Raw genomic sequence first — 72,089 nt, 5'->3', positions numbered from 1 at the left:
ATACACCAATACAGACGCATAACGGAGCGCTTTACAGAGGTGTACACCAATACAGATGCATAACGGAGTGCTTTACAGAGGTGTACACCAATACAGATACATAACGGAGCGCTTTACAGAGGTGTACAGCAATACAGATACATAACGGAGCGCTTTACAGAGGTGTACACCAATACAGATGCATAACGGAGCGCTTTACAGAGGTGTACACCAATACAGATGCATAACGGAGCGCTTTACAGAGGTATACACCAATACAGATACATAACGGAGCGCTTTACAGAGGTATACACCAATACAGATACATAACGGAGCGCTTTACAGAGGTGTACACCAATACATATACACAACGGAGCGCTTTACAGAAGTGTACACCAATACAGATACACAACGGAGCGCTTTACAGAGGTGTACACCAATACAGATACACAACGGAGTGCTTTACAGAGGCGTTTTACAGAGGTGTATAACGGAGCGCTTTACAGAGGTATACACCAATGCAGATGCATAACGGAGCGCTTTACAGAGGTGTACACCAATACAGATGCATAACGGAGCGCTTTACAGAGGTATACACCAATATAGATGCATAACGGAGCGCTTTACAGAGGTGTACACCAATACAGATACATAACGGAGCGCTTTACAGAGGTGTACACCAGTACAGATGCATAACGGAGCGCTTTACAGAGTTATACACCAATAGAGACACATAACGGAGCGCTTTACAGAGGTATACACTAATACAGACACATAACGGAGCACTTTACAGAGGTGTACAACATTACAGACGCATAACGGAGCGCTTTACAGAGGTGTACACCAATACAGACGCATAACGGAGCGCTTTACAGAGGTACACACCAATAGAGACATATAACGGAGCGCTTTACAGAGGTATACACCAATTCAGACACATAACGGAGCACTTTACAGAGGTGTACACCAATACAGACGCATAACGCTTTACAGAGGTATACACCAATACAGATGCATAACGGAGCGCTTTACAGAGGTGTACACCAATACAGATGCATAACAGAGCGCTTTACAGAGGTATACACCAATACAGATACATAACGGAGCGCTTTACAGAGGTATACACCAATACAGATACATAACGGAGCGCTTTACAGAGGTGTACACCAATACATATACACAACGGAGCGCTTTACAGAAGTGTACACCAATAGAGATACACAACGGAGCGCTTTACAGAGGTGTACACCAATACAGATACACAACGGAGTGCTTTACAGAGGCGTTTTACAGAGGTGTATAACGGAGCGCTTTACAGAGGTATACACCAATGCAGATGCATAACGGAGCGCTTTACAGAGGTGTACACCAATACAGATGTATAACGGAGCGCTTTACAGAGGTATACACCAATACAGATGCATAACGGAGCGCTTTACAGAGGTGTACACCAATACAGATACATAACGGAGCGCTTTACAGAGGTGTACACCAGTACAGATGCATAACGGAGCGCTTTACAGAGGTATACACCAATAGAGACACATAACGGAGCGCTTTACAGAGGTATACACTAATACAGACACATAACGGAGCACTTTACAGAGGTGTACAACATTACAGACGCATAACGGAGCGCTTTACAGAGGTGTACACCAATACAGACGCATAACGGAGCGCTTTACAGAGGTACACACCAATAGAGACATATAACGGAGCGCTTTACAGAGGTATACACCAATTCAGACACATAACGGAGCACTTTACAGAGGTGTACACCAATACAGACGCATAACGCTTTACAGAGGTATACACCAATACAGACGCATAACGGAGCGCTTTACAGAGGTATACACCAATACAGACGCTATACACCAATACAGACGCATAACGGAGCGCTTTACAGAGGTATACACCAATACAGACGCATAACGGAGCGCTTTACAGAGGTGTACACCAATACAGACGCATAACGGAGCGCTTTACAGAGGTGTACACCAATACAGATACATAACGGAGCGCTTTACAGAGGTGTACACCAATACAGATACATAACGGAGCGCTTTACAGAGGTGTACACCAATACAGATGCATAACGGAGCGCTTTACCGAGGTGTACACCAATACAGATGCATAACGGAGTGCTTTACAGATACATAACGGAGCGCTTTACGGAGGTGTACACCAATACAGATGCATTCCGGAGCGCTTTACAGAGGTGTACACCAATACAGATACATAACGGAGTGCTTTACAGAGGTGTACACCAATACAGATGCATAACGGAGCGCTTTACAGAGGTGTACACCAATACAGATACATAACGGAGCGCTTTACAGAGTTGTACACCAATACAGATGCATAACGGAGCGCTTTACAGAGGTGTACACCAATACAGATACATAACGGAGCGCTTTACATAGGTGTACACCAATACAGATACATAACGGGGCGCTTTACAGAGGTGTACACCAATACAGATACATAACGGAGCGCTTTACAGAGGTGTACACCAATACAGATACATAACGGAGCGCTTTACAGAGGTGTACACCAATACAGATACATAACGGTGCGCTTTACAGAGGTGTACACCAATACAGATACATAACGGAGCGCTTTACAGAGGTATACACCAATACAGATACATAACAGAGCGCTTTCCAGAGGTATACACCAATACAGATACATAACGAAGCGCTTTCCAGAGGTATACCCCAATACAGATACATAACGTGCGCTTTACAGAGGTATACACCAATACAGATACATAACAGAGCGCTTTACAGAGGTATACAACATTACAGATGCATAACATAGCACTTGTCAGTGGTAACAACAGAACAGCTATACAGCGGGGATGGGATACAGAGGGGCACAGAGAAGAGGTACAGCTGTACCGGGTGGCGGGGAAGAGAGGGGCGGGCGGCCTATAGTTAGCCAGGTGGCGCGAGGGGCGACTTGATGGCCTAGGTGTTGAGAAGGGGAGACTCCTTGAAGAGGTGGGTCTTGAGTTCTTTTCTGAATTTTAGGAGGGTGGGGGGCGAGTCTGATGCTGACAGGGGGAGGTTCCATAGTCTTGGTGCATAGGAAGAGAAGACTTGTTTTCTGGTCCTTACCTTTTTGCAGCAGCGGATTTCAAGTCTGCACATGTCCTGGCTTCTGGGGATGAGCTGTCCGCCAGAGATGAAGAGTTTTTCCGCAAGGTAGCTCGGTGACTTGATGGTGACTGCCTTATAGATGATGCAGCAAGACTTGAAGATGATTTTGTACGTGCAGTGGAAGCCAGTGAGGGTCGATCAGGGCTGGGGTGATGTGGTTGTAGCTGCATAGAATCTTGATGAGGCGTGTGGCCGCGTGTAGGACACTTCTCAGGGGCAGAAGAGAGGATGACTGGAGACCTTTGAGGAGTGCATTGCCCCCATCCAAATGGGATAGGAAGAATGCTTTAACGGTGGATCTAAAGCTGTCCAGAGGGAGGAAGGGCTTGACTTTCCGCCGCAGGGAGAGCTGATACCAAATTGTCTGAGTTTTCTTAGCTATGTGTGTCTTGAAGGAGAAGTGTTTGTTGATGTGGAACCTGAGGGACTTGGCACAGGATGTGAGCTCGGGTGTGAAGCCCTCAGAGTTCATGGTTGATTGCCAGGACTGTATGTCTGGGTATTTGGTATTGTTAGTGAGGAGTAGGAATTCGGTGTAGGAAGGGTTGAGCTTCAAGTATGACTATCCAAGACTGGATCAGCGAGAGGCAGGTTTTGAGCCGAAGGATGTCCTTGATGGAGTCGATATTGAGGTATAGCTGTGTGTCATTGGCATATTGGTGAATGTAGATGTTGTGTGTAACTAGCAGGGCACCCAGCGGCTCCATTTATAGATTGAACATCACTGGGGAGAGATTGGAACCCTGTGGGACTCCATGGGTGACAGGTAGCATTGGCGATCTAGAGGTGTCCATCTGATCAAACTGCTTGCGGTTGGTGAGGTAGGACTTGAACCAGTGTAGGACAAGGTTGCTGATCCCCATGTGCCGATGTAGGGCATCCGTATGCGCCTGGTGGCCTACTCTGTCGAAAGCGTCCGAGAGGTTGAGTAGAACCAAGAGACATGGGTGGCCGTCGTCAAGGATGTTGGGGGCATCATAGACCACCTGTATGGTTGCTGTGTCTGTGCTGCATCTGGGTCCGAATCCAGATTGGTAGATTTAGAGGAGATTGTTGGCATCGATGTGTTGCTGCAGTTGTGTTTCCTTGTTCCCAACTTCGGTGTGGCCGGCCAATGCCGGAGACGAGAAGCATTCTATCGTTTCCTTAATGACCTTTGTTACATTTTTCCTTGTTTCCGGTCCATTCTGCGCCTCCAGCTCCTACCCCACTTCAGGCCTTTTGTGCTGGACTAAGCCTTCCATTTAAAGGATGTTTGATGAGGAGGGAGACCGAGGGAAGGGTTGAAGATGCAAAGGCATCTTCGGGAGGATTGTGGAGGAGGACAGCTATTCTGATTCATGTTGGGTTGCATTTGTTTCATCATAACCCACTTTAAGTGGCTTACAAGGAGTCCCACAGAAAAGAAGAGAGGCGCGCTCAGAGGGGCAGAAGGATTGAGTTGAGCAACCATCGACTGACGAGATGTTCTTTGAGAGTAGAGTCTACATTATTTCAGAGGCTTTTCCCTTTGCTCCATATTTCTCCTGATTCTAATTGACTACCAGTATTAGTTAGCGCTGTGATGCTGGAAATGCATCGGAGGGACAGGGCCTCCGTATCCTTGTCCTTTACTGTCTTTTATTGTGTGCTCTGATGTGTTTTCCACGCAGGAGTTCATGTGGGACTCCTGGAGGTGCAGCTCTCTCCTTTGGTTTTGGTGAACAGACCCATGGGAGACCCTTATGGCACCCATGGGTAGGGGTACAACCCTGTGCCCCTAGTGTATGTTTTTGGGCACCTTTGTGTGGCCCAGAGAGCAGGGTACGGGCTGGTGGCAGCTCCGTGCTGAATTGACCAGTGCCCTGAGCGTCCTCCATTTTGGGATGCCCAGGCCCTGTCATTGGAATCAGTAGATTCCTGAAGGAGGCAAGATGGTCATCGTGGCCTCTTGCCCTCCATCACCTGTTACCTTGATCTTCCCGAAAGTCCCAGGAAGCCCTGACTCTGTCCCTTCCCCCTAGCTGGCTGTTGGGTGGAAGTTCCATACATGGTAGTGTGGGAAGGTTCTGACCAGACGGGCTGGAGCCTTCCCAACGACCGTATGTTGTGGGTACGCCTGTGGGTGGGACCTGGATGAATGAAGTGTGCGACAAACACACATTCTGTGTTGTGGGTGTCTAGTATCTGTTGTTTGACACAATAACTGAGAGAGCCCTGCCCTAAACTGGTATGAATGCAATGTGGAGTGTTGAATGGCTGTGTACTTGTCCCAATACACATAACTTGTTGTGAGTGTCTGGAGAGAAGTGAATGGCCTGAATGCACTGTGTGCTTGATTGGCTGCCTGCCTGCATGAATGCCCTTCGCCGTGATTGGATGCTTGAGTATGACCCAGCGGAATGAATGGGAGATCAACAGTATATCTGGGGGCCTCTCACTGCTAGAATTTATGTTCAGAAGCTGAAGTCCACTACGACGAGTAACTGGAGTGAAACTGAAGCTTAACCTCGAAGCCGTTGCTGTTGCTATCCTTCACAATCTGAAAGCTGCTGTGTCTCCAAGGACTGACCCAGAGAGGACCTGGTAAGGAGCCCTCTTCCCGAGCTATGAGGGACCATTGTGCACCAGCTGATCTTTGCCAAAGTTCCCTGGTAGACAGACCTTCGACTGGCTGCCGACCCGAGACAGGGACTGCCGCAGAATCCCAAGGAGAAGTGCCCGGACTGTTGTCTGCCACTGTCGACGGCCACCGTCACCGACCGGAGCCGCCGTGCTCCCGTTTGCCTAAGAACTTTCAAATCCAAGAATGCCCTCGTCTGCATCGCCGCTGTTTTATCCTGCTGGAGAAGGCCCGATCGTCGACGTGCTGAGGAGCATCCAACGGTGGGTTTCCCACCACCCAAAGACCACAGAGATGCTGACAACTCGACGCCCTTGCTGGGCCACAGTTCTTCAAACTCTTTGCGGTCCAGAACCATCGACATTGAGGTGCCCCGCACGCCTCTTCCTGGCAGGACGTTTACGCTTCCCCGTCAACGAGCACCGCTAGGAACGAAGCTGCCACTTCACTGTCGTAGATCACCCTGTTCTCCATAGGACGTTCGACGACCCCTGACTCCTGCCTTAAAAGGAGGACACTCAAGAAGGGCCGTTGATTCCCCGATGTGGAACGCTACAACGCCAGGTACTTTGGGGTTGCAGAACTATTGGAAAGTCTCTTTTGAACAATATATGGACTGGGCTTGTGATATATCATTACTTTACAGGTTGCCCAGGTGGGGGGATCTCCACACAGAACTGTGTTTAACGGTAGGGACCGAGTACAAAGTGAGTTATCGTGATATTGTACATAACCCTGAATATTAATTATATAAAGACTGTGTTTTAACTAATACAGTGTGTGGACATTCCTTTGTGGGGGTTCGGGGACTGCACTGTACTTAAGAACCAGCCTGAATCACCTCCTGAGAAGCTAGGCCTTGATTGCTCGACCACATACCAATAATAGAGAATCTTGGCTGGGGTCCTCTCTGCCTCTCCTCTACCATATAGAGAGCAGAAGTACAGACACCCCCCTCCAGTCTTTAAAAGCGCCCCATCTGTATATAGCATGAGCAGAGATTGCTATGGGTTCAGATGTGTAAGATCTGATGGCTTTTCTGTGAGAGTAGGTCAGGGACTACCCTGGAATAGGACCACCTCTGCGTGGTCTGCATGCTGATGGCACTGCAGATACAAGGGTCTGACATGCATTGAAGAGGATAACAGGGAAAGAAATGGTTGGTTCAGTGCTTGACTCTATAAGAGCGATTGAGGCCAATGTTCATGTGTTGCCTGCCCTGCAGAATAGAGCAGATCATTCAGGAACTCCTCCCCCCCCAATCGCTTCCAAATCTCAAAGAAGGGGAAGCCAACCACTGTGATCCATGGTGGCAAGGTTTGAATATCGCCCCAGTACTTGGCTATCGACAATCATAGAGGCCGAGGAAGACTCTGGCCCATGACTGGCTCTGAAGCATGACAGTGGCAGCAGTGAAGATGCAAAACTCTTAATCTTTCAGAAAGGGATACAATGGCCATAGGCCCCTGAGTGCTGATGGCATTCACCTCTATGCCTGTTGAGCGCAGCCTTTCTCATTCACTGTGACTGGTGATCTTCTCATGATGTCTACTCGCTGTGCTTCCACGGATGGCTAGTGAGCAAGGCAGGAGCACTGCAGATAGCCCAAGCCATGCCCGTTGTAAGAGAGAGAAGCTTGGTGGGGGCGGGATTGCCTGTGACAAGAGATGCTTCTGGGCTGGTTCTTCGACATTCGATTGAATTTGGACATGTGTCAGCTTGCATGTATCCTCAAATGATAGACGCTGACCTGGTTTCCAGCTGCGGTTGGTTTTGGTCTTGTCAGTATCAATGGGTGTTTCAGATTTATATTAAGCAATAATCAATATTTGGTGATGTTTCCAAGTAGTGTTGCTACTGCACTTTACTTCATGAAGGGAGCAAAGGAAAGTAAGGAAAACATGCTTACCCTGGGTCAGAGAGCTTTGCTCTTTGTGAATGGTGTCAGATCAAGGGGGCCTTGCAGGTGAAAGCCTTCCATGGCTCCTCCAGCCAGCCAGCGCATAGCGTTTGTCAGGGGCCTGCCCCCCATGCCTTCTCGGGTGAGTGAAGGGTACAGAATCTAGAAAGGAGAGAATAGTTGAGGCCATTGTATGAGTGAAGTAAGTGGAAGCTGTCACATAGGAGAAGTTTGTGAAGGTCATCTTGTAGGACCAGTCGAGGCCATGTTTTTTGAGAAGTTAGCAGATGCCGTCACATAGGAGAAGTTCCTGAAGGTCATCTTGCAGGACCAGTGGAGGCCATGTTTTTTGAGAAGTTAGCAGAGGCCGTCACATAGGAGAAGTTCCTGAAGGTCATCTTGCAGGACCAGTGGAGGCCATGATTTTTGAGAAGTTAGCAAAGGCCATCACATTCTCTACCACCATTGTTATTACCTTATGGAACTTTGGTTATGCATAGAAATAGATAGAGTCCTATACACTAACGCTTAATACAGATCATTGCGACATCCAATCCGTCCTAGACTCTTGTCCCCACAAGGTCAACACCTTTCAAATACACAAGAACCAGAAGTATAACACCTTGAGGACGCTGAAATGTTTAAAGAAGCGCTGCAACGTAACCCCTGGAACAGACCGGCTTTCCCCAGGAACTCTCTCGGTGTCCAGCTAAAGACTGATTATGCAGCGAGTGCTCGTAGGTCAGTGGGGGAACTGGTGCAGGATCTGCCTGTTTCCCCACAAAGCACATTGGATTCATTTTCTCACCACCTCCTGCTTTCACTGCATTGCCCTTCATTTGGGGGGTTCCCTAAACATCCCTCGGCCCATATATCACCCCCTACCCCTTAACCTCAACACCCATATACTGTTTGGGTGAGGGGCAATTTGAAAGTTGCTAATTTTGCTCCCATTTTCCTTCAGTTTGATAATTGTTCTCCTTAATGCTAAGCTCACTCGTCTTCCTCCACCAAACCCCCCACCCCCGTTCCCTTTCTTCACTGGAGTGAGTTATTTTGCATGTTTACGCCATACCCAGTTACCAGTATAATGACAATATGAGCAACCTGGCTCCACCAGCCAAGAGGCTACGAGGCAAAGTGGGTAAAACTATTAACTACAGTCTCATCCACCTGATGCAGTCTCCAATTTATGGCGTCTGGGCAATATTTTAACTGGATGGGCACACACGTTTCCCATGATTGTGTACAAGCAACCAAGCGTAGGTGGGAGACCCAGCCATCCAGGGGAAAGTCGGGGTTTATGCCTCTTTCATCGTTTTTACAGGGGTCTTGCTAGGTCTGGAAAAGACCTGGGGTACCCTAATGTCGGAACTGTCAGGACTGGGGGATAGCTGGCCTTTTGGATGTAGCTCCTGAGATTCTATCCAGGGCTACATCCAAAAGACCAGGGGCTATAGACCCCCTCCCCCCACCCTAGCAATGCCTCTCGGTTAAAACAGTGCATTTGTCAGCACACTTTCTTTAAAAGAGAGGATTAAAAATCCAACCACAGAGTTTGCAATCCGCTTTGTAATGAGGGTTGCATATGGAAATAGCCATGTCACCAACAGAGCACGGAAGCATTTTCCTCTTAATTAATTTTCATGATGCTTTTGCCCTCAATATATGCCAGTATTCTGCTATGTTCCACTTCTTCTGTGTCCAAAAGTCCATTCCGACTGTTCCAATATATGCCATGACCCCAACCTAAGTACATATTCATCTTTGCTTTTACCATAAAGCCAACAATGCTGCTACAGGAAAACATGCCCATACTGGTTGTGCCAATATTTGCCAGGATCACTACATAAACAGTCCTTTTTACTTTGACCAGAATACCAGTAAAAAGTACCATTGCCACTGTAAGTCAACATGTCAGTAGTGGCTGCACAAATGTAGGCTTGTATCGTCATGTAAGAAAACTCCTTATGTTTGCTTTGCCCATGATTCCAGTGAAAAGTTCCACACCACTATATGAAAACATATCCAGTCTGGCTGAGCCAATGTAAAAACACTCATGTATATTTTCCCCCATAAAGCCAGTAAAAATGCAATGCCCACAATGTAAGAAAACAAGACCATGCTGCCTTCACCAATATAGCTCTCCCACCCCCATGTAACAACCCTCATCAAGTTGACCTTCACCATAATGCTAGAACAAATGCTATGTTCCCTGTAAGAAATCATGTCTCTGCTGCCTGCCCCAACTTACCTGCCCCCCGAATCTCCCTGCAAGAACACTCAAGTTGACATTGCCCATAATGCAGGCAAAAAAGGAATGCCACGCAAGAAAACATGTCCACACTAGTTGCACCGGTGCAGTGCTCTCTCCCTACCCTCCCAATCAGAGGCTTACTCCCCAGCTGACACAAATTCATACACATTTACATGAGCACCCATACACCATGCACACTGCTCTCTCTTTCCCACGTACACCAAAACTATATACACACTCTACTCTCTAATTCACATACACACTGAAACAATATAAACACTGCTATCTCATCCAGATGCTCGTCCAAACAACCTGCAAACTGCAATCTCATTCACATGCTTACCCATAGGCTACAACATACTCCCTTACTGTACTCTCATGCACATGTGCACACATTCACACGTGCACGTACTCAGACACAAACCCCTGCATGCAAACATGCATACACACATACAGAATGTTGTTTTCTTACTTCCAGCACCAGGACTCCAGGTGACACCACACACGCTGCTGGGATTGCCTTCGGGGGTCACACGCCGCATGCAAATGGGAAGCAGAGAGTGCTTCCTGGTTCCTGACATGTGCTTTGGAGCCGGAGCAGCAGCATCTCACCACCCCAGGACAGCTTCATGCACGGGGAGGTGCTGGAGCACCCGCCGCACTCATTTTGCTCTGCAGTTCCGCCGCCCACATTCTCAATGTGTCATGGAAGCAGAGTGCAAACTGTACTCGCCACTAGCCACTGGCTAGTGCTAATTGACTCTGCGCCCAGATACCTCAGGGTTAAGGTGCGCTATAGAAATAAATAGAACAAACAAACAAATAAACCAGTGGGAAATTAAATGCTGTGTGTATGTAGGGAATTGAGGTGTCGAGTGTCTTTTCGTGTATGGCTTGTAGGCTGCCAATTGAGTTGTTGCCCCCTGAGCTAAGAAAGCAAAAACTCTCAACTTTACATGGCCCATCAGATGTGCATAGTTGAGGCCTTGTACAGTCAAAGGGAGTCCACGTGTCCCCGCATTAGAAAGTCAGAGCCCTGTCGCCTATTACGGATGAGTTACCGCTGCCACAGGTAGAGGGGTGACAGAGACTGGGAGAGTTGTGAAGCTAGGACCAACAAGAACTTGCTTTGCCAGTCCTCTGACACTTCATTCTGCTTTCCAAATATTCGGGCATAATGATGTTCACAAGCAAATCAACAAAACATTGGCATGTGATGGAGATGCCATATTCAGTTATGGGCACGCAACTGATGTGCGTTTCTTGAATGGAGAAGTATGCCAGCGGCACCCGCCTTCTGGTACATTGTTTATAATGCCATTTATTCTAGGGATGAGTGTGTTCTGGCAGGGGGTTTGGGGGCGTGAAATATGAACCCATCTACTTGTTACTTATTCACACACGTGGCGGTTAGATCTTGTCGTTTTCATGCTCTGGGTTAGCAGGATGCTATATGACCGACTCCCACACTAAGGAAACAAGCCAATATTGGATCACGAAAATATGGACTGGGGTCCTCTCTTTGTGTATGTTGAATCCTAGTTACTCCAATGATGCCAGGGAGCAGGTGTAAATCCTTCAATGTTTCACAATACAGCTGCGCCGTGTAAAGTCTGATGTTCAGATGATCGGCCGGACGACGTGTCCGTGGTGCGCGGGTGCGCGCTGTTGGCCCTCGACCCCCTTCACAAAGTCCTCTTATCAGGCTGGCAAGATGCTATGCAAATAACCCTGGTAAAACCAATCACATTCAAATGTATTTCATGAATATTCATAGTGGAAATCCAAAATGGCCGACAGGATTTGCCGCTAGTGGACTGAGAGCCGGCAGCCTTGATGCAAAGTCTCCAAATCATTAATGATCCAGATGTGATCGAGAGAAGGGCAAGAGAGCCTCTGCTCATCGGGGCACTCAAGGGAAACCACCCTACTGCTGATGTGACTTCTGACCATCCAACGAAACCTAGATCACCGCCTTCATCTATCATCCAGCCAAAGGCACACACCAAATGGTACCGCAAAGAAGCAACCGGGCCAGCATCGGGCATTTTGCAGCTTGATGTCAATTTGCATTCTTCGGCACGTGTCCACTCAAAATGGCAGCTGATGGTTGTTCGCACTTTCTTGAGTATTTTTGTTCACAGCAGACTAGGTGGAAAATGACTAAATAAGCAAGTAAAGTGATTATTAGGAAAAAACGTGGCCCGATAAACTGAGGCCCTTCTGAAATCCAGATACCTACAGAGACGCTAGATCTCCAGTCATGGCAACAGTAGAGTCCCAGAGAGTTTAAAAAGGAATGCGTTTATGACTGACTGCCCCAGAGGAACCTGTCCAGCTGGCTTATGAAAGTTATTCTGGAATCTTGCCAATCAGAGTGCATGTATTTGTTGTGCAGACCTGCCCGATCCCAGGTGATGACTTGTACCATGTCACTTGGACCAGCCGACTGTCCACATGGGCGGAGCCTCAGAGGTGCATGGTGCAGTTGGAGGCCCTGCCGACCAATGCGTTATGATCAGTTTGCCCGCAGGGCATTCGAGAGCAACCACAACCCTTAGCTATTGGTGGGCAACCTACCAGCATTGGTGAGGCCGGTTCACCATCCCTCGGGCCCTGAGCGGCGCAATCGGGCCCCGAGCCCAGCTGGAGGACAGGTTCTTTGCTCGATTGCTGATAACTCTTTCACCATAGAAGCTTGGGGGGATCCAGTTCAGATATATCCCATTCACTGCTGTCATGAGTCAGGGAAGCGACGCCCATCCAGGATGGCCAATCCTAAAGAGGCAACCCTACTTCTGGGGTGCCTCCCAAGTGCCCATGAATTTCATCAAGTTGGGGACGCCATCACAAAGGCCGTAGTGCGCTCATCAGAAAGATATTTACCTGAATGACTTGCAACAGTATCATCGTTATTTATTTTGGGATGATAGCTCAGGGGCAACGCGCTCGCCTTGGAAGCAGGACGACACAGAGCAACACAGATTCGATACCCAGGTCTGCGCTTAGAAACCTCTGGGTATTAAGCGCGTTATAAATAACCTATCATATCATATCATATCTTGTTCTGAGGGTGCACACCCCCCAGATCACATGTTTGACAAGCTGTAGTAATACCTTCTGACTAACACCAGGACCTGTGGGAAAGCAGGGAGGCATAGCCGCATATTTAGCAAAAGGTTGAGAATCATTAATTTGCTCCAAAACTGACCCACAAATCAAGTGACCCTTACGCCTGGTAGCAGCCATTGACAGGCAGCTCAAACACGCAACCCGCTCCCCCTCTGGCTACAGCCGCCTTCTGTCTGAATGCTAAGCTTTGTGGATCGGGAACTTAGTCAAATAATACCATGTGCATGGTGTTTTATGGTGGTAGGCTGGATGTTCTTAAACAACAGGCCCACACATTCTGGAACTGGGGGCCCTGGGCATACAATCAAAGCCATGGGCAGCGGAGTGGATGCCTACGACCAACGTCCCCACAGTGCGATTGTTGCTCCTACAGGGCTAGGCCTCGCCACAATTTATAAACAATTTGGGGAGGCGCTATTTCGACGACGGCTGTCATTTATGCAAGCGGTTCAACACACTATGAGATATGTAGTGGTTTAGACGGTAGCAGGTAACAATGTCCCCATAAATATGTCCCTGGGAAAAGCCATTGCCGACATTAAATATGGTGACATTATGTATGGAGAAGGGTTGCGGGGCTGTCCCCTGCTCCAATTAAAAAAAATGTTTTTAAAAAAAATGGGGGTTGCGGCGGAGTCCCCCGCATGTTCAAAGCAACAATGTCTCCACAAGAAACAGCGACTTTTTTGTCAGGGGACATTTTTGTTACGGGGACATTCTTACATGGAAGCGTTTAGACTACCTCGCTGCCCGGCCACATGACACTCGGTGTCACTTGCCGCAGAAGGTCCGAACACACAAACATGTTCCGGAGGGCTTGGCCATTAAATTAGACAGCGTTACAATTAAATGTCTATGATATCCATATGGTGGAGACAAAGAGAACTTGGTCACGAGAGGTCAACGTCCGCTTTATTAACCTGTTGCAGTTGCTGAGTGGGAGGTGGGCAATGTGACAACTTTAGAGACTTCTTTGTGGCGTACCCCAGTGCGCCGTAAATCGCTCCCTTTTCTCTCCCCCCGCCAAGCGTGGATATATCAGGGGAGCAGACAATACCATATTCAATCCGGGGGAGTTTAAGATGGAAGCCAAAGGCTGGCTCCTGGAGTTGTGGGGGAGGTCAGTGTGTGCTCAAGAGATTGGATGAGCTGAAAGAATGATGGCCTTCGTTGGCATCTAGCGTCATGGCGATGTGGCTGCCAAACCCCGGCAGCGAGGAGGTCTTCTTCGCTGGCCAAAGATTTACTACCTTGGTTTTAGAGCGCGTGTCTGGGGGATATCGCCATAAGGCCTTCGCCATTGTGCCCACGCGTCTGTGTTCCAGATCTTTCTCCCGCGCCACCAGGTGTTGGTGCACGTATTGTGCCTTAGCACGGGGGCTCTCAACGTACTCACCCAGATGGCGGTGGTACAGATGCAGGCTTCGGCTTGGGAATTTAAACTCTGTTGGTTGAAGTGGGGAACGGAGATCAAAATAGGAGTTTTGTTCAGATGAGGAGCGAGGAGGACGGTAACCCGTCAGTGTAAATCCGGAAGGATCCGCTGGTACTAGGAAGCACAAGAACAGATGTGTGTCCGATTAAATGGGTGCAGCTGGGTAAGGATGGACCACCACTTTCAGAGGCGAACATTTTCCAAAAGAATATAATTGAATTTAGGGCAGTTCAGCTAAGTTTGAAGAGTTGATGTCTTTCAAAGGCAAGTTGGTACCTCAGAACATGTCCATCAGACCACAATATTTACTGCCAGACATTTGGAAAAGTAACTTTCAAAAGGACATGTATAGTTTGCTAGTGCCTAGCAATCACAGGGCTGCTTCAGTTCAGGGAGATATACTAAGAAAGGTTTCCAACTGGTAATGTTGATTGGAATTTATATGAAAGTAGTCCAGCACGCTGCGGCGCAACTAAAAACAAATTCACCCTATCTCCCCCTTCCTAAAACAATCACATTGGGTGCTCATCCCGGCTAAAAGGGTGTTCCAGAGAGCCAGTGCCACATGGAAGGGGGCCGAACACCCATACACCAGCCTACCTCGATGCGCAACTCTCCAATTCTGGCAGTCCACGCACACGTAGGAGACTCGCCACCGCCAGGCCGGAGACCTGGTTGTCCCGCATGTTGGCATAAAAAAACAGGCCTTCTTTTGCTACCCGCCCACCCTTCTGGAACAACGGGGGGGTTTTCAAAGAGAGAAGCTCTGGCCCTCCTTCAGATCAGGAATGGGTTAGAGAATACCCAGGATGCATCAGAGCAGAAGAGGCCATAGCATTTGCCAAAAATGCCTAGGACCCTCCGCTAGCACAGGCTGGCGGCCCGACCCCCTACCATGCCATATCTTAAATGTACACCTTTTTCGTCAACCCTCCATTTATAACTGTACATTACTAGGTTAGCGCTGTATAAAAATATATGCATTTTGCTTTTCAAGAGTACAAACACATTTATAGCGTATGATGGATATAAAAATCCATATGATAAACAGATGCTTATAGGAACATGTAATTAAAAATCCTAAAACTAAAATAAAGGCAAGCTCCAAGCACTGCTTTTTGTGCAACTCTTCTTTAAGCTGCTGTTACCCACATGAATGGTGTTTAGTCAATGAACCCCAGGAGAATTAAGGGGCATGTCTTACATACCTCTCTGGCAAAGCTGGCACAAGTCACTCCCATATGGTCTTGAAACTGCCCTCATTCTTTCCACCTCATGTGACGGGTCAAGAACTTACTTTTTGCAGCAAAGGGGGCAATCAGACCACTTGCCGTATCCCCTCCTCCCCGCCACCTCAAGTTGATAGTCCTCCCTTGCAGGGCAGCAGCGTGGCATGTCTTTGGGTGTCTAGGAGGTGCATGGCATGTAGTGTGCACATGCTCCAGACTCATGGCCAGCAAGTATGTTTGCTTCTCGCCCGCACTTGAGAACTGTGTCACATGCTCTGAAAGAGAGAGAGAGAGAGAGAGAGAGAGAGAGAGTGTGCGTGTGTGTGTGTGTGTCTGAACGACTATTGCCGCACTCATCCCTTCTCCTCTAATGCTCCTTTGCATCAGTGGTGACAAAGTGCCCTCAGGGACAGTCACAGGATGGCACTGGGCACTCTTCATGGGCCCCTGTGGGGACCAAGACACTTGGGTCCAGGGAGAGGGAAGCGCCCAGTACTATGGAGTGAGCATGAGGCTCCCTCCAGCCAGACCCAAACACCCAGCATGAGGCAGGAAGCCCCCCCCCCCTTGAAGGAAATAAAGGTGCAACTATTCCGTGAAGAGCAGGGAAATACATCTTTCGCTTCAACCCCGATCCCAAGGGAAACATTTTTAATTGTGGGTCACACTTATTTATTTATTTAATGTATTCGTTTTATTTATTTATTTGTATGTATTGCTCAGTACACGGAAGCCCAGCGGATGTTAAGCTGTCTATGAATAATATGGAAAGGACTTGAGTTTTACCTGAGGGAAGGAAAACAACCAAAGCCCACACCCCCACCCTGGTTAATGCTACAGGAGTTACACAGTTGCAATCGCCCATGAGAAAGACATTACATTCATACAGGCAGTTTCTCAAGCTCACCATAGGGTTTTCAAACTTAAAAGTGACCTAGTTCAAAAGCAAAGGACCCCAGACTGAAGCAGACACTGACAGCAGGTGCTCAGAGGGAACGGCAGGAGTACTGACACATGTCCAGGCCAGCTCTAAAAATCAAAATGGAGTCAGTCTTTAATATGGCCTCAGGCCATGCTCCTGTAGACTCACATGATCAAAAGCACAAGGCCCAATCAGAGGGCCGCCTGCCCATAGTACACAGATGCGAACCATAACCTTAAGCCCCATCCAAGGAGCGGAGCCATCAGGCTTTAAAAGCCAACCTGTCCAGTCAGTCACCGTCCAGTCAGTCACTGGCATTCCTTGGGAGACCTGCCAGGAGGAGAACAGCAGATCCTCAGAGAACCCTTGCCTGGAGGACTTGATGTGTGTGACCTGGCAGAAGGAGAAGGGCGGGATTGCGGCTGCGGCGAGAAGGGAGAAGATCGGAAACTTGTACAGAGTTGTGGGGAGAAGTAGAGTTGTCATCCGGAGGGAGTGGCAAAGACTGATTTGCTGGGCAGAGGGGGTGCTAGAACCCGACCAGCGTCGGAAAGAATGCGGGGAGACCACACCCCCAGGTAAAGAGAATAAGGGTGTTATGGAGGGCCAAGTTGGTGCAGGGGTGATTATAGATGAGGGGTGAGGCGTGAGACAGAGCCACTGTGCAGAGGCATGGAAGGGACAGCTCAGGGGCAGCCAGGACAGAGAAGGACCCAAGAGAGAGCAAGAAGAGGAGAAGAAGGTCGCAGGGAAGAGTAAGTCTTCACTTCATCTGTTAAGGCAGATAAACAAACATTACTACCGAACAAATTTAACTTCCCTCAGAAAATACAAAAAATGACACAACTGGCGCCATAGCTATTCACACAGTGCCACACAAAAAGTCAGCAAAGTTCACACTGCTTATAAGATTTAAATACATTGATTTATTGAAATGATCAGGTGCGTAACAGCAGCTCTGTGATAAAAGGTATATATAGATCAAGTTGAGTCTCTATTTGTGGTCTTTGCAAACTTTCTCCAAAAAGACAATATTTCCAGCCCAAAAAAAGAAAAAAATACTGAAAATGTTATGATTGAAAAGATTTCGCTTACCAAATGAGATTGGCAGGACTCCCCCGCATTAATGATGTACCCCTCACATGGCAAACACGCCTGTAAGCAAACACCACTTAAAAAGTGCCTGATCGGCTACTTGAATAATCCTGCATTCAAAATGGCGCCGGCACGTGGATGGCAACCCGGTGACTTGGCAGTCCTGGTCCCAGCAGAGCAGAAGGGCGACTTTCATAGGACGGCTATGCAAATGGGGTGCTGAGGCATGCTGGCACTCCAGGTGCACTCTGGGACGCTGGCCCAGCTCTGTGAGGGTATGTACAAGAGGGTGTTTCAGTGGCATGTGGGATAGTTTCGTTTAGGTCGCCTCTCGCGCTCGATTGCTATAAAAGCATATATATGTTATGATAATGATAATGATGTGTTATTTACATAGCGCCTTAATCCAAAGCGCTTGACAGAGCACATATTTACATACAATATCACGCAACCGAAATTGGTATTCAAATCTTATGTTATGTTATGTATGTTGATTTATACCACGCGCAGGTACCACCCAAGGGCAGTCTTCAGGCCAGATGCGAGTAGTATAGCTCATTGGCAACGCAGAGGAACATGGGTTCGAATCCCCGGGTCCACGCTTAGAAACCTCTTTGGTATTAAACACCTTATTAAAAAACAACAGTAATAATAAAGCATGACACTGATGGGCCCCTAAAGCGGAGGAGCCTGTCTGTGACCGTCTCGACCCTTTCAGAGACCTCTCCCTTTGGGTGGCAGTCTCATATAAAGAGATGCTGGAAACACCTCATTCGGATCTTTTTTCTGCTATCATTGATGAGAGTAGACGACCTGAGGTCAAAGGGCGAATTTGCTATCTTCAGACTCTGTCGACATAACTTCTAATCCCAGCTCTAGCACCTGGACGAAATATTGTGTGAGTCCGGGCAAATCAATGCACCCCCATGCCTGATTTCTAAACATTGAAAAATAAAAAACATGTTGGCACAGTGGGATGTCTGTTCCTGTTCCAATTACATGTTGGCATCCGTATGAAATCCGGGGTTCCGTATTGTGGTCTCAAATGAACCCCATTCTCGTTATGCGGCCTCACATTTCCTTTTTTAAATTGTGTATATATTTTATTTATTTTTTGTTTTAAGATCCCAATGGTCTGACTTTAGATCCCTGTGGGGATCCCTACTGTAAATACATAGGGCCTCATTACGAGTGCGGCGGTAAGGGGTTAACGGCGCCGGTAAGGATGCCGGGGCCGTTAACCCCTTACCGCCGCATTCCGAGGTCCCTTAGCGCGTCCCACTAAGGCCGGCTGGTAAAACCAGCCGTCCTTAGCGGGAACTGCTAAGGGACCAGGGAGCTAATAACGGGCCCGTAATTTACGGGCTCATTATAAGCTCCCTCCCCATTCCCATTGAGCCCTATTAGGGCTCGAATGGGAATGGGAAGGGTTTTTTTGAATGGGGATTTACCAGGTCCTTCAAGGTTGGAATGACCCGGTAAGTCCCCATTCAGAGAACCCGGACACAACTTTGGAGGCAGCCATGGTGCTAATAGCACCATGGCTACCTGCAAACTCGTAATGACCCCCATAGTCCCACACATGACAGGTCACTGCCCTTGATACTGAGGTGGGAGATGGATACAGGTTGACACAGTGCATTTGACAGGGGTGTTGGGGTTTCCTGTCTCCTTTGTTTAAGCCTCTGCAGCCAGGCCCCATGTAGTCCTGTTTGAAATATACTCTATTAGTATGGTAATTATGTTAATTGCTGCCACCATTTGCAGAGGGTACACAAACAGACAGGGCGGATCCATGGAGCCTTTGATAGTTAATTAGGCTAGCCATGGCAGGAGGAATGTTTTGCCTTCCCCCTTCTGATATACCTTGATGTACTCTTGGCTGTCATATTCCAACTAAATATGACAGGGGGGATGGCACCTGTAGGCTCTGTTCACACAGAGTACACATGTGTATGTGTATGTCGTGCGGTCAGCATAGGAAAATGTGCATGGATTAGCCCCACATATTTTCCGGAGGTTGAGCTACCATCGTTCAATTTCATTTAAAATTTCAGGAAAGCCCAGGTGAGCCCACACCCATTGAGTGGATGCTTGAATTCCGCACAGTTTACCTTCACCGAACACTGACTACGCTGATCCTAACTCTGATGCTTAGGAGCCTACAAATACTTCCCGCTAGGCTTTTTACATTTCATCCTACACTTAACTGTTCATAAAAGTCTGCAGAAACACAACATAACGTGTAGAGGAGCAGACATGTACCTCATCAATGGAACCCGCCCCCTCACCTCTGACATACTGGATGAAGAACAAGACGACACTGTGCATGACTCCAGGTATAAACCCAATACCACATGGAGTGTATGAGGGACGTTATGCACTCAGACAACTGTATCGAATGTACCCTCGTACTAAGGTGGTAGCGGGAGATTAGCAGACACCACTGACTATCGAAGAGATGTAAAGAAGATCTGACAGGTGCAAAGTGATGTCATAATGAAAAGATACATTGACGCACTGAAACAATACTAGAACACTTAAAGAATGAAGATGTTACTGAGAAACAAAGTAACCACATATATGAGCGAGAAGAATCCATACGTGCAATATAAGTAGCTAGATGAGTAGTGAATGTATACACGCAGAAACGCAAGGTAGATGAGTCACATGGAAGCTTGCTGCAGTAGAAAATATAACACAGATAAAGCGGCCATGTTGAAAAGATGGCCTTCAGTTTTGTCTAATCGTCAGTGAAAAGCTCTAAGGGGAGAGGCCAGGGCTGCAGAGCTGCCAGACGGTGGAAATGGATTCACACACCAACAAAGAATAGCTTTTGACCAGAGATCAAGGATGACACAGCAAGAAGCAATTGTAGAGGACAATTGGAGTGAAGGGGGACAAGCAATACATGAGGGACATGTTTCTTAAATGAGCGAACATTTGTGAATGCCAAGTATTGGACAATTAAAAATGCAGAAAGCATATGTGAGACAGAGCAACCACGTCTCCAGAGGTCGAAGAGAGTCATGACCCCCAGGATAATTGAAACAAATAGCACTAAATGGGAAGGCGAGATGGACAAAATCATGGTCTCTTAACACGTTGTGCAAGACTAGAAAACAAGGCCTATTCATAAGCTCCAGACAAAGATAACCAAGTACCTTAACTCCCCTTAAGGTTCCAGAGTAGAGAACATCCAGCAAGATCAAGTACAAAGGAGAAGCCTTGGCTGAAGGCTTTGCTGATCAGAGATGGTAGACTAATCCGGCAAGTGGGCAGTAGTCTGACGTTGTTCTCTGCACCTGGGTTTCGTTTTGCTTACGTGCTGCTAATGAGCCAAATGTGCAAGGTTGGGAGAGAATGCCAACCAATCAGAGGGGCTATGCAATGGTAAGAATACCTTGTTGCGGGGGCCTATGCTGCAGGGGCCTATCTGCTACTGTTATGCTGCTATAATCTATATTATACGCAGTTAGAGGGAAGTTCAAGGCGTGCCTGCCAGAAGAGGGGCAGCCAATGATGTTACTAACACTTGTAGGGACTATAAGTAGATATTTTCCCCCAACCAATCCCTCCGTCCGATAGGTTTTATAATTTGCCACATAGGATGACATCATAGCTGACACACATTGCGATATAAAGCCTTTGTGTAACCGAAATGTGATCAAGAGTGTATGGATTACGATTTGTTCTTTGACAGGTTTCCCTAATTTATTGTACTGATAATAAAGTCTTTTGCCATATTCTTTGAGTCTGTCCGGTTATTTGGGCCTTAGATCATTTTTTGTGGTAATCCCTTTCTGCGCATAAGAACGTCCAAAGGCGCTGCTGCACACGAGTATGATATAAGATATACCTCTGGTAAGGACATTCCTTTATTCAAAGTATTAACCGTTTACCCAATACGCTTATCCGTTGGGAGCTTGGCTTTGTGACTATTTATAGGTGAGACGTAGAGCACCTGGGATATGGAGAAAGCTCCTGACATATTCCACTAACCAGAAGCGTTCCCGGCTAAATGAACTTCCTGAAGCAGGAAGTGCAGTTCAGGCACCCTACTTTATGTGGTAACTTAACTTCGAAAGTAGGTCTCAAGATACCTGAAACCCTGAATCCTATGGCTGCAGCCAGGTCTACACCAAGGAGATTCCGAGTAGCCTTGCTGTGACCCAGAGGGGCTCCTGAGGCGGGTTGGGGTGACAGTTCCCCACAAACAGCAAGCTGGCCGCATTGCAATGGCTGAGTAGCAAAACACTGGTTCTTCTAGGTGACAGAGCTAATGGAGGCGATGAGCCCCTCCAAAAGCTTTTCAGACCTCTGGTACCCCTGCCAACCCACAAAGTAGGGTAATGGTATTGCAAGTGCCCAAAAGGATCCCTTCACCCCCACAGCACAAGAACCTGGCTCCGCATGCCGCTGCCACTCCCCAGGAGGTGGTAGTTCCATGTTTCATAAAAGCTGCCCAGGAGGTGGGATTTGTTTTTCACACAGAGCTATAAACTGGTATGACTTCCTATGAGAGCTTAAAGTGAAACAAGAGCACAAAATTGAAAAGTAACACTAGGGCATCTGGCCCACCAAATAACAGTTCCAGTTGTTGTTTTTTTCTGATTAACCAAAAAAACACAATTAACACCCAGGAGGATAGCTCAGGGGCAATGCACTCGCCTTGGAAGCAAAACGTTGTGGAGCAACACAGATTTGATCCCGGATTCCGTGCTTAGAAACGTCTGTGTATTAAGCGTGTTATAAATAACCAAGTACAATTGCAAAAAAACATTGTAGGCAATGAATGCATACATCCTCCCTGTGTAAAAGCCCAGACTATATTCAAAATTCAGTGGGTCAATGGGCCCAGCCCTTCTCAAAACCTCACTGCTAACTCATCAAATTGTGAAGTCTGTTGAGTGCTTAGATTCCGGTATTAAGTTTTCAGCACTATATATTTTCCCAAAGGACATTTTTGTGAAACACAACATGTTTCGGCTATATTGGACTTGATCAATGAGTTGAGAATTGAATGGGTAGGTACAGAGATATCAGGAGCAGTATCTCTGTATGCCTGTCCCGGGAGGATAGCTCAGCGGCACGTGCGCATCTTGGAAGCAAGATGACACGAAGCAACACAGGTTCGATCCCCGGCTCCGCGCTTAGAAACCTCTGGGTGTTTAAGCGTGTTATAAATACGTAACTAAGACAAAAAAAAAACAATTAGCAACTAAGAAAAACAAACAATTTTTGTGACAGCGCCTCGTGAGCGCTTTATAAATGAAAAAAAAATAAATAAAAATAAAACACTATATATATATATATATATATACAGACAGAAGTACAAATAAGACAGAATTGAATTTCCTGGAAAGAAAGCTCTTGCGCAGAGCACACAACACAGCAGTTCTACAGGCAATCATGTCCTTTTCCCAAAGGACATTTTTGTGAAACACAACATGTTTCGGAGCTGGAAATTGAATGGGTAGGTACAGAGATAATCTCTGTATGCCAGTCCAAATTAGGGAGACACATTAACCGGGATGCAGGCAGAAACTGTAAATGGTAATAATTTGTCTTGTGTTCCAGGGTTGAGCGATGCCTCCTTCGGGCTGTACCGCCCTCCTTATTGATCTGTACTAGTCTCGCCAGCTCTTGGATCTATCCACTCTTTGCCAGTGACAGACAGGTCCAGGTTAGAGGTGACAATGTGCTCAACTGGCTATGCCAATAGAGGCCCAATCTCCCTGCTGACAGACAAGATACATGGCCTATCTCCGAGCCATCTACTTAGACCCAACACTTGTCCTTAGTCAATATCCTGGACCAATCAATATCAGGCCTAGGTCAAGGGTAAATTCAAGAGTCAAAGGTGAACCTCTCTGACAGCATATCCTCTGTGTGTGTGCACTGCACAGCAGCACATTTACACAACAGAGCGTGACTAGCTGATTTAATATTTCTTGGAAGTAACTGGAAAGAAACTGAAGAGTAATATTCCTTTAGGAGCAAAGCTGGTCCTGAGGAAGGATCCTGCAAGTTATAGGATAGCCGAAACATATATGCTGACTGTGTGTTATTGTTTTGTTATTGAAATGTATATGTCTTATTGTCAAGTTCAAATCACAGAACATTATGAGATAGGTCAAATGTTATGTATAGGGTACTGTGCACAAGTACAATAGTACTGGAATGTGGATATGATGCACCGTCTCCGGTTCCGGTACATAAAAGAAAATCATAGATAGTAAATGGTCTTCTGTTATGTGTCATTCTGCAATGGTACCGGGTCGCTACACCTTGTGATTCTACGTAGTTTTCGTTGCAATTCATACATATTTTTTTGATCCAGGAATTAAAAAGAAAATTCTTGCCGGGGGGTGTGTTCTGTTGATCAATAAAGTATAATTTATTTTTGACAGCACCTTTTGGAAGTGGGTTATATTACTGAATTAGAGACGATCTGTAAAAAACAGGGTACAATGTGCTTTCAAATTAAGTGATGCTGTATTTTTGGATAAAGAACACAGGTGTAAAACCCAAGGAATACGTCCAATTAGAACCTGCAAACACCTGAGTGGTGACCTGCTCACAAGGAGAATGGTCCGTTCTTCAAAGATCTGTGAAATGTGCTGCTGTTTGTCCATGCCATGCCTACTTGTTCACTGTATGGTCGATTCTAGTAAAAGGTAAACGTATTAAAAGCTGCCCTTAAAAGTTAGCCAGACGTTGTTTTAAGGAAAGGAGTATGTGGATTTTAGAAACTCCTATTCATGCTAAGCAGCCATAGGTTTGTTTGTGCAATTGGTGAGATGGAGTAAAAACTAAAGCTGAGGGTCAGGGGAGTGAGACAGACAGGTCCAATGTTCAGGAGTGACTATCACTGGACAGTTACCACCTGTCAGGGAACTTTGACCCATCACTTACCCTTGTGTTTTACCCACAGGTAATTCTGGAATGTTGCAATGGCGGCGGGTGCACAGTGTCACCGCCGCTGCCATACCTGCACCTGAATGATCCTGACTGACGGGCACATTGAGGTCAATGTTTGTGTGAACTGCACACCATAAAAACAGATGATTCTGCTGTGTGAGATCGTGCAGTCCCCAGTCTCAGCCAATGCTCAGTAGCAGTATGCTGGACAGATGGGTCCGCCATTTATCAAGATTGAACCCATAAAAAGAAAAGCGTGCCAAAGGGGCTTGGGCCGCCGAGCGGTGCAGCGCAGCAGACGCAGTGCATTAACGCAGCAGTTTATGTGGTAAATAATCCATCTCCATCACTGCAGACAAAGCTGGAGGCCGAAGTGGCACCCATGGCTGCACCCTGTCAGTCTCCCACCGCCCTTAAACGTTCACACAATCGAGTATTGTGTTCCAAAATAATGGGGCTGAATGCCACTTTTCCGGCAAACGGGTAAAAAGAAAAATGGACCTGGATTTCTAACAAAAGTGGCGGGTCGCGGACTCAGACAGACATCTCGAGCACTGAGAGGTATACCTTTTCAGACCAAACATGACAAATCTCTGTGGCAATTAATCCGGAATTAGTCATTGTCACCGCCTGGAGATTGGCAGCTGCTGCCGGCCTACTCATGCTCCAGCTGGCATTTTCTCCGGCGCACACTTACGCATCATTTATGCCCACTGGCCTGGACCGCCAACCCCCTGCCAAAGGAAACACAGGATAGAAAAGAGAAGGCCTTAAATTTTAAGTGTGCCGAAATGGCCAGATGCAGTCTCGATTGCTAAGCAGCGCGCGAACGTATTGATTCACAACTGCAGGCGTGTGCGCGGCGTGGGTGGCGCATTTTATATGCCTGTTGAGGGCCATCAAGTCTGTTGATTTTATTATTCTTGGAAGGCTTTTAACAAATTGCACTGGCTAAGATATATGCCTTCACAGTGCATTTACATTTCTTCAATTAGCTTCCCAAGGAAAAAACACAAACAGTGCAACAGTACAATATAAGTGAAAGTCTGACAGTGGCTTTCTTCTTGCCGCATGTGAGACACCTGATCAAAACGCTTTCATTTTCCACTCCAAGCATTCATTTTGTCTTAATGGATCGAAATTTAATTCCAGGCATTTGCCAAGGCCACTCAGCCGGTGTCTTGCCTGCCTTCTTGGCTGCCGACAGAAAATTGCAAAATCAGCCCACCATGTGCTCCACGGAGATGGTGATTAGCAGAAATAACAATTAGACTGCAAAGTTGGACGTCATGAATAATTCACCAAGTTCAGCTGACTTCAAGGGCAAAGGTGTCGGGGGAGGGGGCGGTGGGGAGAGGGCTCTGAATGGGCCAGCGTTATTTGGTCAGAATAGCATTGCATCTCACGGTTTAACTAAATTATGGCACTCAGGCACATCTGAGCCAAGGGGTGCAACCTTTGTGTCCTTTTAAGTATCTGCTCGCAAACCCATGATTTGTGTATTGTACAGTTTTTATTTGACACAGTACCTGCGTGTTTTTTTTTAAGTGGGGGAGGAGCGTAGTAGGGAAAGGACAGATATCAGGGGCGAAGGATACAACATAATGTTGTGTTTTCCTGGTCACTTACTTTTATTATAAAGCGCCCTCTGTGACTTGCAGTCGCTTTGTGGCGCTTTGTGTATAGTGCTTTACAGCTCTGCCGGGCTTTGCCTGTATATCAAGTATACAGAGGGATGGGAAGTAGGGGGAGGGATACCCCCTGCTGAGTAAATATGTGCCTACTCAATGTGTCTCCTCCTTGGCCACAGGCGTATAGCTCAGCGAGTTCTGCACATCTCAGACACGAAATCAGCCTGCACTGCGTAAGCTGGAATCACAGCATGCCCGACTCAGCCCTTCTGGCTTCTGAGGTCCCCTTAAGCCGGGGAATAATAGCACGCCTCGAAGTGGGAGAATCTGTCAAGAAGCGCTGCATGCAAACATGTTTCCCTGTGCATGCCTCGCCTTGGTGTACGCAGTGCACCTCAGTAAACAGGTCGTTTGAACAGATCTTTAGCTGGCGGGTCGGCAGTTTAGGCAGCCTGCCCTCCAGGGGCACCGTTAGCAGCGTGCCAGGCCCGCTTGTTTCTGCCTTTTTTAAGGGAGCAGAAGTCTTTTTTTTTTCGCAGTGTGGAAATGCAGCAGCGCGCGCGTCACCCTTCAGACGGTAAGTGGCCTTGACAAGGCGCAATTACAGGAGCGCGTCTTCCTCGCGCTCTCTGCTGCTGCGCACTCCCTCTCCCCATCCCAAAGGCAGGCCCATTTCTGAGGAGATTTCCATCCCCTGCTGCCCTGCCTGTGAGAGGAGTGCTCTGATGTGTTATGTGAAGGGACCTGCGGTGAGTGCTCTGCGAGCTAAGCACACACAGCTGAAGCTTAAACAATCACACCATGATATTTTTAGCGTGATATGAACTAAGAAGCATTCTCCCCACCGCCACATTTCTGAAACAATACCCTGGTCATTTCATTCAAGCGAGGTTCGCGCAGAGGTACGCAGTGGACAATATCCCACTGCAACATTGTATGCTTGTTTCCTTTTTGGAAGCCAATCTTAGATTATTTTTCCTAATTTGTATAGTTTCTGCTGTCATAATTGATTTAGGTTGTTATGAAAGCAGCGCACTGGCAGCTCCCAAGATTAAATTCCATGCTCTGCGCCGCAGGTGCCGCGCAGTGCGCTCCGCAATCTGGTTATCGCGTGGGATTTTTGTTTCGTAAAGTGCTTTTTAATGCACTCGAAGATTAAACTCTCGGCGTACCATTGCATCGAGAAGATTGAGCGTTTGATGTCAAATATTGCCCGCCGCACCCGGCTTGGTGATGATTGTACACTAATTCTGCGTCTAGTCGGAGCGATTTTGACAGATGCCCGGTTACGGCCTGCTGAATGCTCCGATACTCTTCCAGCGACAGCCCGTCAATGTATCATGCATGGTTTGTAACTGTATGTTTCACAAAAAATTGTATTTGAAACATTTAATGGCACGTAAAGACTGCCCGGTGTCAGCCAATCTGCTACCCAGCAGTACGCCAATGTATATATTCTCTTTCAGAGTATGTTGAAGTCCTCTTGGCCATCCTCTAGAGTTCTGGAAGCGCAAAGGTGGATCCTAAATTTGATAGCCACTGCCAGAGCTTTCTCTGCAAAGATCCTCCCTATGTCATGATCCATCGACCACGCCCCTTTTGGTCCTCCTGGTCCTTGGCACGTAGGGGGTTACTCGCTGTAGTACACCCAACATGGCTGAACTCACAGAACGCGGTCTATCGACCTTTACGTCCATGCAGCACGTTCCATAAAGGAACCTTGCCCCTGCGGCTCCGCATGTCTCAATGCTATCGTTAGCTGAGGCTAGACGTGCGTCACAGTTCGTGCTCCTTGAACTGAATTGCTACTCGAATTCCCGGACCCATTCCTTCTCCTTCTCCTTCCTCCCCCTTGTACCTGTATTCCATCCGCGTTCCGCACAGACCGCTCTCGTGTGCGGCCTTCCTTGCTGGTCTTCCTGGAGTTCCGTGGTCCCGGACGAAGAAGCTGAACGAATCCTGGAATCCGACGACAGCCAAGCGGGCCTATACAAGACCCGAACGGCATGGAAGAAAACCCTGGCAAAGGATCCCGCAAGGCAGCAAAAACAGGTGAGAAAAAAGGAAACCTGTGACAGATTGAGACGCCACCTGATTGAATTCGACACAGACATGGAAGCGGCCATCCAGGACCTTATGAGTGGCATGCAAGAGCTGATGACTGAAGTGCAAAATTTAAAGGCAGAGAACGCCGCCTTAAAGCAATTGGTATTGTCCCGTGAATCTGCTACGAAAGAGAGTGTAATCCTGGGCGGCGTTGTTGATAAATATGATGGTTCTGCAAAGGGCCTTCGTGGATTCCTTGACTCATGTTTGGTCCACTTTACTTTCTAGCCTTATTATTTTTCTACACCCAGGGCTAAGGTGGGCTTTATTATTTTGCATCTTTCCGGCAATGCCTTGACTTGGGCCACCCACTGGTTAACTCTGGGGATTCTCTCCTGGATTATTACGATGGCTTCATACAGGCCCTTAAGACCATGTTTGACCGCCCAGACCAGGTCTACAGTGCCCAGGAACGTCTACTCGACTTTCAACAAGGTTCCCAGGATATACTCACATACGTCACATGCTTCAAACAGTTGGTTAAAGAAGCGGATTGGTCCTCTCAAGCTTGTTTTACCCTATTTCGAAGGGGGCTAAACGAAGACATCAAGGATGAACTAGCCAGAGTGGCGCGCCCAAGTTCTTATCAGGCCCTGATGGATCTTGCTCTGTAGATTGACTTTCGCATTCAGGACAGAAAGGCAGAGAAAAAGAAAAACAAGCTACCACTCCAGAAGAGCCCCATTGGAATAACCTTGAGTCATGAAGGTATTTCCACTTCGAGTAACGAGCCTGAACCTATGCAGCTAGGGTCATTCCGTGGACCCATATCCTCCCAAGAAAGAATGCGTAGGATCCATACCGGGTTGTGTATCTATTGTGCATCAGACAAACATTTAGTAAGAGAGTGCCCAATAGCCACTCCACGGCGCTCGGGAAACGCCAGCTCCCGATCCTAGATGGAGCACAAGTTCGGGAGAGAGATGTCTGCTCCACATCAATTCCATCCTTGAACTCTCCTGGACAAAATTCTTTGGTGATCTTACAGGCCTTCTTATCGGCATCCAAGAAGGAAACGTATCCCATCCTGGCACTGGTGGACTGTGGAGCTATTGGGATTTTCATAGACCAAGAATGGGTTCTTAAACACCATATTCCTTACGAATCCCGGAGTATCATGCAACCTGTAGAAGCTATTGATGGAAGACCCCTTTCTTCAGGACCCATAACCCTTCAGACCAAGGATGTCAAACTTGCCATAAACCACCATCGAGAAAGGATAAAATTTGACATTATCAAGTCGGCCCATTACCCAATGGTATTGGGAATGCCCTGGCTTCAAAAACACAATCCGTACATCAATTGGGCAGTGGGTTCCTTGTTCCTGGGCTCAGAATTTTGTATGTCCCACTGCATAATGTCAGACCTCGCTCTGACACCATCAGAAGGACCTCCTACGAATCACCAAGGTACAATCTCAGTCTCAAACATTATCCAGGTTCCGGAGATACACCAGGAATATTCTGATGTTTTCTCCTCTGCCATTGTCCAGGCGTTCCCTCCCCATAGACCAGAAGACTGTGCTATAGAAACGGACCCTTCCGCTGTGATTCCCTTTGGAAGGATGTTCATCTTGTCCGAACCTGAAAAGAAATCCCTTCGAGAATACCTGGATACTAATCTTGCAAATGGCACCATACAACCCTCTAAATCCCCAGCAGGGGCCTCACTGTTTTTTGTTCCCAAGAAAGATACCATGGAACTCAGACCGTGTCTGGATTATCGAGGTCTAAATCAATGCACCCTTAAGGATCGCTATCCGTTACCCTTGATCTCGGACATTCTGGAGGCAGTAAGGGGCACAGTTGTTTTCACCAAGTTGGATCTCAGGGTGCCTACCATCTGATTCGTATTAGGGCAGGAAACGAGTGGAAAACAGCCTTTAGAAACCCTTCGGTCATTATGAATACTTGGTCATGCCCTTTGGACTTGCTAATGCCCCAGCGGTATTCCAACGCTTCATGGATAGGGTGTTCTCAGACATGCTGTTTCTTTTTGTGATCGTCTATTTGGACGACATCCTAATATTTTCAAAGGACATTTCCAAGCACGAAGAACATGTAAAGGCAGTGTTACAACGACTACGTGAAAACAAACTCCTGGCAAAGCCCGAGAAATGCATCTTCCATGCTTCTACTATACACTACCTAGGATATGTCCTTAGTCCAGAAGGCATCGGAATGGATCAATGCAAGGTTAAGGCTATATTATCCTGGTCAAGTCCCACCTCTGTGAAACAAATCCAGTCTTTCCTGGGCTTGGCTAATTTCTACAGGAAATGCATGCCTTCCTTTTCCGAGATAGTCCAACCAATCATTGCCCTGTTAAAGAAAGACATTCCCTTCCTTTGGACCACAGCTCAAGAGGAAGCCTTCCAATGGTTGAAGACTGAGTTTACACAAGCCCCCATCCTGGCTCAACCCGATGTCAACCAACCATTCATAGTGGAGACAGATGCCTCCAGCTACGCTATTGGAGCCGTTCTCAAACAGCTATTCGGGGACAGGATGGAGCACCCCATCGCTTACCTTTCACGGACATTAACTCCCAGTGAAACCCATTACTCAGTCTTGGAAAAGGAACTGCTAGCCATCCGTCAAGCCTTCACCGAGTGGCGTCATCTTCTCCTCGGAGGAAAACATCCCGTCCAGGTCCGCATGGACCATCGAAACCTACAAGTACTGCAGGCCTTGGAATGTGGGAATAGCCGTCAAGCTCGGTGGGCCTTCTTCTTTGCCCAATATCAGTTCCAGATTCACCACGTTCCCGGAACACAAAATCTAATGGCTGACGCCCTCTCTTGACGTCCAGACTACGAACCTCCGGGAGATCGGACATATCCCAAGATGTTTCCTCACACAATATTTATAGCTCAAGCAAAAAATCTCCTTGAAGATATTCGCATACAAACTCAGACTTCGGAACTCTGGAAGGGTCTTTCAAAAAGAAATAAATGGGATCTGAGAACCAAGGACGGATACTTGTTTAAAAATAACAACCTGGTCATTCCCACACAGAAACTACAACAAAAGATTATAAACCTCTGCCATGATACCCTTCACTCCGGTCATCGTGGCATTTCCAATACCCTCTGTCTAATACAAAGACAATTCTGGTGGCCCAGAATGAAGGCTGACGTTCAACTGTACATTCAATCTTCTTCCGTCTGTAATCAAAACAAACATGACAACCAGAAACCAGCAGGACTCTTATTACAGCCTACTCCACCAACAAGACCTTGGGAAGTCATCGCTACAGACTTTATTGTAGAATTACCGCCATCTAGAGGGTACACCACTATCATGGTCCCTATTGACTTGTTCACTCACATGGCTCATTTTACACCTCTGTATAAGTTACCATCCTCGTCAGAACTTGCTGGAAACTTCCTGGAACACATCTTCCGACTGCATGGACTTCCTTCCAAGATCACATCGGACAGAGGACCACAGTATATCTCTCAATTTTGGAGGCACCTCTGCAGGATACTAGGAATCCAACAAGCCCTCTCCTCAGGATATCATCCCCAAACCAATGGAGTCACAGAACGAGTAAATCAAACCCTTGAACAATACCTTGTTGTTTCTCTATTAAGGTCCAGGAGGATTGGTTGCTGTCATGATGCCTACCTCCAAGGAGTCAGGTCCGACCCAGCAACCCCAGAGGCAGGCATCATTTCCCCCAGGGAAGTGCCAGCGGGCCCAAGCTGGGGCCCTTTGGACACAGTCCTGGCGCCTTAGGCGCCAGGCTCATGTTAGACCCCTGTCCTGGCACCTTAGGCGCCAGGCTCATAAAGCTAGACATGTGTTCAAGTGTTTTAATGTGCACTTACCTGATGCAGACCATGCTGCTACATCCAGGCCCTCTTGAGGCCTAAATGGAACTACTTTACCTGTGGGACTACCTTCCACCTGGGTGTGGTCGGGGAAGGATACATACCTGATCGGTGGAAGGATACATACCTGGAACTTCTTCCAAAGCTATTTAAACCACGCCCGATCAGCAACGCACGCTTCGCGTTGTTCTGCTCCTCGCAGCTGGACGCTCACCATGTCAGCTCCTGCATCTGGACTTCAGCCACGCCTGTCAGCATCCTGGGTCGCCTGCAAAGGGAGATAAGAGAGAATTGGAAAGAAAGAAGACCTTACCTGCTAAAGCTGCATCACGGAGACATCACACCGACGATCCTGAAAGGGAAGACATCATTTTAAAAGCATTTCGCTTCGATCGCTGCAGCGCTGCATTTCACTCACCTTTCCTGGGCTCCTCCATCTTCAGCAGCGATCATCCGGATCCGCACCCACTTCCAAGAGCCTGAGAGAAAAAGACAAGAAAACAAGGTGAGAGAAGGAAGGGAATAGGAAAAGCTCAGTTTCCTTCTAAGACTTACCTGTTGGGTCATTCCCATTTCATTTCGGGTCCTGCCGCTTCCTGGCATTCCGGACCCCGGCCCCTATGGGGAAAAAAGACAAAGACATTGAATGAGCGAATGCAAAGACATTACCTGAACGCTCATCCAGAAGTTACCTGTCATTTACTGGAACTGCACGTTTCACTTCGGGTCGGCGCCATATCTCCGGCATTCCGAACCCCGGCCCCTAAGGGGAAAAAGACATAAGCGTTAGCGCTTGCTGCAATAAGACAATGAACATTATTATTAAGCTTGAACCTTTGAACTTGCAACAGAACTCTTACAGCGCCTCACCTGAATAGTCAAGCTTATTTTGAACTCCCGTCAAACCTCAATCCAGTGAAGTAACTGGGTTTCAACGCGCCCCTGCATCAGAAGCAGGATGGAGAACTCATCCTTCCAGACCCTAAGGTGAGACTTCACGGGGAATCGTGGAAGGGTATCGTGGAGGGTTGGAAGGGAGTGGGAGGCTTGAGCATTATTCCGTCAGTAGGTAATACTCTGTTTTCACGCACAGGGGAATATTCCTGCGAGCCAGAAAAGCCAGAGTAGAGGGGCCCTTCCTGTCCATCTTTAGAGTCCTGCGCTTCACCATTGAAGAAGCATCAGCACTCGAAGCCAGACCTGCGCCTCCGTGGGAATCAGGTGAGCGTGACAGTCGCTTCTAATACCAGTGGCAGAATTTGTCTACAACAATTCGGACCATTCAGCTGTTAAAACCAGCCCTTTTTTTTGCAGCCATGGATTCCAGCCTGCGGTATTACCTTCAGTCCTTCCGCATCCTACTCCAGTTCCAACAGTCGACTCCTGGATCCAAACACTCATCAATATACAGAGAGAAGCCAAGGAACATCTAGAAAGGGCACAGATCCAAACTAAGCACTATGCAGATTCGAGGAGAAGACCAGGGCCTTCTTACACCATTGGGGATAAAGTATGGTTATCTTCGAAGCTACTGCCCCGACATCTCAGACCGAATAAGTTGGCTCCTCGATATTATGGCCCTTTTCCTATAAAAGAAGTCATTAACCCTGTGGCCTTTCGCCTAAAACTACCAGACTCCTGGAAGAAAATCCATGCAGTTTTTCACAAATCTCTATTGAAGCCTTACATCCAAACCACCCGGACTAACCTTAGATCCAGTCCTGTGATTGTCAATGACCAGTTAGAATATGAAGTTTCTTGAATATGTGACTCCAGATATAGGCGAGGACAACTTCAATAGCTGGTGGAATGGAAGGGCTACCCACCCAGTGAACGTATCTGGGAACCCTTCTCAAACCTGAACTCCCCCAGATTACTCAGAAGGTTCCATCTAATACATCCAGGCAAACCCGGTGGAACGAGTTTTAGAAGGGGGCATGCTGTCATTATCCATGGATCATGCCCCTTTTGGTCCTCCTGGTCCTTGGCACGTCGGGGGTTACTCGCTGTAGTACACCCAACATGGCCGAACTCACAGAACGCGGTCTATCGACCTTTACATCCATGCAGCACGTTCCATAAAGGAACCACGCCCCCGCGGCTCCGCGCATCTCAAAGCTATCATTAGCTGAGGCTAGACGTGCGTCACAGTTCGTGCTCCTGGAACTGAGTTGCTACTCGAATTCCCAGACCCATTCCTTCTCTTTCTCCTTCCTCCCCCTTGTACCTGTATTCCATCCGCGTTCCGCGCAGACCGCTCTCGTGTGCGGCCTTCCTGCCTGGTCTTCCCGGAGTTCCGTGGTCCCGGACGAAGAACCTGAACGAATCCTGGAAGCCGATGACGGCCGAGCGGGCCTATACAAGACCCGAACGGCACGGAAGAAAACCGGTGAAGGCTCCCACAAGGCAGCAAAAACAGGTGAGGAAAAAGGAAACCTGTGACACCCTAGTTGGTAGATCTTCGTGGCCCGCAGAAGACACTGTAAATATCATCATGCCAAGTTGGGTGAAGAATCCAAAGCATTGAAGTCTTTCTTCCATTTTAGTCGCCAAGATTTTCCTACGCACTACTTTTACACCAGTCAAAGACGTTGTTTCCTTCGCTGATGTTTCCAGAACCAATTCTTGGTTTCCAATGATTTTAACCCTTGCGTCATTGTTCCAGATTAACCAATCACCTGCCTCTTCTCAACCTCCACTTCTTGATTAGAAAGGATGTCACATGGGCCTTGGCGGTCAAAAGACTGTTGAGTTCAGACACTTTTCCCCATTCCCTTAAATTTGTTGCGTCATTTTGCCTATTTGGTCACCACCCCATATTAACTTATAATCTCTTACTGGGTCATTCCTTTCCTTTCCACAAAGTTTAGTTACTCCGTATCCTAATTGAGGTCTCGACCTTGCTTACCGCTTTCATTTAATGGAGAGGTGGTAAGGAGACTGGGTAGCTGACCTTTTAACCTGGGAAGCTAAGTGCACATCCTGCCTAATGCACCTAACCAAAAAGAGAAGTGCCCCTGGGCAAATGCCTTACTACCCCTGTGGGGCAAATGAGGAACGTGTCATACATATGGAGTAATATGGGTGGGTGATTATCTAGCCGGTCACCTGTGCTGTGCCGATGTTAATGGGATCGGATTAAAATCCTTATGCCTCCAGCATGTGTCTTGGTCGAGGGCCACACCCAAGGACCCCGAAAAAGGTGCGCTGAATAAGAAAAACCAAAGGCAACTTTGCGCACGTGGCCATTTTTGATAAACTGCGACAGTTTTTTATTTCAATTGTATTTGTGCACCAAAAAAAACGCAGTTGGCAGCTACTGAAATGAATTTGTGTCCAGTCAAAGGATCGAATGAAAAGGATCGAGTGACAAAAGGTTCGAGTCAAAAGGACCAAAAAACAAAAAGATCAAATGCCTTTTTTTAAATGTTTATAATTTTTTGGCTTCCTTATAGGTAAAAAAATGTTTTTTACACAAAAAAACAGGGTTTTGGGGAGGGCAAAAAAAAGAAATCAACCCTTTTTTTCTGTCCTTTTGACTCAAACCTTTTGCCATTCGATCCTTGAATTTATAACCAAATTAATTACCAGCATTTGAGACCAAAACAGCCAACACATGTTTCGACCAAAGGGAGGGCTTTGTCTAGGCCGTGATCACCCACGAAGCCAATATGATACAATCAGGTATTGGCGATAACCTGAAAGGTGTGTCCCCGTGGACTGGTGTAAATACCAGTGTTGCAAGCGGTCATATATATATATTGGTTGTATCATATCATGTATGATTGTTAAATGACATCTATTCATCATGGGACGTCATCAGTCAGTATGAGACATGGCGGGGAGGGGGAGAGAGGGCGGAGAAGGAGGGAAAGACAAATTAGAGTCAGAATTGCGTAACCTAATAGTGGGCGCAGTCTAATGCTGTTTTATTTGCCCGCTTGAACTCAAATTATGGTTCGATTGTTGCGATAATAAAAGGTGCTTCCTGATACTGAATAAGAACGGAAATGCTTGGGAACGGAAAGTGCCATGGGCCTGGATGGTGGTATAATCTTCTATATTGAGGCAGCCTGCCTGAGTAGATAGTGCCCGCTTGGCGGTATCGTTTTGTCTTTTTTTATAATTGTTTATGATGGGTGTGTTGTGCCCCATTGAGGGGCAAGAGCTATGACTTCTTAGTGCCGGGTAAAAGTGGTAGAGACATGTGCCGGGGTGTCACAGTTTTCTCTCGTGATGCCGGAGAGTGCCTTGGTGTTTTGTGCCCGGCTGGCATTGTTGTCTTTAATAGCATGGCAGGGTGCCTGGGTGCTTCCGAATTGTTTTTTAAATACACTCCATGCCAGCCACAGCACATTCTATAATCTCTCTCTCTCTCTTATCATACTATTTTTCGATCAATGCCTTGCAGCAGACTAGGCGTCTGCGTACTCTGTGAGGGACTGAATGTTTCCTAACACGGGGGCGCACTTTGAGGCCACATGATGATGAATTGACGTATTAAAAAAATTGTTTTGGAGAAATGACCACTGACTATTCTGGTGGATTGGTGACAATTTATTAGTCGAAAGCGGGCAACAGGATAAAACAAACCAACGACAGTACGAGTCTTCGGCGCAAGTGAGTACTCCCCTCCCTCTGTGCACCTTCTCTTATACCAAAGGAGAAAATGCATTTCAATGGAAGGGGAGGTCCAGACAGGGTAAGAATCCTACTGAAACAATGTTACAAGCAGGGAACAAAGCCCCACTATACGAGTCTTAGATACCAGCTGTGTTCTTACATGTAGGACAGCATAAAGTGATGCATTTAGTAGAGCTGAATATACTCCTCAGAGGTTCACACATGGTCTGCGGCAGGTGAGCATGCCTACAGTATGTTGACTTCCGTCTTCATACGTTGCTTTTCCTAAGAAAGCAGGAGCCTAAAACATGCTTGCATATGCCAAGAGGGAGATGTGAAGGCGAGCATAGCTACACACTAGGCGAAGAGCCTTCATTGCAACATTGTGCCCAGTAAAGCCTAAAGCCTTACCTCGCACAAGCAAGAAAAACTTGTTTAAACAGAGGAGTATGTAGTATCGCCTCAATATTATAATGCAGCAGTATGCTAGGGGAGTTACATAACATTTTCAATTCCAAACTCTCCCCCACAAGACCAATAATAATAATAATAATGAAAGCAACTGTGCAGTGCAGTGTCCTGTTCAGTACTGTCGCGTGCAAATGGTCCCATCCCCCACATTACATTCAGTACTGTTTTGCAGGCCCTCTTCAGCCCGCACTGTTCTCTTGGAGAGCACTGTCTATTCTAGATGGTCCTGCTGGAATACATTTTTTGTGATACTATATAGAATTTCATGCCGTTACACTCCCACTTCTAAGCGCTGTAATAACTTGTGTTAATACTACCCCATTACAATGGTCCTAGATGTATCATTCTTAGAAGGATGAATGGGAAAGTCATTCCTGACTCAGCATTTGGTGGAGGAGGGCGTCATGTCAGAGGTGAGTACTTTACACGAGATTTGTCCACCCTGTGCAGCGCTGAGCTGCTTCCCAGCGCTAGATCTGCGCTGCATGAAATACCTAAAATAATTAAAGATCTTATGGGAACCTAATTGTAACGCTCACCTGGTTCCCACGGAGGTGCGGGCATGGTCTGGACGGCAGTGGCCTCTTCGAAGGAGATGTTCAGCACCCTGAAGATGGAGTGGGCTGGGTTCCCAAATCTGGCTTGTCTGGCTCGGATGAATACCCTTCTGTGAGCGAAAAGGAAGGGTTAATACTCTGCGGGTTTTGTGTTGATCTCCCGTTCCCCTTCTCACCCTCCTTGCAACCCTTCTGTAATTCCCTGTGGAGACTCACCTTAGGGATTGAAAAGGCGAGCTCTCCATCCTGCTTCTGATGCAGGGGCGCGTTGGGATCCAGTTACGTCACTGGATAGTAAATTCGAGTTTGCTTGTCTGTTCCGGTAAGTACCGTAAATGTTTATGGCAAGCTTGAGTCTAAACTGTTCCTCTTCTCTTTTGCAGGTAATGGAAGACTCCGGGCTGAGGGCGGTTTCCGTCGAAAACCTGATTTCAGGTGAATTTTGGTGTAGGCCCACTACTGTCTTTTCCTGTCTCTTTTTCCCTAGGGGCCGGAGTTCGAGAATGCCGAAGAAATGGAGCCGGTACGAAGCAGAAGCTGAGTCCGACCTGTAAACTGGTGAGTTTAATATAGTTCGTTTGCTACGGTTCTTGCATTCACTAATGTGATGTTTGCTTTTTCCCCATAGGGGCCGGGGTGCTGAAATGCCCAAGGAATGGCATCGACCCGTAGGTAAGAAGAATTAGCTTGGCAGGTAAGTGCTTCTTGGTTATTTTCCCCTTCTCACCTTGCTTTCTTCTCTTCGTCTCCCCGTAGGTGCTGGAATGCTGCAGGAGATCCGGATGGGCGTCGCAGAGCCGAAGGCGCCAGGTGCAGGTAAGAGAAGTGCGCCGAGATGTATGCGACGCGGTGAGTATTTAAAATGATGTCTTTTTGCAGGAACGTTGGCGCACTAAATCCGGAATGCAGCTTTAACAGGTAAGGTTTGTTTTCACCTGTTTCTTCTTCCCTTTTCTATCCTTAGGTGTTTCCAGGATGCTGGCAGGCGTGGTCGAGGACTGGAGCAGGAGCAGGCACGGTGAGCGTCCAGCTGCTATGAGCAGAACAATGCGAAGCGTGGTTTCCTGTCTGGGCGTGGCTTAAATAGCCTTTCAAGTAGTCCCAGGTATGTATCCTTCCACTGAAGGTATGTATCCTGCCACCAGCCACACCCCTGTCGTTAAGTAGTTCCTTTTTCATCTGGAAGTTGCAGAATGATCTGCCAGGTAAGGAAATTGCAGCATGGTCTGCCTGGTAAGTTTGCACCAAACACTATTCCTTCCATATCTTGTATGAGCCTGGCGCCGATGGTGCCAGGACTGTTATCCCTTATGAGCCTGACGCCAACGGCGCCAGGACTGAGTCCAAAGAGCCCCTATCTGGGGTGGCTGGGACTTCCCTAGTATATATGTTGCCTGCCTCTGAGGGTGCCGGGCCCTGTCTGGCTCCTTGGAGGTAGGCATCATGACACTAACAAAGCTTCAAATGACACAACACAAAGATATGACGCTTGGGAACGAATATCCTCTTTAGGATTTCCCATGATTCTGTTCTCTATTTTATTTCCTGGTTTTTGCGTTGCCACGGGCTCAGTCGAAGCCAGCCTCTGTAAGAGGATTCAATTCAGCACTACAGCCAAGTCAACGCCTAGTCTAGAATACTGAATGAAAACCCTTATTGATATATCTTTATGTCCAGTTCATGCGTTCTGGATGACTACCCCTATATAACACCCCTCTCTTGGAATCCTCCTGACCCCACTGAGCCAAGAAGTAGTTCTGTTTTGCAAGTTAAAAGGTTTATTTGAGAAGTAAAGCAATATATATCTATCACACTTTATAATAAATTAATAATTGAATATCACACTTAATCTGAGATGATAAAGATTAACAACGGAGAATCTGGCACTAGCACACTTCTTGATAATCACTAAGGAGTTGACATGAAATGGATAAGGTAGCACACTGGTAAATAGGGACAGAAGAATAATGTGATAGAGAATGCTTCATAGAGTTCAAATGGATGCAATGTGGAATGAAATGCAGTACAGAAAATAACTTGATAGGATTTCAACAAAACAATGTAATCACTTTTCTCTGGCAATCCACTCCCCCCTTTTATGCAATGCAAGGAAATGGAAGGAAGGCACACAGTTCTCAGAAATGCAATTAAATGTGATTCAGTTAACCCCAGCAAGCTTAGACTACAGAAGTTGGAAACACAGGCAAAATGCTTTTATATGTGCTGGCAATAAAGTGAAAAATATGCTAAAATGCTTTTAATTCCCTCTAGGAGGTTCAGGGTGAGTGAAATCAAGTTAATATTAGTCCAGGCTCACTTTAGCAAGGATCTAGGGTGTAACTAGCAGGTTAAATGAATTTTTGGCAACTGAAAGGCAAGCAGCAGCAGATTTTTACACGTGAAGAAATTTGCAAATCACGGCAAAATTCGCGAGTGCGTTTTTCACGATTGCGGCAAAACTATATGGGGTAGGAATGCGGTTCTAGATTTGTAGGAAAGCCACGATTCTCGGCTTTCAGAGGAAAGTTACTGCAAGTCTCTAGCACAAACGGTCACGGAGATATGAGCGAATAAATAAAGGTCGTTTTTCAGATTTGAAATTTTAAAGTTCAAAAGACAAGTGCAGCTTGCAACTAGAAAATGACAAGTGACAGCTTTACTCAAGTTAAAATAGCTTGCATTAGATTATTTTAACTAAGAGATTGGGTTCTGCACAGTTTTGCTAGGTACTCACAATATATTTAGAAATATGCCTTGCCACGGATCTGGTCAGGTTTTGGACTGGACTCTGGTCTCTGCACTTCACAGTGATCTGGGTCAGCTCTCTCTGGTTCTGCTAACAGGTCAGCTCTACTCTGCTGGTCTGGTCTGGGTCTCTGAAGGTTGATAGATTGAAGTCTCTATGTTAGCTCTCTGGAGGTTGATGGATTTGAAGTATGGATTTTCCCGGCAGAGCTTCCAGCTGCAAATGGATTTGAAGGTCCCTATCTGTCCTGTCTGTCTGCTTTTATGTGTTTTTTTATGGGTGTGTGTGCAGCATCACTAGACCCTACCCCTCTCCACTTATCATTGGGCAAGCTTTCATTTCTCCCCTGATTGGGGGAGCTAAGTTGTGTCAGAGTGATGTCATTTTACAGCCTGCAGAAAGTCCACTCCTCCTGTCAACTTACACACAAATCTAGATTTGAACCAAATACATATTTGCAGAGGTACATATTGTTTTAAAATCATATGCACCCATCATGCATTACAGGAGGTATACCCTGTTCAAACTCTGCTCTTCCTGGGAGCTTGCATTCAGAAATGGCAATATTTTGCACTTTTTAACTGGTTTGCAATACCGGACATTACCCCAAATTTACACACATGTGCGCAAGGAGTATGGACATTAGTTGATGAAGTGTCAGATTTTTCACATGCACACATTTTGAGTAATATCCTCTTTTCCGCTAAAACCCCCCTAAACATGCCACCGGTTCTAAAAACCTCTTAAAATGTGGGCAGAAAAATCACAAGAATTATGGTATCATTTATAAAATTTTCACATGTCCGCTCTATGAGTTATTCATCTTTTTAGAGTTATGTTCTGGCCCCAAAGGGGTGTGGTTTTCCTCCAGCACAAGGTTGAATTTCTGGTTTTTCCAGTTCTGCCAAGCCAGCTTGCTCTCACAGGCAGTGCTCCTCCCCTTTGCTTCAGGAGGAAGCTACTTTTACGACATCTGCAATAAACCATCTGCCTGAGTCAGGAGAGGGCTTTGTTCAGAGCTCCTGTATTCTGTGGGGGCTCCCCTTAATTCAATTATCAGAGAGATGGCATATCCTTAGTGTGGCCAGCAAAAGGCAGATAGGCCTGGGAACACAGCTATGACTCAAGTTTCACTCCTGATGGGGGTAGCTGGTGGGCAGAATTCAGTTCCTTAAGCCAGGTTTCAGATAAAATGTCACTTTTTGTTCCCCAGTTTAAGCCAAGACATTTTTTTTACATATGCAGCTAGAATGCTGATTCTAAGTTCAAAACTATGACATTTAAACAATTTCAACCTATGTGACACTCAGAATAGGTCACTCATTTCTTTTAAACATTTAGATTTTTAGTGTCTTTCAGTCCAAATTTACTTAAACTGCTGAAATCCACAGCTCAGCCAGTCTTGTTATAAACCTTCAAGTCACTTCAGAATATAACTTTACATTGGATCCACCTCTCAGTAAGTCTTTCTTTGGCATGTTTTGGGTTCATTTATTCAGTTTTCTACAAAAAGTAAAATCTGGTGTTGTTTTAAAATGCCGGCTTTTGGATAGTGGTGAGTACTGGTACTGCACCCCTTTTTGGGATTCAAGAAAATGAATTCCCAACAGTTATGGGTTTGCTTTTGGCAATCAGCATTGCCATTCCCAATGGTTTCAGACTACTGTGTGGGTAGTCCAATGGTGGTTTTAGGCAGTGTCCTTCTGTGCCCATAACATCGGCAAAAATGGGTGGCAGCCTATTCTTCATGCACTTCCCTGGGCATTTTCTAGGAAGCTCTGGCCATCATGATGTTTTCATGTCAGTACTGCACAGTTTTGAGGTAGGGCTCGGATGCATGGGTAAATACATCCCACACCTCTGATCCTCACTGATTTATCTCAATTTCTACCTCTCATTCTCTTGTCTTACTTCATAAACCACAATATGCAGAAGTCGAGTATCGGAAAACCATACCAATTGTAGGCTTTTGCTAGAGTAAAAAGAAATGCCACAATATGCCCATGGCCCATCCTTCACCCTCAAATTGGCCCTTGCACCCTGGAAGTTACCCTGGGATGCTAATGGTAATAAAACCCTCCGTGGCGGGCTATGCGTGCTGGTAACAGTCCTTAAATCATGGTAATGGCCCTTGTTTTTTTTGTTTTTTTTTTGGAGCCGTGTTATACAGAGGAGCAGGCTGCCAAGTCGAGCTGCCTCACCACATTTCACCTTCATAATGCCCACTGCAAGGTGCTCTACCTCTCCCCGGTCCAGTGGAAACAGACAACTTCATTTCATTATGGCCCAGTGGGGAGGGCCGTAACAATGTTACCATCTCTTATGCTTACTATGCTGCTTTTGCTTTGACTCAATATCTTAACTAATAGCACATGTTTCAGCCCTGAACCCCGGGGCTTTAACTCCACAGTATTTGGTGGTCTGTTCACATACCGGGGCTAACCCCCACTGCAGCCCCCTAAACACAGGAATACATCATCCACGTTGCTTCCACACATGATTAGACAGACACCAGGTGTCTGATGGGAAAACACATGGTCACTTTATTGGAGTCATCCTAACGGGCGGTCCTAGCCCTGCTCTGGCCCAAGTGTTCCTAGCCTACAAATACTTTTCCGGGTGGCTCTGCCCTTCCCGTGTTACATAGTTCATTTTAAAACCGGTGAGCTCTCCTCACTTCGGTTTCCACTCGGCCTGGTATCCGACTGCCAGTTCAGTCACTCCCATTTAGTCAATGTAGCGAACCCAAGGCCACTGCATCAGATGTTGAGGAGTCCCAACCGTCCCAAGTGGTATCAGTGCCCGTCTCCCCCATCCTGGCTGATGCAGCCAGTGGTTATAGCTCACGGCAAGACCGCAGCGTGCCTCCTTCTCTAGGACCGCCTTTGTAACTCCGCCTGCGGCAGAAAATCACATTTTAGAAACATAGCCAGAATGTTATCAGTTATCCCTTTCATGCACTCAAAGTCTGGGATGGAGGGTGGCTGCTGTTGCCTGGGCTGGAAAGAGTATTAGCTCTCTCACCCCCGGCCCTTTATGTGCCTCCCCAGGCAGTGCTTTAAGTGGGGTAAGAAATTGAGGGGGGGCCCTCGTTTGGGGGCGTGGCATGCGCTGTGGGCGTGGCCTAAAAGTGCACAAATCATAGTAGGGTGCGCAAACAAATATATAGATATAGTAGAGCATTTATATATTTGTATGCGTACTAGTATGGTTTGTGTATTTTTCAAGCCTTCTTTTATAAACATAGCAATGTTACATATTTCTATGTTTATAAAAGGTGGCTTGAAAGTGTACAAACCATAGTAAGTTACGCACACTTGTGTGCTTACCTTACTATGGTTTGTGTACTTTTCAAGCCACATTTTATAAACATAGACATTTGTAACATATTTCTATCTTCATAAAAGATGGCTTGAAACGTACAAGCCATCTTTTATAAAGTGTTGAGGACGGACAAAACCCGAGGTGGCTTTGTCCATCGACAAAGCTTTATAAAAGATGCCTTGAATTGTGCACGTTTCAAGCGGTCTTTTATAAACATAGAAATATTTCTACGTTTATAAAAGATGGCTTGAAACGTATACAATTCAAGGCATCTTTTATAAAGCTTTGCCTGGAGAAAGGCGCTTCGGGCTCTGTGATCTCTGCTCAGAGCAGATAGATCACTGAGCCTGAGGCGCCTTTCACCCTCTGCGAACCCGCGGGCTCCGTGATCTAATCTGCATATTAGATCATGGAGCCCGCAGGTTCGCTGAGGGTCAGTGACCTGGCGAGGGCAAACAAAGGAACTGTAACTTCCCTGATGACCCCTCAGATGGGGGGTCATCAGGGAAGTTACAGTTACTGACAGAAGTGCCAGCCAGCCTCAGCGATGCTGTGGCTGGCTGGCACTTCTGTCCACTTGCCTAACGTTACACTGGCGGGCGCATCTCCCGTCGCGTCCTGCCATGGCGTGGTGGGACCGGGGGGGCACCGGCAGGGCCCCGGCCCACTTAAAGCACTGTCCCCAGGCCAGACTGTTTCCATCCGGGCTCTGTGGCGCACGCCCTTTCCACCCCCCTAACGCGCTGGGAGAGGAGCCTGACGCAAAAGGGGCCAGAGGGCTGGCCCGCTATGTCAGCTGCCCTTCTAGCGTCCCCTGTGTGGGCTGGGGCACCTGCTGAGTTTCTGAAAGTGGTATTCTCGCACTGGGGACCACTGCAGTGAACTAAGAACTGGAGTGACGTGGCCTGCGACAAGGGTCTTTGAGAAAAGGCGGCCCACTGCGTCATGCGCAGTCGCGGCCTTTTTTATCGGTTGGTCTGGGTGAGTCTCGGGAATATATTTGGGCTGTCTGTTAAAGTCCAGACGTCTGCTTGTCGTCAGTTTCGTGGGGCTGCCCACGTGAGAGGCACTCCATTGTTCGCGAGACAATAGACCACTTCTCCCGAATATTGCGGGCCGGCCAATTCTGCCCCCCCCCTCAAGTGTCCATGCTCACACTGAGTGGAGTGGCCATTTCCGGTCAATGGTTCCCGGCTTACAATTCTAAGAGACTTTGTTCCAAAGGAACTGCGGCTCCCAGGGTACACGGTGCGAAGTGTCTCCTGGGAAGAAATGCGTAAGGGTGTCATTAAAGCTTTTACGACATCCAGGAAGGGACAGCTCACGGGCATGGCCCCTACCCAAAGGAAGCCCTCCCAATTGTGGGTGCGTGAGGAATGCGACCTGGGCATTCCTGTGGGTGAAATTCGGGAAGATAATGGAGAATGATGCTGGGAGCCCTTTAAACACGGAACTGCAGTAGACATCCTCCAGAGGCGGACTGGCCTACAGCACACCTGAAAGGCTTTATAGCAGCCCAGTGCACCTGTGACCAGAGCCAGACCCATGCTCTCCGACATGCCACAGACTGGCCAAGACAGGCCGGCTTTTCAGCACATCTCGGCAAGATCAATCAACTTGTTTTAAAAAAAAAAAAAAATATATATATATATATATATATATATATATATATATATATACCGCACCGGTTTAGCCAATGCTACCTGGAATGTCACACACATGTGTTGACAGCACTCACTCCAGTGTATACTCAGGTCACATATTCTTTAGTTTTGGGTCTTGGGTGAACAAAAACCATTGCACTGGAGTACAGGCAGGCGGGAAATGACATGTGGGGAGGGGCATTCGCACACGCTACCTGCTGCTCCCCATCCAAAACACATCCTTCTGGGATCTCTTGGAGCTTGCTCTATCAAGCAGTAACATCAAAGATTGGCCTGCCAGTGTTATTTCTGAGCAGGCTTTTGGGAGTTAATGTCTTCATTGAATTGCAGCTATAATTAGCTACTGGTGTAATAATTAAATGCCTTAATCAATGCTGCCTTTCGCCACTTGATTTATAGCATTCCCTTGCACTGAAGTTATGCTAAAACAAGCATTGACAAAGCCAACATTTGTGCTTGTGTACAAGTATTAGATGGGCATTTGCCAGGCACTGCTATTATATACGCAGGTAACAACACCATTGTACAGCTGTTGCAATCTTATGGCCAGGTAGCACCATTATGGCAGTGCCTGGCAAATGCCACTCCCACATCTACAAAAAAAGCCCAAACTGTTGGCTTGGCCATTTCTTGTTGTTGCATGAGATGCACACAGGATCATGGGTGAAACCTTTTCCTGCTTTTACTAAGGCTGGTCAGATAGTTGGGTGGGATCTGTCTTCTGCATGCATGCACAAATTACACTGCATAGCGCCTAGAAGACCTTCCCTATGGGCAAAGCGCAATTAATTCAATTCGCCACTTCGTACAAAAACATGATCACTTCATACAAATGTTCGCTTCATAGCTATTGAGTCTCCTAAAAAATGTGAATTCCTCATCGATAACAAAAGTAGTATCATCACAGCAATAGTTTCATTTCATTATTTAGACATTCAATAACTCCATCACCAAAATGCAAAAAACATCCTCCTATCAGGAGAACAAACACGTATTTTAACATGTTTACAAATCACACATCTACCACAGTGCTGACTATCACACACAGGCAACACACCACACGCTATGCTCAAGTGATGCTGTAATGCAACATCTACTTTAATAGTAAAGTAATTGATCATTTTTTAATAGAAATGACAGCAAACCAAGCCGACTAGTTTGGGTGACGGGCCCTTTATTTAACACCCAACTTCTTCAGGGCCATTAACTGTTCTATGGTATGGAATGTTATGTTACCGTGCTTTTGTACAACGCCAACTCACTATTGCAGTAGTTCCAGAGATCCCGCCCTTTATCGGAGGAGGGTGGCAATTCATGTGCCAGCTTGAGGAGATCAGACTTTCAAGTCTTGCTGCAAGGGCACCATACTCAATTGGGTGTCCTATCTCCCTCACTTCTACTACGCAATTCCATGGACACCAGCGTCTCTTGCTCAGCCCTCCTTTCTATGGGTGTTGCTCAAGGGTCGGACCTAGGCCCACTCCTCCTCAGCCTGTGGGCCTCCCGAGGCCACGGCCTCATGCTAAACTCTTCCAAGATAGAAGTCATCGTGCATGCTGCCTCATGCTAAACTCTACCAAGATGGAAGTCATCATTCATGCTGCCTCATGCTAAACTCTACCAAGATGGAAGTCATCATTCATGCTGCCTCATGCTAAACTCTTCAAAGATGGAAATCCTCGTTCATGCTTCCTCATGCTAAACTCTTCCAAGATAGAAGTCATCGTGCATGCTGCCTCATGCTAAACTCTACCAAGATGGAAGTCATCATTCATGCTGCCTCATGCTAAACTCTTCAAAGATGGAAATCCTCGTTCATGCTGCCTCATGCTAAACTCTACCAAGATGGAAGTCATCATTCATGCTGCCTCATGCTAAACTCTACAAAGATGGAAATCATTGTTCATCCTGCCTCATGCTAAACACTTCAAAGATGGAAGTCCTAGTTCATGCTGCCTCATGCTAAACTCTTCAAAGATAGAAGTCCTTGTTCATGCTGCCTCATGCTAAGCTCTTCAAAGATGGAAGTCCTTGTTCATGTTGCCTCATGCTAAACTCTTCAAAGATGGAAATCCTCGTTCATGCTGCCTCATGCTAAACTCTTCCAAGATGGAAGTCATCGTTCATGCTGCCTCATGCTAAACTCTTCAAAGAGGGAAGTCATTGTTCATGCTGCCTCATGCTAAACTATTCCAAGATGGAAGTCATCGTTCATACTGCCTCCTGCTAAACTATTCCAAGATGGAAGTCATCATTCATGCTGCCACATGCTAAACTCTTCAAAAATGGAAGTCATCGTCCATGCTAAACTCTTTAAAGATGGAAGTCCTCGTTCATGCTGCTTCATGCTAAACTCTTCAAAGATGGAAGTCCTTGTTCATGCTACCTCATGCTAAACTCTTTCAAGATGGAAGTCCTCCTTCATGCTGCCTCATGCTAACCTCTTCCAAGATGGAAGTCATCGTTCATACTGCCTCTTGCTAAACTCTTCCAAGATGGAAGTCATCATTCATGCTGCCTCATGCTAAACTCTTCAAAGATGGAAGTCATTGTCCATGCTAAACTCTTCCAAGATGGAAGTCATTGTTCATGCTGCCTCCAATGCAAGCCACTTTTCCCATCTAGTTCCTCTTTGCAATTCTGCTACTCGTCTATAAATCCATTCATGGCCCTGCGCCCCATCACATCACTGATCACTTATCACTGTTCTGTCCCTCCCAGGCTCTCCATTACTCGTCTTCACAAACCATAGCACCCTCCTCCCTGTTCCTCCTCCTGTTTCACTCCTTTTCCCTACTAGCCCCACTCCACTGGGATAGTCTCCCGCTGGCCATCAAATCCATCTCTTTTATCACGAGGCATCACAAGGCTCAAACACCACCTACTAGAAATGGAAGAAAGCCCAAACCCTTGCATAGTCCGATCCAAAGTAACTGCTCAACCCACCTTTCCTGCATTCTGCCCAGAGGGCAACACTACATAATGTGTAAATATATAAATTCTCACTCAGGCTTTCCATGTTAAAAACTCTATGAAGTTCTCCTGTCCTATCCCAGGTACAAGTCCCTCTCTTGCCACGTCACCACGCAGCATATCTTATCCAGTCCTACAAATCTCTTTCGTTCAGACATTTTACCCAAGAACTTCCTCCGAATGCAGTTATTGCCTACACTGTAAAATATTTCTGTTTGAAATGACACCCTGTTCTTACATAAATAGAAACAAATACCGTATTCCACTGGGAAGGGTAAGCGTGAAGAAGGGTAAGATGAGAGGGTTGGGGAAGCAGAAGTTAGCGGTGGCAGTAGCCGCTTATCGTTGTGTAGAGGAGGAGACGTATACATCAGCAGGAGATCCTACCTCCCCTGTATTGGAGCCATGAGACCGTGCCCTGTCTAACCTCAGCTACTGTACGAATAATACAGCGAGCATATGGAAGACGGTATCCATTAAGACAACCATATTGAATGTACTCTTAAGTTGATGACAGCCTGTAGGAGGAATTCCATCAATGAATATGAGAAAGAGCTAAAAAAAATGAATTGATTACATCATAAGAGAATGTGCACAATGTCCCGAGATACTCAAGGAAGACGATGCATGGATCCTAGAGGAGAAATGACGAAGTGAAGAATCAAGTGAACCTTAAAGTGCAAAAAGAAGAAGATTACACTTTCCAAAGTGCTGCAGAAATCAGAAGTGTGAGCAATGGTCATACAGTGAAACTCAAGATAGAACCAAGTCATCACACAGGCCAGCTGTGAGTCGTGAATTGAATGTAGGCCAAGCCGCCATTGTATAGAAACTGGACATTGGTGTCATGAAATAGTAAGCCAAAGAATCATGGGAAAAGAATAAAAAGCTGTGTTGCAGTAGAATAGCAGGGTAGTGGAGCTGCGTGAAGAGGCTGTCTGGTCTGAAATCAAGAACTGCGAAGTTGAGGTCAGCTCTCTACCCTGAAGAAGAACGAGTGTGCAGAGGATGAATCTTCTCACATTAAGTTGCAAGAAAGAACACAGAGGATGCCAAGTTTTAATTCAGTTAAAGCATTTAAAAGCTGCAGAATGAACAGAATTGTGATCTCTTGTCATGTGAGTCAAGGATGGAAATAGGGTTTGAGCTCGGAGTTCCAGATACGAGAGTGAGTGCCCTCACTCCTGTGCATTCCCAGGACAAGAATACTCTGCAAGGCCAAAGTACAAAGACAATTTCATGGAAGAAGGCATGGGTGATGAGAGACCCTGGGCTAATTAGGTGGTAGGGCAGTCTCATGTCCTAGCTACTTGCACCTGGGTCTTGTCTTACGTGCTGCTAATTGAACTGAATGTTCCAGACATGGCACACGCGTGCCAAACCAATAATATTAGTCCATATAATGAAGGACCTTATAACTTCAGAAACCAATGAAACACTGGTTCATGCCATCTATGAGTAAAATTCATTATAATCACTTGGTTTCCAACATATAACTTTGTTAGTCGCAATAATTGACTCAGATTGGTTACTGGACTGTCCTCTTCCATGTTTCTTGACCCCTCCCTATAATGCTTGACTTGATCTGCAATGAAAGAAACACTGGTAGCCATACATGTCAAATAATCGTGCATTTCATCACCTAGAGTCTGTGCTACACTCTGGGCATTACTCCTGACTCTATACGGGGTGTACGAGGTGTCCTCATGTGACGCCCTGTCACTAACTCATGGGGCATAAGATGGTGGTTGGAACCTGGCAGGTTTTGAAGGGCATACAAGGACAGTATAGCCATCCCTTTTTCAAAGTGAATCTGATCCTGGCTATCCTCTCTTTTAGGAGGCCCTTGAGTCTCTCACATTTTCCATTTGCTTGTGGATGATAAACAGAAGAAAACTTATGTTTTATACTCAATAAAAGTCCAATTTTTTTCAAATAGATCATTGACAAAACATGGCCCATTATCGGACCTCAATTCTTCGCGCACACACCATCTTGGAAATACTTTATGCACTAGAAACCTGGCATCAGGAGGTGTACAAGGACCGGCTTCGATCCACCAAGAAAAGGGACACACCCACACGAATAGATACCTGTATCCGTTACATGTTTGCAGCATATCAACGTAATCGATATGCAAATGTGAAATGGACCATTTGGTTGAGGCATTACTCCCTGATTGTTCTCAGTGTATGCCCAGCTGTAAACCTCTAACACACAATGCAGTTCACAATGAACTGTGGAACGTGTTACATAGATTGGGACTCTGACACAAAAGGAACCAAAGAAGCCGAGAACAGAAGTAAATTGATGTGTGTGTGGAGCCCATGTGTACATGCGAGTATTGGATATATTCCCTATCCATTCAATGAAGAAACTGACAAACATTAATGATGCCCAGGTCCCGCAGGACCCTCAAAAAAGCAAGGGAGTTCCCATAGTCCGCAGCTGAGGATGGCAGTGTTTTATCAATCCCTGGGTCTGGCACCAAGTTAAAATCACCCCCAAATACTAGGCAGCCCTCAGCATATGCTGGAAGAATAGTGAGGAGCGCCACTAAGATATCGGGCTGATTATCATTTGGAAAGTATCGGGAGGCCAGCGTAACATTATGACCCCACAAAGTCCCCTTCGCCGGGAGGTAACACTCATCAAGATCCCTCAAAACACCCCTTCAACAAAAGCAATGCCTCTCGCTGTTAAAATTGCAGTCCCCTGTTTTCTACAGCCAACCGAGCCAAAATATTGCAAGGGTTAAGCCCCAACAGCTCAGCCTGCCTTGGTCCTGTGACAACAAATAGTTTCTTTTTTTTAATAAAACTTTTTTTTATTTTATCATTAAACCAAACAAAAATAGATAGTCAGAACACCAGTCTTCTCTTCATCATAGATACAATTCCTACAGTTACAATCGAGCCCATCCCTCACCCCAACCCCCCAGTGCACAGACCTTATGAGCTTAGGGCCTTTAGGAACGTGCATGTAATGGATGGGATCACACAGAATAACCCAAGTCCAAATAACCGAACCAACTCAGGAAGATGGCAAAGTACTGTTTAATTAACAATTATCTAAAACAGGGAGTTTACAAACAACATCAATGGACGTACGCTCAGGTTCTCTCAGCGATCTTTACACAAAACATAGTTTATATATTAAAAATACGTCAGAGGTGATGTCATACTATGTGGCAATAATGAAAAACCTATCACGGGTCGGGCTTCGCTAAGGGGAACATCTAAGTACACATTCTATAGGAACCAGGATTGTGATTGGCTGTCCACTATCAGGTGGACACATATGCCTACCTCTAAAACATGTAATCTTCAGAAACATTAGATACACAGTTTCTCATTGGTCTTCAAACTACTATAAGGTCCTTCGATATATGGACTAATATAATTGGTTGGCACGCTTGTGCCAGGTCTGGAACATTCGGTTCACTTAGCAGTATGTAAGCTCAAATCCAGATGCAAGGAGATGGGGCATGGCACTACCTCCCCACCCAATTAGCCAAGCATCTCTCATCGCCATTCCTTCTGCCATGGAGATTGTCTTTGAACTTGGCCTTGCAAAGTATCCTTGTCTTTAGAATACATGGGAGTGAGAGCACTCACTATCGTGTTCTGGGACTCCAACATCAAAATCTATTTTCATCCTTAGCTCATGTAACAGGAGACCACGATTTGGTCCATTTTGCCGGTTTGAAATGCTCTAAATGAATTATACCTGGTACTCTTGGTGTTCCTTCTTTGCAACGTAACAAGGGATGATTCATCCTTCACACGTTTGCTCCTTTCCAGAATAGATAGCTGACCTTGGCTGCTTTAGTCTCGACTCCAGGCCAGACAACCTTGCCATGCAGCTCCACGATTCTGCTTATTCTTACCGTGACACAGTTTTCCCTTCCCTCTTCATGAGTCCTGGCTTACTTAATTCATGATACCGATGTCCAGCTTCTATACAACAGTTGCTCCGCCTGCATTCTATTCACTACGTCTAGCCAGCTTCTATGATGATCAGTCTAACTTGCATTTCAGCAGCTGTACAATTATTGAATGGTTGATTTTCTGTAGCACTTCATGCATGTGTAATCTTCGTCGTATTTTAAAGCTCACTTGATCCTTTACATTGTCATTAGTTTCTGTAGGATCCATACATCTTCTTCAGCCAGTATCTCGAGACATCGTATATGTCTCTTGTGATGTCACCAACTTCTTTCTTTGCTCTTTTCCATATTCCTTCAGGGAGTTCCTCCCTTAGGTTGTCATCACTTCGGGGATATGTTTGGTAGGGTTGTCTAAATGGGTATCTTCAGTCGAACACATGCGGCGGTATTGGCACAATGGCAGGTGTCAAACATGGCACGATCTCAGGCCTCCAACATATGGCAGGAAGGGGGCAGGGCTTCCTGCAGAGGCATGCAGCTGCTCCTCTACACTTAAGTAGATGTTCCCCTCCCCACATATTCTAGGCCAGGATCTGACCACCCTGTTTCTTTTGCCCTTTCCCTGTGCCACTTTCAGGTTGCCTGTCTCCTCTAATTTCATCAGGTCCCATTTCCTCCATATCCTCTGTGCCTGTATATCATTTCTTCCAGTATTTACAGTAGTCCATGCCCTTCAATCATTTGGCCAATGCTGGCATTTCTTCTGACCCCCATTTGGTGGACAAGTCCCTCTTCACAAGCATCAACTCTGTACTGAGCAAGCGCCTGCTACCCCCAGCGTTTATCTCATCATTCAGAATGTGCAACAAGGCCACGTTGGGGCAACAAATTAGTTTCTTGAATAATCACATCTATACCTAGTTTAGTCCCCTGAAGCCTTCTTAGTAACGGCCTCCTCTTGACCAGAGAGTTCTAACCCTGAATATTCAGGGTCACTCGCTTATAATTTTCCCCTGCCGACATTCTGGCACAGAAGGCAGAGAACAAAGTTCACAACAAGCTGTCACCCCCTGATTGATAAGTCCATCCCCTTATACCAGATCCTACCACCATACAGAAAACAGAACTCTTACAAAAGACATACACCCAGAATAACTTTGAAAAACCCTGAAAACAAATCAAACCGTAATCCCCAAACAGCCTAAAAAAACACCCCAACAACCACCTCCATCCCCAACCAACCAAACCGTCCTTTTCCTCCCGGCAACTATGGCTATTGGGGTGGGATGGGCTCTGCCCGCAACTGCCCCCACTCTCAGTCATATGCGCAATCAACCTCCCATCAATTCACCCCCCAAAAGACACAGGAAAAGAAACAATAGTTCACGGCTTTACGCTGTCCCACCTCTGTGTCATCCCCCCACCCACTCACGCTCCACGAACCAGCCTGAGGGACCCGTCATACAGGAACGGCAAACACATCCCACCTGACCCATTCAGCTTCCTGTGCCCCTGAGATCTTGTGACCTTAGTCTTTGACCCCCGCTGGGCCAGGCTGTCTTCAGATTGATCCCTGACTGATCCAATAGGCGAGGAGTACCCGGAAGCAGGATTCCTGAGTAACAAATACTCCTGAATGGGCGTAACAGTATTTCGGTTGCCATTAACTTCACACATCAGTGCACTGGCAAAGCCCCATTGATAGCGGATGTCCTTTTCTCTTAGCCAAGATGTAAATTCACAGAGGGCCCTCCTTTTCACCAGCGTCAACGATGCAAGGTCCTGCAGCAAGAGAAGTTTAAATCCCTTGAAGGTCCTTTCCCAGCTTGCCATGACTGTGACCATGATGTACTCTTTCGCACAGTAATAGTGGACTCTGGTGAGAACTATAGGAAGCCAAGTGTTATGCAGCTGAGCAGTGGAATAACCTCTATCCCGTTTCTGTCCACTTCAACACCCTTGTCCGCCGGCCACTGAAGCTGGGATTTGAACAAATCCTCAATATAGTCTCTCAGGCTAGAGCCCAGGATCTGTGAAAGGGATGCCTTGGAAGTTAACATTATTCCTCTGTTACCTGTTCTCCAGGTCTTCCGTCCTCAAAAGCATTGCAGCCTGCAGGGACTGCAGCTCCTCCACCTGGGACGTTAGTTGAGATACCTCATATGGAGCTTTGCATGTGGTGTTTCAAGGTCATCATTGCGGGGCTCAGTTCAGCTCACTCGTTTATCAATGGAATCCACTATTCGTGTGACTTCTCCCACAATCCCCTGTATTTCCTTTTTGAGGTCTGAGAAGATTTGCAGGAGGTGGGACTTTGTGGCAAGCTCATCCTTCTCCGCCTCAGATCCTGGCTAGACCTGGGCTTCCACCAGCAGTTCCGCTTTCTTGGACTCGTTCTGGTTCTGCATCAGGGTTAGCACGTCTCTGCATTTACCCCCCCCGCCCACCCTTTAGGCGTTTTTGCAGATATCATGGCAGTTGTTTGATCACAATAAAGATTTGAGGGTTCAGCCATACCAGAGGTGTAAGCTGCGGGCCCGCACCAATATCATAGAACCAAGCAAAAGATATAGGCTGTGAGGGCTAAACGATCGTCCTCAGTGTCAGGATCGCCAGGCTAATAGGCCACCATCAGCAATTTAGGGGGTCACAAACTAGAGAATAATTGGCGGCAGGCCCCACTCACCACTGTGCACCCATCAGGTAACTAGGGGCTCAGAGGGCCACCTCTGTGCAGGCCAGGATTCATAGGTGGGGAACACTGCAAAACCCTCAAATAACTCTGTCCGTATCCAGAAGGAGGGTGTCACTGATGTCAGCAGTCCATTGCTGCCCCCACAGCCCTCTGGTGCATTAAACAGTGGTAGGGGGAGAAAGCCATGCTGCGCTCCTCACGATGTGCCTGAGTCGTGCAATGCCGGGTGCCATCTTGGATCGGGTCGGGAGTCACGCGCCGATCAACTGGCCGAGCGTCCCAGCCCCGGTGCATCTGTTTCTTAAAGAGACACCCACCACCTCCTGGGAGTTCCAGGGCGCTCTGGTACTTCCCTCTGTGGAACTCCTAGCACTCACCCCCCTTCCTGCCCCTTCTCTCTCTCCCTGCACTTGCATGTTCTGAATGCTCACAAGGCCCAGTAGGACCGCCCCTTTCCTGTTCATCAGTTATTTTATTTGCCTTCGTTCCCATGTTCCCTCCCCTTTGCCCTGTGGGCACTTCGAAACACTAGTTCTTGATGTACAAAGCCTTACAAATGTACAATAAATAAATAAATAAATCTGGCGGGAGCGGAGCGGACGCTGGCCCCACATTGGCCAGTGTTGCAAGGAGCTCAGAGGGAGCACGCCCAATGCCCTGCTCGTCCTTACCACGCCCCCATGAATAACTCGGTTAAACAAAATCTGTGATCCTAGTCAAAGCACAATTTGGGAGAAGAGAACTCACTCAAAGATTCACTGTTGCTCTAAAACCTACCAGAATTTCCCAATGTCCTTGATTAACAGTGCACCATATAATTATCATAGTACCACCCACTCTCGACTTAATAGCAAAGAATGTAGGGACCTCTTAGTGGATTAACTGCTTCTCTTACACTCCAGAGGCTCCTCGCGTACCCTCCCCATCACACTCAATAGTGTTCCCCCCATTAGCCCTAGCACTCACCCACTTCTTTTTCTCTTCCCTCATATACTCTGCCTGAAAGCCTCCTCCTTTGCTGGTCACCTGCCCTGCTCCTAATCGACCCGCCTGTCCCTCATCCACCAACCTTCACCAATCCTGCGTGCCCTCACCAGTCTACCTTGCCCCTAGCCAGTATCACCTTCCCACACCGGCTTGCATGACCCTTACCATCCCCCGACAGCCCTCACACTTCCCTGTTTCTCATCATCTTCCCTGATCTTCTTACTGTTTTTACTGACCCTCTTTTGTTTCCCGTTCTTAACTATCTCCCCTGACTGCACTCCTGTTCACTGACCATTTTCCCTCTCCCACGCCCCTCACTGCATCCCGTACCCCTCATCAGATCCTCTGTCCACCCTCAACCCAAGCCCTGCTCCTCAGTCGCCTCTAGTGCCACTCACACGCCTCCCTTGCCCTTCACCCATCTGCTGTGTCAATTGAGACATGTAACTGGGTGGGCAAATGGGGTACTGGGTCCCCACATTGCGACATATCCCCACCCTTCTGCCCCCCTCCCCCCGGCTCGTTGATGCAAAGAAGTCAGAGCAAATAGTTTTTCAAAGCATACATAGCACATATATTATGCACCCATCCCCCAGTTTATGTTATGTTGTAGTTTTATAGCGCTATGGTCCCGTAGCCGTTAAAGCACTTTATAGCATTTCATCAGCTACCAAACGTGCACTCCCAGCACCGAGTCACACCAGCACTGTGAGAACAGGGCATTTGCAAGCTGCTGCGGACCACTGAACGGTAACCTGCAACTGTGTTATCTCTCCCATAGGCAGTGACCTTGTCAGAGGACAATGTCTTTTCTTCAATTAATCGTATGTTACATATGCTTCGTTTTATCTTCTGTAGTCACTCAGATCATAGGACCGAAAGATCGCTGCGACCGCTCGTCTTTGTGCTGAGACCTCCCTGGGCCTGCCATGTTACTCAACAAAAGCTCTGACTTAAGAGCCCACACCCACAGCAACATTACCACATGTAACACACATGCCCTGAAAAAGACCCATGTTGGGTCGAAAAACTTGTCGGCTTTAAGTGTGTAATAAATCACCATTATACCCTGGAAACAAGTGACAAGACTCCTCATTTATTGCTTGACAATTTAAGTCAAGACACAACCAATATTACCACCAGTATTCCAGCATCCAGGATAACGGGGTTCTTACCAAAAACCTGCTTATAACTCACAGAGATGAAAGAGCACCGTCTCCCAAGAACCCCTCACTGGAACCAGGACCCACTCCAAACCATCATGATCAGTGCAGTGATATGATAGGTTATTTATAATGTGCTTAATACCCAGATGTTTCTAAGCGCGGACCCAGGGATCGAACCTGTGTCCCTCTGTGTCCTTTTCCTTTCAAGGTGAGCATGTTGCCCCGGAGCTATCCTATCCCCTGTATATTCTAGTGTTCTACCCCCATTTCCAGTACTTTCTGCAGTGCTATTCTTTCCAGATGGTGAGTACGTCATCCAGTACTCTTTACCGCTAAGCATTTTGGGAATTGAAGTCCTGCATTTAAACTTGGAAAGTAAAAGTATACGTTTCAGAATGCAACGGATTAAAAAGCATGACGAGCTGATCAACTCCTGCAAGGCATTTGCAAACCAGAGAACCATTGGAGGGCGACAGCTGGGCATGGTTATGTGTTTGTGTGTCAGAGAGGAGGCCTCAGGCCAGAAATATGTTTGGGGTTTAGGTGATGGTTGCAGGGGGCTGTGACAGGATGTCAGAGATGGGTGCACATACCTCTCAGGCTGCTGAGTCTTCAGGAAGGTGGAATTCATATGTATTACGAGGGCGGCTCCATTGAAGTCAATGGAAGTGAGCTTTTTCCGACATCTTCCTGGGAGGGTGATTCGACTAATGTTATGAAGTCATGGGGCTTGCTGGGGTGATCAAAAGGGGCCCAAGACGGTGTCACCCTCAGTGCGTTTGGGAGTTGAGGGAGGCTCAGATGCCAGGTTTCTGTCAATGTTTGGGGGAATAACAGGGGCAAAGCAGAAGTCTGGGGGCTCGTGTGCCCTTTGGCAGGGGCGTGGCAACTCCAGATTAGTTTGGACATACCTACTTCCATGTGCCTTCCTATTTGCTGTTTTATTTAGTTTTACCCAAGAATGCAAAATGAATGCATTTCTATATATATTACTAAGCACTTTTTTAAATTGAATTCATGGTTGTGGAGATTGTACAGTGAGCTGCTGAGGCTTCGAGCCTGCTGCCTTGCCTGGCTGTTGCTGACCACCAATAGCAACCCGACCAGTCACTCTGCTAATGTATGCTGTGTTCACTGTTGTGCATATAGTGCGTGCGTTCACTAGAGCACAACCTCTGCAGTGTGTTCACCTTCCTCTGGAAAACAGATGGTTCACGCGCAACAACCGAAGTTGAAATGTTTATTGATTGATACGTGTGAGTGCCGCAAATGGTTAAGAAAATAGCTCAGTGCGCAAAGCGCTTGTTGCAGGGATCTGTGCGCACATGCCAAAACACAGCACCAACTGTCAGCAAAGGTGATCAAGTTCAGCATTTAACATATGCTGATTTTATTCGTTTATTTATTTAAATGTGTATAAAGCGCCACACGCCCGCCTGTGGGACTCAGAGCTCACAAAAGGACAAGACAAGACAGACACCAACAAGGTAGGGAGCAAGATCAGAAGGGGTCAGGGGTCAGCCAAAGGACAAACATAGATTAGCCCAGATTAAGATGAAACCGATAGGTTTTTATTGCCTTCTTGAAGGATGGCAGGTTGAGAGCCAGGCCTATGGCAGCAGGGAGGAGACTCCACTATAAGGGAGCCTGGATGTCAAAAGAAGTTCCTCCAAAGCAAACCAGTTTACATCTGGGCTGTATGAAAGAAGGAGCAGTGGAGGAAGGAAGTTTCCTTGTGTTAACATGAGGCCTAACTTGATCGGAAAAATAAACCGGGCAGATTTTAGAGTGGCATTTGAAAGCCAGGGTCAAGATCTCGTGTGTGATCCTACGTTTTATCGATAGTAACACATACTGTGTAATGGAAGAACGGGCCTGCACCAGAGAGTGTTATTTGTAAATGTCTTGGGAGGATAGCTCAGGGGAAACGTGCTCGCCTTGGAAGCAAAAAAACACGAAGCAACACAGGTTTGATCCCCAGGTCCGTGCTTAGAAACCTCTGGGTATGTAAGCACACTCTAAATACGCAACTAAGACAAATAAAACCTCCTTTAACAGCACCTCGATGTCCCCGGGCTGTGTGAGCGCTTTAAAAATGCAAAATAAATAAAGGCTAACATAATATCTGTATGACACGTTTAGCGCTTGCCCCCTCCACACAGGTTCAGACCAAACTGTAATACTGGACAGATATGAGCTCATCACTATATACTACTATTCTGCCTTTGGTGAAGCGGTTGCCTACTCACATTCTGGTGGCATTATGAAGCCCGCTAATGAATTGTTCTTTCTATTCATCTAGGCCATTTAATTGGAAGAGCCCAGGCAGGAGAGCGCTGAGCAAAGGCTTCTGGTAAGGCTTTTTTTGCATCTCCGCTTATTTGTAAGAAAGAAAGCAAGCAGTTTGTGTTTTGACTAGAATTACAAATGTTCTTCACACGTCTGAATAAGAATCGGCAAACCTTTGTCAAACAATGATTATAAGAAGGTGACTCTATTGCACGGGTTCTTTTCTGAGTTTTAAAAAAAATACAATGTGAAAATCTATATGAGATTTTTAAAGCTCACATCAATTAGCCTTCTGGTTTTCTAATTGATGAAAGACAAAATAATGCTACAGTTGTGCTCCTTTTGCATAACTTGTTTCTATGGGGCTATTCTTCAAAAAATATATTGTCATTTTGGTATATCATGTGATTTACATACTTTCCAAGTCAGGTCTTCAAAATAGGGTACTATTTTAGGTCTTGAAAGCTAAACTTTGCAAATGCGTGCACCCGGCTGTATGACAAGAACTTCAAAAGAAGATTTTAAAGTGACAAAATTGCAGACTCGCCTCCCATTCCAGCTCCACCAGCTAAACACAATGTGTGATTCTGGGCACCTCATTTAATTTCATAGTTCCTAACGTGTCAACATTATCAGTCCCTATATATGTATGTATGTATATATGAATGGGATTTATAAAGGGGAAACCTAGCTGGCAAGCAACATAGCACTGTGCATTTTAGGCCCTTCCAAGAGGCGCCAAGTAAGGCTGTAGGGGAAGCATAGGAGCTTGGATTCATCGCGAGAGGAGTAGAGGGAGTCAGCTCCAGAGGGAGAGAATTAGCGTTCAGTGGCACGATCAGTGATTGGCTAGATGCTCTCTGAAGTGCAGGGTTTTCTGGTCCCAACTGGGGTGCATATTATAGAGGAGGGCAGTCTTATCTGCCTGGGTAACGTGTTCCATAGATTGGGGGCATAGTAGGACGATGCCTGTTTAATGCGTGTTCTCTTTTGCAGTTGTTTGTTTCCATCCTGGCGATGCTGTGGCTTCCTGCGGTGCACATGGTGAGTTTCTCAGCCAGGTAGAGTGGTGTTTTGGTTTTGACTGCTTGGTTGGGGATGCAGGCTACCTTAAGCGTCATGCATGTTTGAAGGGGTAGGCGTTACAGCACCGTGAGGATGGGGGCGATGTGTTGGATGTACTTAGTCCTGCAATGAGATGTGTTGCAGCCGGCTGGACGGGTTTCAGATGGGGCCAATGTGGCACCTGGAACACCAGCGAGTGGGCACCACAACCATCCAGTGCTTGGACTACTCGAGGCAGGGGTGAACGGCTTGGCAGAGCACAGCAAGCTGGCACCCTGCTGCGTAGCTCTTCTTGGTGATGTGTGTTTTGAATGAGCGGTCACAATCAATGATAGACCCGAGAGCTTGTGCACCGCTGCTAAGCGTCAGTAAATTCTCAATGTAAGCTCTTAAAAAAAGACTCAGTCACGGATTAACTGGCTATACTGTTGCATCATGGGTAATTATAATGACCATACCTATACATTTCATCCCACAAAATACTGCGTCCTTTGGCATAGCAACAACACTTGAAAACCATGGACGTCTTCCAATCTCAGTCTGTGCACCTTGCTGGTAACCAGTGGTCGAAGTGTACTAAAAGAAGTAGTGGAAGTATGTTCCCTGCTGGCCTGAACCCGATCCCCACCAACCCCATTGCCACACCCCCTCCCGCCCGCAATGCAGACACCCAAACACATGCGCCTGCTGTTTAAGGGAGCGTTCAGTGCAGTGAGTGCAGGTTTCAAGTACTTCCAACACTAAACCATTACGGAACAGTTTCTTTTTCAAATAAAAGTATAGGAACAGTAAAACGTGATTAAAAAAGTAGAGGAGCACCGCTACCAACCGCTCCCTCCAACTTCGACCACTGCGGATAACGCCCGATCCATATCTGCGGGTATGCTATGTTTTGGCGCGCATAGATTCCTGGTTGCTTGTAATCTCGCTCCATGATCCATCCTTGAACGCTTGTGCACTCTGTGAGCTTGCAAATCTCCAGGCCACCTCTGCGAGAAGCTACTACTGGTTTACTCAGCCCCTCTAATTCATATCCGGTATTTGTGCTAAAGGGCCGATACATTTCTAGTGGCTATCATCTGTCACAACTCTCTCCCCTTCTCACTTGTCTGTGTTGTTTACTCGTGATCTTCGGAGATGTCTTCTTTCGCAAAGTTCGGGATTTATATAACCCCGTGCGTAGGTCCTCGGATTCCAGTGTGTGGTTCGTAACCCAACTCCAGGATACATTCAGATGTCGGAGACCAGGAAATAACGTGGTTCGCACTCAGAGACCCGAATGCGATAGCAATCCAGGATATGCAAGGTAAGGATGAGGGGAAGGAAGGAAGAAGACGAATTCAGGGAACCCGGAACCAGGAATCAAAAGTAAGCACTGAACGAGCTCCGGCAACACACGTCCGACTACTGCAAGTGGTAGCGTTGAGACGCGCAGAGCCGCGGGGGCGTGTCTGCTTTATAGAACGTAGAGCGTGTAACGCAGAGACTGGCAAACAGCGTTCTGCATTCAGCGGCCATGTTGTGAGGACTACTGAATTCAGTCCCCTATGGGTCAGGGACCACAAAGTCCAGAAGGGACACAAACGGCGGTTCACGACAGCATCCGTGTCCTGATGCGCTGGAATGTCTACACATTACTTTTATTTGTTTTTTTATATTTGTCTATCTCACCGCCACCTGGTGATATATATTTCTGTTGAGAGTAGAGGAAGATCTGTGCTCCTCACCTTACTCGCTTCGCACTCTGTCTCTCGTATACTCGTCATGTGTGCCTACGCGGGGATGCACATATGCACGCAATGTGGTGTGAGCACGAACTCCCTAAAGGAGTCATCCTGATTCTACAAGGCGGTGTTAATCCTCACCAGAGATAAGGCCTGGGTGATATTTCTCTCATTTCTGGTAACATCACCACAGAGATTCAGGCTGTTGGGAGAACACCAGAGGCGTATTTGCGTGATAAAGAGAAATGTGAGAGTATCAGAGTTTCTCTGCTGTTGCAGGAGGTTTGGCACGCTTGATACATGTCTTAAGAGTTTCCATTTTGCAAATGTTCCAAGTGTGCTTCTTAAATTTGAGGTTTGTACTTATTCTTTTGAAGCTCTTAGCCTTCCAGCTTTCCCAAGCGTAGAAATGGCTCCTGGGTGTGCAAAATGGAAAGGAACTTCAAATCACTGCAAGCAGTAACCTGGAAACTTACTCAAATGCTTCGGCCATCTTATAATGGCAGAGATTCCAAAGTACTACCGTGGAGTCTCGCTTTTTCCAGATATAATGCAAGCTTTTCTTTTGATTGACAGAATTAGTGCTCCCCATTTTCATTAAAAATACTAAACAGTCACCAGCACTTAGCCAAAACTGCTAATTTTAATTGTTTGATTAATATTACATTCGGATGAAGTTGATTAAACATTTTTGCCTCCGGGCTGTTAGGTTCAGTGTCTTCCGTTGCATTGAATGTGCTGCGGTAGCGCTTTGTGTTCGTTAGGGAGCAGCTGCTCACACCGCCCCCTGTAGGGATACCTCACTCAAGTGGCCCTGTTGGAATTACTCAACCCCATTTATCATCCTGACAGGAAAATATTTCTGTCACATGACAATATGTTTTATTTCCAACATCAACGCTGAGATAAACTGTGCTTAGGCGGCGTGGAGTTTTTGAAAATGATGAGTCAGGGTTTTTGATTGGTACGGATTTCCATGCGGTGAACGGTGGATAGCACTGGGGCAACGCGCTGGTCTTGGAAGCAAGACCAGGCAGAGCAACAGAGATTTGAATCCTAGATCCGCGCTTAGAAAACGAACTTAGGTATGGTATGAGGCGCGTTCTAAAAAAACAATTAAATAAATAAATGTATTGCACATTCAGCAGTTAACCAGTTTTCGGCATTTGCATTATCCGATAATCTAGATTAAGAAGTAATCCATTTGCTTCTGATATCGCTATGCGACCTACAGCCGCAGCTTCGACGCGCAGGAGGGTTAACTGGCCCATTCACCCTTCTGAGGTAAACCAACTCAGCACCACTCAGTTGGGTAACAATATGTGTTATTTATATATTTAGGGGTTTTATAAGGGCTAAAAACCTAGCATCCCTGGCCACTTAAAAGCATTTCGATCTATTCCGTCTATAAGTGGGTTAAACTCACTAAATAGACAGGCGTGTTCGCCCTCTTTCTGTCCACACGGTCACATTTGGTCTGTGGTTGCGGAAGAGTGCTGAAGAACCAAAAGAGGGTGGCGGGATGTGGTTTCTCAGGGAGGAGGTTGGTCCTGTAGAGTCAATTATAGGTCGACAGCCTGTTGAAGAAGACTCCTTTGAAGCGCCTTCCCTAATTTTGATGTATTTGGTTAATGTCCAAGAGTTCAGTTGAGTCCTTCCGCCATGTTTTCTCTCTCTTACCGTGTGTTGGCAGACTGGGGCTCAGGGCCTTTACCTTTGGTTGTTCAGGGGATGCATCGGGAAAACATGTTCTGGGGCTCAAGGGGGCCCTGGCCCCTTTCACCCCACGCAAGGTGCATAGAGACGATGCTGGACCCACTGGAAGCAAGTGGACCTCTTTCAGAGCAGGAGTGGAGTCATCCTGTTTCCTGGAGCAAGGACACGTTTTTGTTGGTTTGTTTTGTCGTCACTGTAGTTTTGTGGTCTGTTTTTTGCGCTTGCATGGAGTTGAAGTAATCCAGTCAGGGGAGAGAGAGGGCACGATGGGTTCCACACGGTGGTTGAGCGGCGGTTGTGAGAAGGTGGTGTTGAAGATTCCTATTCTTAATCACTGCATTGATTGGGAGTGGGAAGGAGTGGTCAAAGTGACAAAGGCTGCAAGCTTTTAGATCTTGGCGAACATGTTGGGGTTTACCCTAAATAGTGGGGGCACTGAATGGGTTATTAGTACAGCTGTCAAGCAATAGTTCTTTTATTCCATTTCATCATAGAAATCTCGCCTTCCTCCGGAAGTGGGTGCCTTTGAGGCAGTCTCAGAGGACAGAATGACTTTCAGAGCCACCCTCGAACCTCAGGCAGACCCGAGTATCGTCCTCGTACATCTTAAATAAAGTGTGGTCTTCGCTTTGATCAGTGCCAGGGGGGCACCCGGTGAAACCACGCTTAGAAGTCAGAGAAACCCAGCATGAAGCGCTATATTTAGGTGTCCAGTCATATTTTTCGAATTCAATATTTTCGAAAGTCAAAATGTCGAAAATATTTATTCAAAAATAATAATGTCGAAAAACAAAAAAGTCGAATTTGTTAATGTTAATATAAGGAAAGTGTTATAATATATCAATATGTTATTAAAGAGTAGAATTGGTATATAGTTATTTATAGCTATAGAAACTTTTTTTAAAAAATATGATATTTTTTTAATCTACTATAAACATTTGATTAAAAGGTAGTGCAATAAATATTTAATTAAACATTTTTTTTTTAATAATTAAAGGTATATCCATGGGGGGTGGGGGGGTGGGGAGGAGGGGGGGTTGGGGTAGGGGGTTTGGGATGGAGGGTTTGGGGGGGATCCCCCCCATAAAAATCATTAGTATTTGTGACATTTTACATTGTTATTTTAGCATTGGTTTTTCGACATTTTTTTCGACATTTTTTTTTCGAATTAATGACTTTTTCTATTATATGTATGTGATTTCGACTTTTTTGAATTCAACATTTTTTTTCGAATTTTTTGCTGTTCGAGTTTTTTTTTCAACATTTTGACTATAAACCCTATATTTATATTAACAAAACATAGCATTAATATTATGAGGGTACTTTGAGTTGCGCGAGCTCCAATTCACGATATTCCATCATCCCTTGGGTCAGAATTCCTTTCATTGCTTCAATGCAAAGACTTAACCCGGCCTACTGCCACCAACCTTCGCTAACTTTTAGCTCAGCCGTACAACTCCTCCCACCAAGAAGGTGAAAAAGACTTTCTTGTGATGTGTAAACTCAGCCACTACTGTATGTTCTCGTCTTCTCCCATTACCCTGTGTCCCTCCCCATCCTACTCGTGGTAGGATGAGGAGCCCTCCATCGATCCACCGGGTCGGCTGCTCCCAACCTCTGAATTTTAAGAGGAAATTACCCAACGCCCTGAAAACAGGTTCCATGTCTTTTCGTCGAAAAATGTTTCATTGAAAGATGTTTCATCGAAACATTTTTCATCCAATATAGATAAATTAAATTTTTCATCAAAAATGTGTATATCGAATTTACCGATTTCTTTTAATGGGGGGTCCCCCCAAACTCCTGTTTTCCAAATGTAACCCTTTACCCCACCCAAACATACATACATATTTTTTAGACAAGAAAAGTTTTCAATGAAACATTTTTTCGATGACATTATTTTTCACGGAAACATCCTTTCAATTAAAAGACTGTATACCCGGAAAACACCAATTCGTCTTCCTCAGTCTTACCCTTGACCGTTCCATCTCCTCCTCTTCCCTCCCCGGTCCTCTAAGGATGGACAGTGAAGCGGCTACTCTGCTTGGAAGTCCATCTGCCGCAGAGGTAGCTGTGTCCCGAGGGGAGGGGGTGGGGGGGTCTACAGGGCCAGAGATGCTGAGGAGACTTCTAGGCTGAGGTTTAATTAAGCACGTGCTTCTCCCGCCTCCCCCTTTTGGGAGGTGGAGAGAAAACGCAGAAAGCCAACTCCATCGTCCAGTAGGAAGCAGGGGGGCTCTGTCCTACCCCACGGTAAGAGCAGATCCAGCTGCAATGGCTTTGACGGTGCACCCCCATAACATCACAGGTGTGTACCTCTTCTAACAGCGCCTATACCTGGTCCCACTAGAAGCTGGGGCAACCAGAAGACAACGCAACATAGCACGATGGCACTGTAGAGTGTGCCCTAGTTGTTAGGAAGGGCTGACCATTTCTGGTCCAAAATCCCCGACATTAACTCTTTTACAAAGACCACGAATGTTCCCTCAATCTCGAAAGCTCAGTCCATTGGCTGACCTACAGAATCCAGATACTAAAATAAGAACCGCGTTCCATAACATAATATGCTTTTCCTATTGGATATCAGAAAGAGCAAGCTCAGGGATGGTGGTAACAGAACTGTATTTCCAAACGTGCTAGAGGGGCCGGGATTGGCTTCCATCTTCATTGATTATTCACTGATATGTGTAGGGTGTTGCACAGGGGTATTTTGTATCAAGTGCTCGGGCACTAGTGTTACCCAGCGTGCAGTGTCTTCATGAATTGCCCCTTTTCTCAAATGCTTGAGGAACACAGGACTTCTATACCCAGCATGCAATGCATTTGTCAATTGTCCACACAGTGTCTTTGCGAATTGCCCATTTCTCAGATTCATGTGGGGTAGTGCAGTTTCCCAGCATGCAGCATTGCCAGAGAATGGTTCTTCAGCTTGCTCTAGAACAGAGTACTCAGTCTCCCAGCAGGCAGCCCGGCCAGCAAATCAAGCTTATTCAGTTCCGCTCGGGATGTAGGATTCAGTTTCCCAATATGCAGGGTTGCCGCACAATGCTTTTCGATCTCTACATTTGGACTCGGGCGTCCATCGTTACTCCTTGGCCTCTGCTCATGTCCGCCATCTTGATGCAGCGTTGAGCACTTCCCGCCACCTGGAAGCGGGTGGGTGTTGGCACGGGCTCCCTTGTTAAGGAGGGTCACTAGTTCCTTCCACTCCACGCTCTCTCGTCTACCTCTACAGGTAAGAGCGCGATTCTCTGCAATCTCCCAGTCCAGTTCCTGCGATTCTCTTTTGTGTATGCCAGCGTCCGTATCGCTACTCTCCTCTTGGCAGGTCGGTTCTCCTCATCTCACTTGACACAGATTTTGTGTCTGACTTCAAGCCCACCCTCTGCCATGGACCTTGCTTACTGGATCCTCCATAAGTCAAAAAGCAAGACAAGTCTCCCAAACTCCATCTGAAGCCACCAGGATAGACCCTGGATAAGAAAAACATTGATAAGGCCCACTAGCAGAGAACATGGTGCTGGAGGATGCGAGGCCACATGGGAACACCATCCCGTTCACAGATGAATCGGTGACATCAGCGGCCACCAGCCTTGTCTCACGCCCACTGACCACCCCATTGGCCTGTTGAGACCTGACATCACAGCACAACCACCACCCCCCGATTGACCACCGGGTCAGAAGCTCACATAACAGAAACACAGCATGCCTGATGGTGCTGAGCCTGAGTCCAAATGCAACTAGGAACCACTCACGGAATAGCAGAAGCGTTGGCGACCCTTGAGACCACCCAAATAGGCCACAAAGGTAGATAAGCTTCCATCTTAGTTCACAGTCCACTCACCGCATGAACAGCTGGTTGAGAAATGCCACCTGTGTCGTTGCCGAACTGGAAAGGCCACTCAAAAGATCCAGATGGCGTATGGCACGGAATCCACCTCTGTCGCCATTATTAAATTATATAGTAAATCTAAGGTAAGAGAATTAGGCTCTTTGTTGGCCGTAAAAATTAATTAACCGCCTTCCTATAAACCCAGAGTCTACCGGGGAGAGATACATCATCCTACAACCAAGACGCCTGCCATCCTAGAAAGTTGTATTTGACCCCCTTCTCCAACCAAGACGCCTGCCATCCTAGAAAGGTGTATTTGACCCCCTTCTCCAATCAAGACGCCTGCCATCCTAGAAAGGTATATTTGACCCCCTTCTCCAACCAAGACGCCTGCCATCCTAGAAAGGTGTATTTGACCCCCTTCTCCAACCTAGATGCCTGCAATCCTAGAACGGTGTATTTCACCCCCCTCCCAAACCATAAAGTATCATTTTTTCAAGCGATATGTGAAGGACAGATTGCTGAATTTCCGACATATTATATGTTTTATAAGTAACAAGCCCCATATTTTTTAACTATTACCGAATTGCAACATTTATTGCCCTAATCTGCAGTGTTTCCAAGTTTGTCTCTTTTCATTTTATACAACAGGTACCATTGGAAAAATGGGGAAAAGAAATAGATTAGGCAAGTTCTAATCCTGACCCCTTATCATTATGCTCCACATGACACATGTATCATCAATATGTTATCCTTTTAATCCTCAAGTGTATTCGTACATCCATATCTAGAAAAACTAGGGGCACAGCAATGGGTGACATTTCATCGCACTGTTCTGTATTTATCACTTTTATGAATGCCTCTTATACGCCTCTTATCAATCCTATTCTGGTCTGACATGTCAAGGCGGCTCTCTACTCTCGCTGAGTCTCAAGAACTCATATAAGTTTTCAAGAATGTAACAATGAAGCGAACCAACCCAGCATCATCCTACGCACACAACGTAATGGATAATGTGAATTAATGACTGTATTGCCCTGTTCAATCGCCCAGTTAAAACCTTTCCGGATTTGTATATGGGATATCCTTTGCGAAATAGACATGCATCCTCTTGAGAGAGGGGACTGCTTAGATAATAAAAAAACAAACAGTGTCATTTTCGATCCGATGAGGGATCTACCTTAATTTAAATTCCCCTAGAAGGATTAACAAGAAGTGGAGAGCCAAGTGGTAAGCACATGCCAAGATCCTAGCGTTCTGACCAAATTGATACGAATGTCATTGTCCTTTGCCTTGGAAATCACAGCTTTGTTTCTGATAGTGCAGATAATGGCAGGAAGCCCAGACTGACTGCACCGTTTATTATCTCGGCACAGCAAAACTTATTTTTCAGACAAACAGAACCTTAACTGCCCTTCTCTTCTGAATCATTCAGAATCTGAGCTATTTGCTTTCCACCAGAACTTAGACCTTCCATTGCTTTACCTGGACCCAGAACGGATAAATTATGAAATAACTGGGGTGCAATAGAAAAAAACATACTGCTGCCATCAAGATACCATCTGATGAGCGGGAATGACAGATAACGTGAGCGCTCTCCTTCTTACATATGCATGTAAATGATTTTCCCCTATGTCACTATTTTATTAAAGCTGTTAGACAAATTAAAGATGTGCAAACTGACAGGTCTTGGGACAGATGTGGATTCGTCGAAAGTCGTATATTTAGTCGGCCACGTCTAATTTAATGCTGGAATATTTAACTATGTCCAGAGGGTTTTATAAAATGTTGCCTACAAGATTTTTCTAATTGCCACGCTCAGCTCCATCTGGCGCCCTGTACGTGCACATGTTGAGATATGTTCTCCCTTCACCCACTGTCGAGCCTGGCTCTCTCCCAGTGGTATAGGATATGTCTCCAAAGTAATAAGGTAGCAGCCGAGACTCTGAGATATTGAGTAGCTTTTTGTCAAATCTCCCCTTTTGAATCCGGTATGGGACAGGCTATGCGTGATAGTTAAGGTACTCGGGTCTCAATGTCTCCTAAATATTTACAATTACCAGTATCATACACCTGTCTTCCAAAAACTGCATCTAAGTGGACATAGGCACTGAGGCATCAAGGGTCCAGGCGCCGCTGATAGTTACCGAGATAAGTGTGTCTGACCTTTAACATGGCATAGTTGCATTAACATGTTAAGGTCCTGGGGTTTATACGGCAAACCACTGCCATTTGCACGGTTTCCAGGTGCTCTGGTAGATCTGAAAGAGGGGCAATGGGTTGGGTTAGTGGGAGAGTAGGAGAATGCAAGAAAGCTTTGCTGCTGTTTTGATTTGTGCAGTTCGGAAATACCCGGGTAATGGCTGTGGTGACGATTCACAGGTTCTCGTCACTTCTCCCCAGGGGGAAGCCCTTGCCTGTTAGGCTCGGGATGTGAGGCAGCTACCCAATAATTCCCCTAGGGGCAGTGTAAAGTGGGACCTCACAGGGAGAGACTCCCCTCATGGGCATAAGGACTCCCGTTCCATGAAGGAACTCCCTAACCCTATTGCCTTTGCACCCATAAAAACCCTAAAGTCTGCAGATAGTGCTACTGGAAGTACTACGGTGTGTTACTGTCACATTCCCGCCCTTCCTTCTTTGAGACTTGACACCACTGAGACGAAGAAGAATGATGGCATACCTTTTTCTAAAAGTTTTGGGAATAGGTGGCCGTGAGGAAGCATGAAGAGTACCTCATGGAAACAACCAAAAGACTACGACTACTGTTTTTCTCTCTCCTAGCTGGGCTGAATGGGCACAGCTAGGAGAGAGAAAAACAGAAGGAGGACCGAAAGAAAAGGAAAGCCATCAAGGAGCCAGCAAAGCCCGAGAAGTTCAAACCTGTGAACCTGTCATCTGTGCAGAGAAGTTGGTCCTCGGAAGAGACAACGCAGAAGAGTGGAAGTCGCAGAGACATCACGTGACTCAGCAGAGAGCCAGCTCACTCCAGTGCTGGGGCAGTCGAGGTGGTGGCGTGACCTTTGGGAGGTGGACCATTCGGTCCGACAACAACGCCAAGACCGCCAGCCCGAGGCCTTTGCAGTACTATGCAGGCGAAACAGAAAGAAGCGTTCAGCGAATAGCAAACTTCCCGTGACCCCGGGAAGAGCAAGACACGCGTTTCTTAGACAAACAAGTTCAAGGTAATGGAACTGCAGGAAACCAGGGTGAGGTCCGGGAAGACCAAAGAGTCAAGAAAGCCTTGGGAGTAATCTCCCTCATAACAGTAGTGATACCCAAAGATCCAAGTGTCAAGAAAGCCTTGGGAGTAAACACCCTCATCACAGTAGTGATATCCAAAGATCTAAGAGTCAAGAAAGCCTTGTGAGTAATCTCCCTTGTCACAGTGGTGACATCAAGAGAATCAAGAGTCTAGAAAGCCCCAGGAGTAATCTCCATCATCACACTAGTAATACACAGCGAATCAAGAGTCAAGAAGGCCTCGGGAGAAATCTTCATCCTCACAGTGGTGTCATCCAAAGAACCAAGAGTCAAGAAAACCTCAGGAATAATCTCACTCATCCAAGTAGTGATATCCAAAGGTCTGAAAATCAAGAGAGCATCGGGCGTACTCTCGCTCGTCACAGTAATTACCACAGAAACACAGAGTGGAAGTTGCATCAGAGTTGACCTCCCTTGTCACAGTGGTTGTAGGGAAGATACAGAGAGTAAGAAATACGTCAAGAGTAATCTCCCTCATCACTGTACCAGTGTTGAAGAAAGGAAGAACCAAGGAGATAACCAGAGTAATCTCCCTTGTCAAAGTGACCACCAGAGAGGACTCAGAGATAAAAAATGCCTCGGGAGGAATTTCCCTCATCTCAAGGATATCCAGATCAAAAGATTTTTCAAGAATAGATCTTCTAACAATAATGGGAACAGTTGAAGGAGAAGAAGCCAAAATCCAATGGACAGTGCAGCGGGGCAACAGTTGAACTAGGGCAAGCAATTCTGGTAGCGGGGAAACAGTTGAACGAGGACAAGCAATTCAGGCAGCAGGGCAACTGTTGAACTAGGGAAAGAAATTCCAGCAGCGGGGCAACAGTTGAAGGAGGGCAAGCAATTCAGGCAGCGGGGCAACAGTTGAACTAGAGCAAACAATTCTGGCAGCAGGGCAA

The sequence above is a fragment of the Ambystoma mexicanum genome, chromosome 14 (assembly GCF_040938575.1).
Source record: "Ambystoma mexicanum isolate Mex_15411 chromosome 14, UKY_AmexF1_1, whole genome shotgun sequence".
In the NCBI taxonomy this organism is placed as follows: Eukaryota; Metazoa; Chordata; class Amphibia; order Caudata; family Ambystomatidae; genus Ambystoma; species Ambystoma mexicanum.
Note: the sequence above shows the minus strand (reverse complement) of the source record.